Genomic DNA, 72,089 nt, shown 5'->3' with positions numbered 1-72,089 from the left:
ACTCAATTGTGCCTTATACGTTTCCGTTGAGTCAGATCCCAATCTTTTGTATGTGATTCTGTCCCCCAAAAGTTCCATGAGCTGGTTGTGATAGAAAACCTTATTCATCAGGACCACCACCCCCCCCCCCCCCCCCTTATCCGCTGGGCGGATAATGATGTTTTTCTTATCCTCCAGTGATTTCAGTCCATCTCTAATGTATCCTGGGTTCACCCTCTTTTTAGTAGGGAGTTCCTCAATGCCTTTCAACACCAAATGTTTAAACACCTCAATGAAGTGGTTGTTTGATAGTTGAGGATTGAAGATCGATTTGTTCCTCAATCCACCATCAATCCTATTCACTACTCTATTAGCTCTGATCCCTGATTCCACTGGGTGGCTTAGGAAATACTTCTTCATGTTTAATGTTCTGATGAATTTATGTGTGTCTATATATATCTCAAATTTGTTCATCATTTTTCTTGGTGCACATTTAAGGCCAGACTGTAATATGTTTAGTTCTTTCTCATTTAATTCAACATCACTAAGGTTGTATATACCTGTATCTACGTGTCCCTTGGTCTTTTTCTTGGGTTGTCTGTGTTTGCCTGCCCGACAGCCCCTTCTTCTCTTTGGAAGGGTATAATGTCTCTGCTTGGGTACTGTGGTGGTCCATTTTTGTCTCCTCCCCTGCGATCCCCTGGGTGCATACTCCTCCTCGGTGTTCCTCCACCTCTCCCCCTCCTCCCACGCTGTCCTAAAAAAGGTTCATGTTGATAATTTGCCCTGTATTCTTCTTCCACTAATGGTTGGTATCTATTGTACAGTGGTACACGATTATTGGGTTCAGGGGGAGGGTAATGTTGCCATTGTTGATGTTCCCGTTGGGGGTAATCATCTGATCTCCCACCCCCCCTCCTTTGTTGATATGGGCGGGGTGATTGGTAATTGTAGAATTGTGGGTGCCCCCCATTCATTGGTCTAGATGGACCTGGTGACTGATATTGTTCATCATAATAATTTTCCCTGTTTCCTGGGGTATTAACATTGCGATTATAATTAGGGCCTGTTAGTGCACCTCTATTATTTGTACCCTTATTTATCACATCTTTATTTTGGTTCGGGTGTGAAGTGGTCCTAGTGGTTACTCCTTCCTTATTTGCACCACTGGCCTCAGTGCTCTCAGCATTCAGGCTTTGCCATGCATAAACTTTACTAGTTTTAAAGTCGTTGGAATCTCTATTATATTTTTTAACTTTTTTCTTTTGAGTTTCTCGATCTATTTTTTCTAGTTTCTTTTTCATATTAGCATTAAATTCCTTCATCTGACTGGATTCTTTAATCGGTTCTAACTTACTTTGTAGAGTAGTGATTTTTTCTTTAAGTTTACTAAGTTTAATCTGTTTTCTCTTTAAAACAAGGGTCTGTAGTTCCCTCCCTACTTTTTTAAAAAATTCGAACCATTCATCCATGTAAACCTGTTCATTGAGCCCATCCTGGGGGGATACTTCCCACCTCAGGCTACGAAAAATGAGATTCTCTCTCAGCTAATGTTCGAATGTAAAAACATCCCACCATGTCTTAATCTATTTCTCCAACAGATTGTCCAAAGTTTTTAAAATTCCTGTGTAGTCTTCCTCACAGTCAGTCATTTCTTGACTCATGGAGAAGACACACTTAGGATTCATTTGTCTGTTAGATAAAAAGTTCATGGCATCCATGGCAGCAAGTGGTTAAAAAAATGAAATGTAAACAACGGTACTCAAAAAAATTTTTTTTGCACGCCCTCCTTGAGTTCCTACCACTGCGCTCAAGAGAAGTGTATATCTCACCACTGTGTGTAGAACAATAAAAAATGTGAAGTATGTGAAAATCCGTGAGACTTCCAAAGCTGCCACTTTAAATGTAAAAAATTAAGTGACCTCTATTAATTTGCAAAGAACAGAAAATGAATATAAGCGGCGCTAATATCAGTGATATGACATGAACCAGTGACCAAGTGTGTGACCAGTGCACTGTAGTGATATTCAGAAAAAAATTGTATATATCACAAAAAAAGCAATCAATAGTACATCATATGTAACACCCATAGATCAAACAAAGAATAAATAGTGGAATCCATCCATAGGAAAAATGAATCCATAGAAATGTCCATAAAGAAAACACCGTGAATGATGTGCAGATTTCTTAAATGTTCATCAAATCAAACGTGCCAGTGATTCCTCTCCCTTCGGATTCAACACTCACCGGATGAATATGCCTCACACTCTCGTGTTTTGGCAAATGAGCATGGTAAACCATATAATCAGGTTTAGGTGAAATATTCTGACTAAATGGATAAATCGGATGCAGTCTAGTGAATGTTCAGTTTTAGATAGAAGGAATTTAGTAGTTTTATGAGTATTTTTATGTGTATTTCTATAGAATATTAAATTGCATGTGAGAAACATGCTTTTTGTTATTATTTTTTATTATTTATTATATATTAAATTTATGAGCTATTTTAATTGATTGAATGCCTTCCGATATACTTCACTGACATTAAGATATGGCGATATTAATGAAACATTTGAAAATGCTGTTTAGATGTAAGTGCCTCCTGGGTGATGTGATCGTCCCAGTGCGGGATGTATTGTGGCCGTGGGGACACCTGGTGAAGCGGAAGTGCTATGTAACCTTTAACCGGGTTAGATGTGAAGGGTATAAGAGTAGGAGGTGCCGGAGGCACATGCGCAGGAGCTCGCAAGATGGCCACTGCCTTCTAGAGCTCCGCTCCACCACAGCCCGCTGATAGCCGCCGGAGCCCGCAGAACAAGCCCGTGAGACAGCCACCGGGTGGATCGGGTGGGGGAGACGCTGGGGAGTCACTAAATGTCCACTTCTCAAGTCAGGAGGAACCTGAGCGACCGGATGGCGGCGGCGGCCGCTCCCCTCAGCTATGCTAAGATGGCGGCGCGCGGCCTACACAGCACGGAGGATCCTGAGGTTTCCATTGCGGACCAGGACTCACAACCGCCACAATCTCCAGGTACCTCATCTCCCCCCGGGAATGGGCTGCTTCTCCTGCCTCAACAGAGTCCCTATTGCACAGAATGAATGACGGCCTCCCCCCCACACCCATGCTTGATCCACACACAGGCATGCTTCTGTCAGTGAGTGAGGAAATGGCTGCCATCCCCTCTCCAAATGATTTCCCCTCCATGATGACAGCTTTCTCTCTGCTGCTTTCTAAAAGCTTAGCAGCAAACGCAGCCCAAATTACTTCTTCCATCCATGCTGACCTGCAGCAAATAGGTCTGAGAATGGACAATATAGAAAGGAAAGCAGATCAGTCAGTGGCGGGGATTAACCAGAACTCAGCCAGAATTCAGGATGTTCAGGACCAGCTAGAAGCGGCGTATGCAAAGATCGATGACCTTGAGAACAGGTCCAGGCGTTATAACTTTAGACTCAGGGGGCTCCCTGAGTCTGAAAAAGATGTGCATGCTGCTGTAAAATCCCTGATTAAGGCTCTCATTCCAGGCATACCTGAACATTGTTTGGAATTGGATAGGGCACACAGAGCCCTACAACCCCCCCGCTCAGACGGTCTCCCTCGAGATATCATCGTGAAACCACACTTTTTCTCGGTGAAGGAGGAGGTCATGAAGAAGTCCAGGCTTTCAGAAAATCTAATGCTAATGGGACACAAAATACAGGTGTTTGCTGATTTATCACCATACACAGTACAGAAGAGATGTGCACTTAAACTGCTCCTGCAGATCCTTACGGAAAAAGAAATCACATATAGGTGGTCCTTCCCGCTCCGTTTGAACTTTTCCTACAGAAATAAGAACTACGCATTCTCATCATTTGCAGAAGGGGAGCGCTTGTTTTTGCACCTGGGCCTAATTGTGCAGGAACCCCCTAGCACCAAGTCAACCAAGGGATCATCATCGTCCTCCAAAAGACCCCCACCAGCGAGTCCGCTGCAACCCACCTAGCTCAAATCAAGCCACAAACGATCCAAAGAAAATGCTACGAATTGACTGTCCGGCTATGATCAGGATTTTTGTCACTACCTGGAGACTTGCTGTTTTTCCCCCCAGTCCGGACACAGATCTCTTTTAGGCCTTCCAAGTATCCCCATCACTAAATGGTTTACTGGGTGCCTTTATCCCTATCAACTATGTTTGGGAGGGGGATTCGGTCCACGTTTGTAATGGACGGGAAGTCACCTACACCCGATGGTGTCGGACTCAGACGTGGGGAAGGGAAGGGGGTAGTACTCCCCTACATTCTCCTTTACTTTTTCTTTATTTTTGTTCATCTAGTATATACATATGAGTCATTTTCCTTCTCGCCTAGACCCTTTAGGGTAGGACACGAAGTCTCATGCTGTTTGGGCCTCTTGAACAGGTTATGGGAGTTCTAGGTTGTTATGTTTATATCTCCCTTTTTTAATATCCTTGTATTTTCAGTATTTTTGTGGTTACTGGCTGCCTTTTCGCACGGTTGGCGATGGGATCATCGCGGGCGGTGTGAAGGGTGAGTTCCTTGGGATACAGTCTCCATTTACTAACCATTCGGAGCACAGGCTCTACGCCAGTTTGACACCTAATGGCTTTCCTGGGTTCCCAGTCTCATTGACTGGGGAACGGGGCGCCAAAAGGGCAAGGTTTTTCACATACAGTGATCCACTAGATTCTTAGTAATAATTCCTTTTTGGTTGGCTCGTTCAGGGCATTACTCAGCATAGGCCTCAGATTGGCCTTTAGTTACATTTTTTCCTTTTTTTTAGGCGTCGGGGCTGTGGTGGACCCAGCACGCCTCCAGTGGAATCCAGGTAAACAGCAGGTGCATTTGGTTTCCTTTACCAGATCCCCTAGCTGGGGCATCTGGTCCTCTTAAGGTTAGGGAGTTGAGGTGACAAGCTCACTTCAACTCAAGGGTGAGAAGGGGGGCGAGGACCCCTCGGCTCACGGTTCTCAGGGATTTTATTGGTTTGTAATGCATATACTTCAGACTAATGGTATGTTTTTGCCACCCTCCCTCTCTTCTTTCCTTCCTTTCCCCTCTACTTTCCTCCTTGCTCATCTGAGCACATCAAGGTTCCGGGCAGGTTCGTGTCCTCCCACAGCAGGTTCGCATTATTTGGCCCAAGGATTCGTCGGGCTGCTTGTTTGGATACCTACGCTCAAAAGGGGTAAGCCTGAGTTTTTTTACATAGACGCACCTCCTCTGGTTCATGGCTGACACTCCCGTTTCTACACCCTCACTTAACATAATTTCTCACAATATGCAGGGCCTGAATTCCCCCATAAAACGTAGGAAATTATTCCAACTATATCACTCCATGCATGCGGATGTCCTACTCATCCAAGAGACCCATTTTCCTTCTACATATAAGCCTTCCTTTCTCCACCAATGCTTCCCACAATTTTTCTTAGCTTCAGGAGATAATAAAACCAAAGGAGTAGCTCTCTGCTTTGCCAAACACATCAATATTTCACAATCAGAGATAATAATTGACCCTCAAGGCCGGTATATTCTGGTGTCTGGCCATATTGACGGGGATCTATACTCTTTTGTCTCCTACTACTCTCCTAATAGGGGACAAAAAACCTTTTTTGAATCACTTTTACATAAACGTAAACCCCATCTGCGAGGCACGATCATTGTGGGAGGAGACTCCAACACGGCATTTGACTTCTCCATTGATAAGTCTTCTGGGGATAAGCAGAAATCTAGACGCCCCCCCCTCCAGACAGAGCGTCAAAATTACGCGGTTGCTTCATGAGGTGGGTATGATTGATATCTGGAGAGAGACTAACCCACGTACGAAAGATTACACCCACTTTTCGGCACCACATAATTCCTATGCCAGGATAGACCACATTTTCACATGCTCAGCAACAATCCCATTGGTCAGAAGATCTAGGATAGTAGATACTTCCTTATCCGACCATTCGATGGTGACACTCATCCTAAAGAGGTCTGGGGGCGCAGGGAGCTCACCTCGCTGGCGTCTACAGGAATCCCTACTGAGTGACCCGGTTCAATGTTCCTTAGTTGAAGAAGCCATTAATGAATATTTTCAAATTAATGCGACCGGTGAGGTTTCCCCGGTAACGGTCTGGGCGGCCCACAAGTCAGTAATTAGAGGGAAACTGATACAAATGTCATCCAAACTTAAAGCAGAGCACAGAGTAGACACACTCAGACTAACTGAGGATTTTCATAAAGCTACGAAGGCACACAAGCAGAACCCCTCGCCTAAATCCTTAGAAAATCTGGAGAAAGCCAGAGCCCTCCTAAACCTACAACTGACTACAGCAGCTGAAAAACACCTTAGATGGTCGGGGGCTAAGCTTTATTCCCAAAAGGACAAAATAGGATCTAAACTGGCAGTCAAACTAAGCCCCAAACCCCGCTCTTTGGCATTCCCGAAAATTAGGCTACCCACAGGCGACTTGACCCAAAATCCCGAAAAGATTATGGCAGCTTTCCATAAATTCTATTCAGATCTTTACAATCCGAAAGTCTCCCCCCCCCAAAGTTCGCAGAGTTCGTTCCTGGACTCCCTTACACTACCTACTCTGTCACCGGAACACAGGGACCTCCTCGAGGATCCCTTCTCAATCCAGGAAGTCCTGGACACCATTAAAACATTAAAGGTGGGCTCCTCACCAGGCCCTGATGGTTTTTCAAATGGTTACTATAAGAAATTTGGCACTTGTCTAGCCCCTTATCTGACGAAACTCTTCAATACACTTCGGGAGGGTTCACATCTCGATACTGACCTCAACTCAGCATATATTTCAGTTATACCAAAACAGGGCAAAGACTCCAGTGAGGTGAGCAACTATCGACCCATCTCGCTGATAAATAATGACATCAAAATTATGACTAAGATACTGGCAAATAGAATAGGGAGCTTCATCCCATCATATATAAATGGGGACCAGGTGGGATTTATTCCTGGGAGACAGGGCCCGGACCAAATCCGCCGTTCCATAGATATGATTTCACTCCTACTGTCGCAGTGGGATGGGGGATCCCCGCAGAAAGGCTTTCTCCTCTCGATTGATTTAAACAAAGCTTTTGACTCAGTGGACTGGGCTTACCAGTCTGGTATCCTACGGAGATGGGGTTTTGGTAATCATTTTTTGAACTTAATCAATTCACTTTATTCTAAACCCTCTGCTCAAGTGCGACTGATGGGCAGATACTCATCATCTCTCAAGATCAGTAGGGGTACCAGGCAGGGATGCCCTCTCTCGCCCCTGCTTTTCGCTATGCCCATCGAAACGCTGGCCATAGCGATCAGATCGAATCCTAACATTAAGGGGGTGATGTGTGGGGGCCAGGAACACAAGTGTGCGCTCTATACTGATGACCTCCTACTTTATATTACTTCCCCTTTAATCTCTACGCCTATGATTTATAAGACGCTGAAGGAGTTCACGGCGATTTCCGGTTTAGAAGTAAATCTGTCTAAATCCATTGCTTTAAATATAACAGTACCTAGCAACTCTCTCGCTCTTCTTTCAAACAACTTTGACTTTTCATGGGCACCAGCCGCACTCCCTTACCTAGGGATTAAACTGACTTCGGACATAAATAATCTTTTTAATGCTAATTACCCACCGATGATTAATAAATGCAGAGCAGACCTGACTAAGTGGTCTAGAAGTGGTCTATCCTGGCTAGGTAGGGTGCATGCAGTCAAGATGACGCTCCTCCCACGCCTTTTATATCTTTTCCGTTCGCTCCCGATTCCCATAAGGAAACGCTTCCTCAGTAACTTCCAGTCTGACATAACCCGCTTTGTTTGGGGTAACAAGGGTTACAGATGCCCGTCCAGCATTTTAGTATGCCTAAAATCATAGGGGGGTCTGGGTCTGCCAGATTTGTGGGGTTACTATCAGGCAGCTCAATTAGCACAATTATCAATAATTTACTCCAGGAACTGCAAACCGGATTGGGTCTCAATGGAAAGGAAAGCGATCCCTCTTAACACTATCGATTATCTTTTATGGTCAGACACCAGAAGTAGGCCAGCTATTATGGCCCCCACCCTATCTCACTCGATAGCTCTATGCACCAAACTCTACATGAATCACTCCTTGATCTCTCAACTGAAACCACTGGCTCACCTTTTCCATAACCCGAAGTTCCCTCCGGGACTTAACATTCAGGCATTCCGCTGGTGGACAGACAAGAGCCTCTACCATATAGGGCACTTCCTGTCCTCCAAGGGCCCTCTTACTGTGGCCCAATGTAAGAAAAATCTAGGTATGCCGGATTCGGAAAGGTTCAGATATACACAAATTTCCCACTTTTTACACACTATCTGGTCCTCCAGGAAGGATCCTCCCTATATAACACCTTATGAGCAATGGTGCACTGACTCCATGGACCAGAGGGGGGTATCTCCCTGATTTATGCAGCACTTCAATCGCACTCGGATAAACCGTCCTACACTCGGGCCTGGGAGGAGGACACGGGCTGCGTCTGGAATGCCTCTGATTGGTTCCGGGCCGGGTTTCGTTGCGCTCATCGAAAGGTATGTGCAACGTTTCCTTAATAGAAGCTAGCTTAAAAGTTATGAATAGGTGGTATTATGTCCCTTCTAGATTGGCATTAATATACCCAGGAACTTCCCCGCTTTGCTTTAGAGGATGCGAGCTAGAGGGCTCAATGTTTCATGTATGGTGGACTTGCCCTCGCATCAGATCCTTTTGGAAGAATATTTTTCGCACAATTAGTTCCCTAACAGGAGAAACGATCGCCCCTAATCCTATGATAGCTCTACTAAATCAATACATACCTAATCTGACTAAACGGTTACAAGTACTTTCTTTCTTCATTCTGGTGGAAGCTAAAATTACCTTGGCAAAAGCTTGGAAGAAGCCCTCGGTCACCTTTCAGGCTTGCAAACGAAAAATCTCGTGGATTATGGCACAAGAGCTTATAGTGGCGAAGCTGACTGATAAAATTGAAAGATTTAATACTACTTGGGAACCATGGGCCACGCTCTGCGATATTCCAATCCTACCTGGTATGGGAAAGATGTCTCGGAACCTTTCCCCTCCCCACTGACCTCTCCTTCTCTAACTGCACCCTCCTTTTCACATGTTTTCTCTCCTCTTTTTCTGGGCATTCTGCCCGTACCCCGATTGACAAATAGTCACTTCTGAAAAAACATTACTGAAGTATTTTTTGTTTGTTCTCTTTATTTATGTGGAGGGTGGACGGTTGGGAAGGTGATCTCCCCTTCAGGGACAACCAACTCCTTCAGTTGAGGGTGTCAGTGCCTAGGTTTAGAGCCCCTGGGAACCCCCCAGACGTCTGGGCACCTAGGGGGGATAGAGAGGTTATAACACCGGATAGTAACAATTTTGCTCTCTCTGTGATTGCTCTCCGGGAGTGGCACCTCCCGACTGTCCCGACTCTCTACTTGATTGTTATTGCTGGATGACTTAACTTTCATTGTGCAAAGTGTCATTTGGCAATACTTGCTTAACTACAATTTATAGGTTCTCTGCTATCTCCTTGGATATGGCGATAGCTGTGACAGGATACAATCTCTGTTAGTCTCCTGTATGTTATGGAATCTTTCTCTTAAATTGTATGTTACCAATCTTCAATAAACTTTTTCTTAAAAGGAAAAAAAAAAAAGAGAGTAGGAGGTGCCGTACCGTACAGCCAATCCCATGAATAAGTCAGGTATGACGAAACATGTCGGGGCGTGGCTGTTCGGCATCCATCATTAGCATCTAATCTGAGTGTGTGAGCGGAGGATCCTGGTTCAATCAGACGAGGTTCAGTGAGTGGGGGTGAGAGCCTTTTTCCGCTTTTTCCGCTTATCTCGGGTCCGCCATGACCATCATTACATCTGGTGTTGGGCGTTTACATAGGAGGACTGGGAACTCATATTGCTGTGTTGTTTTGGCTTGACTTAAAGAGTTTTTATGTGAGTGCAATGTTTGAAGTTTACACAGTTTATTAAATTTTGTGTTTTAACAAACGAAAGCGGGCAAGAGCCCAGGCCCTGATGGCTTACCTCTCATATACTACAAAACTTTCTTAGAGGCACTAGCACCCAAAATGTTGTCGGCCTTCAATTTTCTTTCAAACCCACTCGCTACATCCGGACACATGTTAGAAGCCCAGATAGCAGTGATACCCAAAACAGATAAAGACCCAATGCTAGTTTCCAATTATAGACCCATATCGCTGCTCAATGTAGACATTAAATTATATGCCGAAATCATTGCAAATAGATTATTACCCCTGATCCCCGACCTAGTCTTTCCTGACCAAGTAGGTTTTATTCCGGGTAGAGAGGCAAGAGACAATACCACCCGAACCCTGAACCTTCACCACTGGCTCAATACATCTAATACTAAGGGATTTCTACTATCCCTGGATGCTGAGAAGGCGTTCGACAGGGTGGCCTGGGATTACATGCAAGAGGTACTCAAAGGGATTGGCCTTCTACCACGCATGTTTGCACACATTAATGCTCTATACACCAATCCAAAAGCAAGAGTTAAAGCAAATGGCCTCCTGTCGAACGCCTTCCACATCAGCAACGGTACCCGTCAGGGATGCCCCCTGTCTCCCCTAATTTTTGTCCTGTCTCTTGAACCCCTTCTCAACAGAATAAGGGCCAACCCCGATATTCAAGGTATCTCTATCAACTGCAGGGAATTTAAGGTAGCTGCTTTTGCGGATGACATTTTACTATCACTACAAACACCCCGCACATCTCTTCCTAATCTTTTGAAAGATATTAAACACTTTGGAATATTGTCCAACTTCAAAATTAACTATTCTAAATCCCAGGCCCTTAATGTCTCTCTCCCACCATCAGAAGTTACCCACTGCCAAGCCTCGTTCCCATTTCAGTGGAAAAACGACTACATCACCTACCTAGGCATAAGAATCCCCCGGCATCTAACAGAGCTCTATGACCACAACTTTCTCAACGCCTTGTCGAAAATCCAAACAGACCTTCAAAACTGGGGTGCCCTGAATGTCTCCTGGTTTGGTCGCTCGGCATTGATAAAGATAATAATTCTACCCCGACTTCTGTATCTCATGCAAACGATCCCGATCCACTTGCCCCCATCTTTCTTTATGGCCTATAAAAAAGCCTGTTCAAAATTTATCTGGAAAAATAGTCCCCCACGCATCAAATATACGAAGCTGACATGCACCAAAACGAAAGGAGGGATTGCTTTGCCAGACCTACATAAGTACTATTTAGCATGCCACCTCACTAGAGTGGTAAACTGGAAAACTCATAAATTAAGTAAGTTATGGACCATTTTGGAAAATGCCTTTAGTAATATACCCTTGCACACCCTGACCTGGGTTCCAGTGAAACACTACCCCCAAGACATTAAAACACACCCGCTCATATACCCATCATTGCGAGCTTTCTTTACAGCTAGGAACTTATATCAAATATCCTCAACACCAGGACCGTTGACCCTTCTTAGAGCCAACCCAGAGTTTCCTCCTGGAGAATCGAATACTTTCCTAATACAAGAGTGGCCACACGATGATATTTATACTCGTCATTTTTTTGTCGATGGGAGGATACGTACATATAACGAATTAAAAGCCATCTCCCGCACGAAAGACTTCCCCTTCTGGTCCTACAGACAGCTAAGACACTTTTTCACATCGACCAACGCAAATGACATTTGGACAAGACCACTTACCCCATTCGAAACTATGTACTCCCAGTCCATTCCACAAGGTCATTTAATTCCATGATTTACTCCTTCCTCCAGGACGATTCGCTTCGCCCACAGACGGAAACCTCAAGACTATCTTGGGGAAAGACCTACAAATCAATTTCTCTGATGATGACTGGGAATCTATCCTTACATATGCCCATAAGGGGTCATTGAATGTAGCAATTCAAGAGAATGGGTACAAAATAGCCACTAAATGGTATAGAACTCCTGCTCGATTACACCAATTTTCGCCCTCCATCCCCAACATTTGCTGGAGATGTAATAAGGCAATAGGAAACATATTACACATTTGGTGGGAATGCCCATTACTTCAACCATTTTGGAAAGATGTACACTCCATTATTACACATGTAACAACCTACTCCCTAAACTTTAACCCGGCCCAATATCTCCTCCATCATTCAACCTTGTCCAAAAAAGTTTACCACAAATCATTAGCAATGCATATGGTGAACGCCGCCAGAGTGTGTATTCCCGCACACTGGCGCTCAATTACTCCCCCGACCATTACAGAATGGCTAACCAGGATTGCAAAGATCGAGGAGATGGAAGAACTGATTTATATATCCCAAGATCGCATCCAGAAATTTACTGCCATATGGGCTTGCTGGACCCATTTTAAAACCACTGATTACTATAGATCCTTCTTTCCGTTCTAAACTGCCTCCCTTTTCTAGCCTAATATCCATGATCGCCATGTCCAGTGGGTGCGCCCGTGGGGCCCGGGTCGAGGAGCGGTCCCTCCTCTCTCTCTCTTTATCTGCCTTTTTCTCTCTATCTGTCACCTTTCCTTTTCCCTCCCCCTTCTCCTATACTTCCCCCCCAACTCCTAACCTTTTTCTTTAACAACCCCCACCACCCATCCCCTTATATTTTCTGAATTTGGGGTCATACTCCACGTATGACCGTCCTAACGTGCTTGAATCCCCCACCACAGACACTCGAACTTGTCTCCTTACATACAATCAACCCAAGGAACAGGACGGGTATTGGACCTTTTTGTACCAGAGGTACTGAAGTATCTTCACTACAGTATTAGCACCAATGGTGCATTTCCTGTTACCAAGGTTGCCCCCTCTTGTGTATATACTTTAATCATTACATATGCACTATGTAAATTCAAAAGTGTTACAACAATAATCTTTCTGATGTACCAACGTCTAATGAGTGTACTGTTTGATTCTTTATGATACCCTTTCAATGTATTGTACCTGCTACCTTATTCTTTTTTCAATAAAATCTTTTTTGTGGAAAAAAAAAAATTTGTGTTTTACGGTACTACACTATTTGCGCATTTTTTATTTGCATATGGAATGAAATGACACTTGGACGGATGGAATTTGGATCTTTCACCTAAACTTGATTATATGGTTTACCATGCTCATTTGCCAAAACATGAGAGTGTGAGGCATATTCATCCGGTGAGTGTTGAATCCGAAGGGAGAGGAATCACTGGCACGTTTGATTTGGTGAACATTTAAGAAACCTGCACATCATTCACGGTGTTTTCTTTATGGACATTTCTATGGATTAATTTTTCCTATGGATGGATTCCACTATTTATTCTTTGTTTGATCTATGGGTGTTACATATGATGTACTATTGATTGCTTTTTTTGTGATATATACAATTTTTTTCTGAATATCACTACAATGCACTGGTCACACACTTGGTCACTGGTTCATGTCATGTCACTGATATTAGCGCCGCTTATATTAATTTTCTGTTCTTTGCAAATTAATGGAGGTCACTTAATTTTTTTCATTTAACCACTTCAGCCCCGGAAGGATTTACCCCCTTCCTGACCAGAGCACTTTTTACAATTTGGCACTGCGTCGCTTTAACTGCTAATTGCGCAGTCATGCAATGCTGTACCCAAACTAAATTTGCGTCCTTTTCTTCCCACAAATAGAGCTTTCTTTTGATGGTATTTGATCACCTCTGCTGTTTTAATTTTTTGCGCTATAAACGGAAAAAGACCGAAATTTTGAAAAAAAATGATATTTTCTGCTTTTTGTTATAAAAAAAATCCAATAAACTCAATTTTAGTCATACATTTAGGCCAAAATGTATTTGGCCACATGTCTTTGGTAAAAAAATGTCAATAAGCGTATATTTATTGGTTTGCGCAAAAGTTATAGCGTCTACAAACTAGGGTACATTTTCTGGAATTTACACAGCTTTTAGTTTATGACTGCCTATGTCATTTCTTGAGGTGCTAAAATGGCAGGGTAGTACAAAACCCCCCAAAATGACCCCATTTTGGAAAGTAGACACCCCAAGGAAATTGCTGAGAGGCATGTTGAGCCCATTGAATATTTATTTTTTTTGTCCCAAGTGATTGAATAATGACAAAAAAAAAAAATTACAAAAAGTTGTCACTAAATGATATATTGCTCACACAGACCATGGGCATATGTGGAATTGCACCCCAAAATACATTCAGCTGCTTCTCCTGAGTACGGGGATACCACATGTGTGGGACTTTTTGGGAGTCTAGCCGCGTACGGGGCCCCAAAAACCAAGCACCGCCTTCAGGATTTCTAAGGGCATAAATTTTTGATTTCACTCCTCACTACCTATCACAGTTTTTAAGGCTATAGAAAGCCAAGATGGCACAAACCCCCCCAAATGACCCCATTTTGGAAAGTAGACACCCCAAACTATTTGCTGAGAGGTATGTTGAGTCCATGGAATATTTTATTTTTTGACACAAGTTGCGGGAATGTGACAAATTTTTTTTTTTTTGCACAAAGTTGTCACTAAATGATATATTGCTCACACAGGCCATGGGCATATGTGGAATTGCACCCCAAAATACATTTAGCTGCTTCTCCTGAGTATGGGGATACCACATGTGTGGGACTTTTTGGGAGCCTAGCCGCGTACGGGGCCCCGAAAACCAAGCATCGCCTTCAGGATTTCTAAGGGCATAAATTTTTGATTTCACTCCTTACTACCTATCACAGTTTTGAAGGCCATAAAATGCCAAGATGGCACAAAACCCCCCAAATGACCCCATTTTGTAAAGTAGTCACCCCAAGCTATTTGCTGAGAGGCATGCTGAGTCCATGGAATATTTTATATTTTGACACAAGTTGCAGGAAAGTGACAATTTTTTTTTTTTTTTTTTTTGCACAAAGTTGTCACTAAATGATATATTGCTCACACAGGCCATGGGCATATGTGGAATTGCACCCCAAAATACATTCTGCTGATTCTCCTGAGTACGGAGATACCACATGTGTGGGACTTTTTGGGAGCCTAGCCGCGTACGGGGCCCCGAAAACCAAGCGCCGCCTTCAGGATTTCTAAGGGCATAAAGTTGTGATTTCACTCCTCACTACCTATCACATTTTTGAAGGCCATAAAATGCCCAGATGGCACAAAACCCCCCCAAATTACCCCATTTTGGAAAGTAGACACCCCAAGCTATTTGCTGAGAGGCATGTTGAGTCCATGGAATATTTTATATTTTTACACAAGTTGCGGGAAAGTGACAAAAAAAAATTACAAAAAGTTGTCACTAAATGATATATTGCTCAAACATGCCATGGGCATATGTGGAATTACACCCCAAAATACATTCTGCTGCTTCTCCTGAGTACGAGGATACCACATGAATGGCACTTTTTGGGAGCCTCAGCATTCAGACTTTATAAAGAATGCAATAAGAAATGTAAGGGTGCAATTAGGACGGCTAAGATAGAACATGAAAGACACATAGCGGAGGAGAGCAAAAAAAATCCCAAGAAATTCTTTAAGTATGTAAACAGTAAAAAAGGGAGGACAGACCATATTGGCCCCATAAAGAATAAGGAAGGACATCTGGTTACAAAGGATGGGGAGATAGCAAAGGTATTGAATTTATTCTTTTCCTCAGTCTTCACGAGTGAATCGGGGGGCTTCAGTAACCAAAACTACAGTGTTTATCCTCATGACACAACACAGGAAGCACCTCCATGGTTAACAGAGGACGGAATTAAAATTAGACTTGAGAAACTTAACATTAATAAATCACCGGGACCAGATGGCTTGCATCCGAGGGTACTTAGTGAACTCAGTCAGGTGATTGCCAGACCGTTGTTCCTAATTTTTACAGACAGTCTATTGACTGGAATGGTACCAGCTGATTGGAGAAAAGCCAATGTAGCACCAATATTTAAAAAGGGCCCAAAAAACATCCCTGGGAATTACAGACCAGTTAGCCTAACATCAATAGTATGTAAACTCTTGGAGGGGATGATAAGGGACTATATACAAGATTTTAGTAATAAGAACAATATCATTAGCAGTAATCAGCATGGATTCATGAAGAATCGTTCTTGCCAAACCAATCTATTAACCTTCTATGAGGAGGTGAGTTGCCATCTAGATAAAGGAAGGCCCGTAGACGTGGTGTATCTGGATTTTGCAAAAGCATTTGACACAGTTCCCCATAAACGTTTATTGTACAAAATAAGGTCCGTTGGCATGGACCATAGGGTGAGTACATGGATTGAAAACTGGCTACAAGGGCGTGTTCAGAGGGTGGTGATAAATGGGGAGTACTCAGAATGGTCAGGGATGGGTAGTGGGGTTCCCCAGGGTTCTGTGCTGGGACCAATCCTATTTAATTTGTTTATAAATGACCTGGAGGATGGGATAAACAGTTCAATCTCTGTATTTGCAGACAATACTAAGCTAAGCAGGGCAATAACTTCTCCGCAGGATGTGGAAACCTTGCAAAAAGACCTGAACAAATTAATGGGGTGGGCGACTACATGGCAAATGAGGTTCAATGTAGAAAAATGTAAAATAATGCATTTGGGTGGCAAAAATATGAATGCAATCTATACACGGGGGGGAGAACCTCTGGGGGATTCTAGGATGGAAAAGGACCTGGGGGTCCTAGTAGATGATAGGCTCAGCAATGGCATGCAATGCCAAGCTGCTGCTAATAAAGCAAACAGAATATTGGCATGCATTAAAAGGGGGATCAACTCCAGAGATAAAACGATAATTCTCCCGCTCTACAAGACTCTGGTCCGGCCGCACCTGGAGTATGCTGTCCAGTTCTGGGCACCAGTCCTCAGGAGGGATGTACTGGAAATGGAGCGAGTACAAAGAAGGGAAACAAAGCTAATAAAGGGTCCGGAGGATCTTAGTTATGAGGAAAGGTTGCAAGCACTGAACTTATTCTCTCTGGAGAAGAGACGCTTGAGAGGGGATATGATTTCAATTTACAAATACTGTACTGGTGACCCCACAATAGGGATAAAACTTTTTCGCAGAAGAGAGTTTAATAAGACTCGTGGCCACTCATTACAATTAGAAGAAAAGAGGTTTAACCTTAAACTACTTAGAGGGTTCTTTACTGTAAGAGTGGCAATGATGTTGAATTCCCTTCCACAGGCGGTGGTCTCAGCGGGGAGTATTGATAGCTTCAAGAAACTATTAGATAATCACCTGAATGACCCCAACATACAGGGATATGTAATGTAATACTGACACATAATCACACACATAGGTTGGACTTGATGGACTTGTGTCTTTTTTCAACCTCACCTACTATGTAACTATGTAACTATATATATATGGGGCCCCGAAATCCAATCACCGCCTTCAGGATTTCTAAGGGCGTAAATTATTGATTTCACTCCTCACTACTTATCACAGTTTCGAAGGCCATAAAATGCCAAGATAGCACAAAACCCCCCAAAATGACCCCGTTTTGGAAAGTAGACACCCCAAGATATTTGCTGAGAGGCATGGTGAGTATTTTGCAGCTCTCATTTGTTTTTGAAAATGAAGAAAGAAAAGAAAAACATATTTTTTTTTTCTTTTTTCAATTTTCAAAAGTTTGTGACAAAAAGTGAGGTCTGCAAAATACTCACTATACCTCTCAGCAAATAGCTTTGGGTGTCTATTTTCAAAAATGGGGTCATTTGGGGGGGGGGGTTGTGCCATCTGGGCATTCCATGGCCTCCGAAACTGTGATAGGCAGTGAAGAGTGAAATCAAAAATTTACGCCATTAGAAAGCCTGAAGGTGGTGCTTGGTTTTCGGGGTCCCGTACGCTGCTAGGCTCCCAAAAAGTCTCACACATGTGGTATCCCTGTACTCAGGAGAAGCAACAGAATGTATTTTGGGGTGTAATTTCACATATTCCCATGGCATGTTTAAGCAATATATCATTTAGTGACAACTTTGTGCAAAAAAAAAAAAAAAAATTAGTCTCTTTCCCACAACTTGTGTCACAATATAAAATATTCCATGGACTTGACATGCCTCTCAGCAAATAGCTTAGGGTGTCTACTTTCCAAAATGGGGTCATTTGGGGGGGGGTTGAACTGTCCTGGCATTTTATGCACAACACAGTATTTGCGCAGCGATTTTTCAAACGCATTTTTGGGGGAAAAAACACACTTTTTAAAATTTTAATGCACTAAAACACACTATATTGCCCAAATGTTTGATGAAATAAAAAAGATGATCTTAGGCCGAGTACATGGATACCAAACATGACATGCTTTAAAATTGCGCACAAACGTGCAGTGGTGACAAACTAAATACATTTTTAAAAGCCTTTAAAAGCCTTTACAGGTTACCACTTTAGATTTACAGAGGAGGTCTACTGCTAAAATTACTGCCCTCGATCTGACCTTCGCGGTGATACCTCACATGCATGGTGCAATTGCTGTTTACATTTGACGCCAGACCGACGCTTGCGTTCGCCTTTGTGCGAGAGCAGGGGGGGGACAGGGGTGCTTTTTTTTTTTCTTTTTTTTTTTTTGCTTTTTTATCTTATTTTTAAACTGTTCCTTTTATTTTTATTTTTTTTTTATCGTTTTTATTGATATCTTAGGGAATGTAAATATCCCCTATGATAGCAATAGGTAGTGACAGGTACTCTTTTTTGAAAAAAATTGGGGTCTATTAGACCCTAGATCTCTCCTCTGCCCTTAAAGCATCTGACCGCACCAAGATCGGTGTGATAAAATGCTTTCCCAATTTCCCAATGGCGCTGTTTACATCCGGCGAAATCTAAGCCATGAAATGCTCGTAGTTTCCGGTTTCTTAGGCCATAGAGATGTTTGGAGCCATTCTGGTCTCTGATCAGCTCTATGGTCAGCTGGCTGAATCAACGGCTGCATTCTCAGGTTCCCTGTTGGGACAGGAGAGCCAGAGAAAAACATGGAAGATGGTGGGGGGGCATTCCCTCCCACTGCTTGTAAAAGCAGTCTAGAGGCTAATTAGCCGCTAGGATTGCTTTTACATGAAAGCCGACCGCTGGCTGAAAAGAATGATACCAAGATGATAGCTAAACCTGCAGGCATCATTCTGGTATAACCACTCAAAGTCCAGCAACATACCAGTACGTTGCTGGTCCTTGTTGGGCATATATTGTAAACTTTTTTTTCATGCAGCCTGTGGGCTGAACAAAAAAAGATATTGATTGGTGGGTATGCCCACCATTAGAATACCTCCCATCATCCACCCACTTCTAATGATGGGCATACATGCACCGTATATATATGCCGAAGCATAGGGGCATCCTCCCGCAAAAGGCAGGAGAAAATCGCTCCTCCACCCACTGCTGCCCCCACGCTTCGGCATATATGCTGAAGTATGTAGCTGTGGTGGTGAAATCACCTCTGACAGTGCTGGAGTCACGGCTTTATATATCGTGGAAGCAAACGCTGTTGCTGTCAAGATAAATAAATCCACGCTGCAACTGAATGGCGTACCTGCTAAGCAAATGATGGTTAACAAAAAAACAAAGTAACATTACAGTATAACATTAATACTTACCATACCTGCAAAGCAAATACAAAAAAAACATAGTAAAAAATAAAACATTTAACGCAACCTGTGCCTACCTAAAATATATATATGCCGAAGCATGGGGGCATCCTCCCGCAAAAGGCAGGAGCAAATCGCTCCTCCACCCACTGCTGCCCCCACGCTTCGGCATATATGCTGAAGTATGTAACTGTGGTGGTGAAATCACCACCACAGTGCTGGAGTCACGGCTTTATGTATCGTGGGAGCAAACGCTGTTGCTGTCAAGATAAATAAATCCGCGCTGCAACTGAATGGCGTACCTGCTAAGCAAATGATGGTTAACAATAAAAAAAACAAAGTATAAAAAAATTGCATACCTATAAAGCAAACATGATAAAAACATAACAATAAAACATCGCAGTATAGAATACAATAAAAAAGAACAGAACAATAGAGAGAGAATAGAGAGAGAACAATAAAACAACAACTATTTTTGTTTTTTTTATTTTATATTTTTTTTGTGTTTTTTTCTTTTTTTACTTTTTTTTTTTTAACACTTTTTTTGTAACTTTAACTTTTTTAACTGGTACCAGGTTTGGGTCTCTCAAAATGCGACAGCATCTTGGGAGACCCTGTGAAAGTGTGTCCTAGTCTGTGCAGTGCTATACCCTACGCTAATACTCCACTAGTGTATGGTAGCGTTCAAAACATTCACCAATGCAAAGACCAGGATTGCCAGGACAGGAGGGACAATAATACCGGGTGTCACGCCTAAATCCACGCTTGCTGCAGACACGACATCTTTTTTGGGGGGCTCGTTGGGTAGGGGTACTCGGGAGGACATAAATAAAATGCCTCTCATGCAGCCGGCTTACTGCATTTGGTTGGGGATGGTGAGATGGAGCACCGTCTGGATACAGAAGGGCTCTGACGAGCTCTTCCTGGAATTTAAGGAAGGATCCAGTCTGTCCTAAAGCTCTGTATAGCACATGAGCATTCAGCAAAGCCAATTGAAATAAATAAACAGACACTTTTTTGTACCAGCGTGTGGCCTTACGGGCAATTAGGTACGACGACAACAACTGGTCGTTGAGGTCCACCCCTCCCATATTTTGGTTATATTCGTGGACACAGAGGGGTTTCTCCACAACACCAGTCGCCGTAGTAATTTGGACCGTCGTGTCTGCATGAAGGGAGGTAAGAACGAAAACATTCTTATTGTCCCTCCACTTCATAGCGAGCAAGTTATTACACTGCAAGCAGGCTCTCTCCCCCAGCCTAAGACGGGAATCTACAAGCCGCTGGGGAAAGCCCCGGCGATTAGGTCGCACGGTGCCACATGCTCCAATCTGATGATCAAAAAGGTGGCTAAAAAGTGGCATGCTCGTGTAATAATTGTCCACGTACAAGTGGTACCCCTTTCCGAATAAGGGTGACACCAAGTCCCACACTATCTTGCCAGCGCTTCCTATGTAGTCAGGGCAGTTTGTCGGCTCTACGTGACTATCTTTACCCTCGTAAACCATAAAACTACATGTATAGCCTGTGGCCCTGTCACAGAGCTTATACATCTTGACCCCGTATCTGGCACGCTTGCTGGGAAGGTACTGTTTGAATGACAAGCAGCCAGAAAATTTAATCAGGGACTCATCAACGCAGACAACTTGATGGGGAGTAAACAAGTCTGCAAAACGTTGGTTGAAGTGGTTTACGAGGGGCCGAATTTTGTAGAGCCGATCGTATCCAGGGTCTCCACGAGGATGACAGAGTTCATTGTCGTTGAAGTGCATGAACCGCAAAATCTGCTCGTATCGTGCCCTGGCCATGGAAGCAGAGAACAAGGGCGAATGGTAAATTGGGTCAGTGGACCAATATGACCACAACTCACTCTTTTTATTCAAGCCCATGAGGAGGGAAAGGCCCAGAAAGATCTTTAATTCGGAAACCGTAATTGGTTTCCAATCTCTGGCAAGGGAGGACTGGGGAATAGTGGCGATGTGTTGACCAGCGTACAAATTGCTTTGGTCCACAATAGATCTATAGAGATCTTCGGTGAAAAACAGCGAATAAAAATCCAGTGGCGTAAAGTCAACTGTTTCCACCTGAATTCCGGGTTGGCCAGTGAATGGGGGCAGTACGGGTGCTGCAGAAGTTGTGGGTACCCAATTTGGATTGGCAAATGCAGCAGGAAGGGCACTATGGGCACGACGGCCCTGTGTTCGTCTTCTTGGTGGCAGCGGGACACTACTAGTGCTTGCCACCTCACCAGCTTGAACTGCACTTATGGGACTCGCCACGTCACCACGTGATACTGCAGTGCTGGATGTACGACCAGGGTGTACTAGGCCGCTGGTGCTTGCCAGTTCACCAGAAGGAATAGTGGCGCTAGTACTTCTCTGCTCCATACGAGGGACCTGCGGTTCTTGCACTTCAAGGACAGAAGAACATTGGGGTCTGGTACACCTGACCTTAGCAGGGACCACAACTCGTCGTCAGAGCTATCTGTCATGGAGCCGCAGTCCTCTACAGGATCGTATTCTGAGCCTGAATCTGACAGATGAGTGACTTCCTCTTCACTATCTGTCATGCTCAGAAACCTGTAGGCCTCTTCACTAGTGTACCTTCGATTTGCCATTTTGGGCTCTAAATTTAGGGGTACACTAGTGAGACTCACAGGCAAAAAAGCTCCTGACTGTCAGTGACTGTATCAAAACGCTACCAAAAAACTGTTAGCGATCGCAGGGATCAGGCCTGACTCTGCGAACGCTGCAGTTATGTGTGCTTAGTGTTTAGTAAGTGTCAGTGATCGATCGATACTGCACTTGGGTGGGCTGGGCTGGTCTGGGCCGAGGGGCAAAACGCAGGTGCTAGCAGCTATCTGGGCTGATCCCGCTAACACTGCGTTTATGGGAACCCTAAACTGCTGGGGAGTATAGATCTGATCGGATCAGATATCGATCCGTTCAGATACTATAGCACTAAGGGAGGTGTATGCTGCGTGCGTGGGTGTTAGCGGTACTGGCGCTAACCTGACGCTGCCTGGGGCGACGCAGACCTTATCTGATCCTAAAAACATAACTTATATCACCACCGGGCAATTAGGGTGTTAAAATTTATAAGGTAATAAACGGCGGGTGCCCTAAAACTATAATAAATTATAATAAACAAACCAACTAACCAGCGTCACCCGTAACACTTATACGTGATCGCTGGTAAAAGGGTTAACTAGGGGGCAATCAGGGGGTTAAAACCTTTAGTAGGTAGTATATGGGGGTCCCTGTCACTATAAAACACTGACAGCGAACCTATATACTTACCTCTCTAACTAGCGTCACCTGTGTCACTAATACAGCGATCAGAAAAACGATCGCTTAGTGACACTGGTGACGGGGGGTGATCAAGGGGTTAACCTTTATTAGGGGGGGTTAGGGGGGTACCCTGGACCTAAAGGGGGGTACCCTAGACCTAAAGGGGGCTAACCTAACTGCCCTAACACTTATAACTGTCACAAACTGACACCAATGCAAAAAAAAAAACTGCTATTGGTGTCAGTGTGACAGGGGGTACAGGGGGGTGATCGGGGGGTGACAAGTGTGTCTGGAGTGTTCTACTGACCGTGTAGTGTTTGGTGCAACTTACTTGATGTCTTCTCTCCTCTGCGCCGGATCGAAAAGACCGGCTCGAGGAGGGATGACATCACTTCCTCTCCCTCTGTTTACATTACAGAGGGAGAGGAAGTATTTCATTCGCTGGGAGCGATCGGGAGGGGGTGGCCATCAATGGATGGCCTCCCCCTCACCTCTCATCGCCCGCAAACAAGAGCTGACCGCCTATGGCACCGGGGGGGGTCCGATCGGACCCCCCGCCCGCGGGAAGGCAATCACGTACCAGGTATGTGATTTTGCCTGCCCGTGCCATTCTGCCGCAGTATATCTGCGTTAGGCGGTCGGCAAGTGGTTAAAGTGGCAACTTTGGAAGTGTCACGGATTTTCACATACATTTTTTATTGTTCTACACACAGTGGTGAGATATACACTTCTCTTGAGCGCAGTGGTAGGAACTCAAGGAGGGCGTGCAAAAAATTTTTTTTTTGAGTACCGTTGTTTACATAGTATTCAAAACAACCAAACTTGGCATTTTGAATGCTTTTAAGTGCAAGGAAGGGATGTGGGGTCTTGTAGACTCCAGATCCTCCCATAAAGAGTACATGTTTACATTCCTTCTGACAGCAATGAAAGTGATCAGAATTTTTTTTTCAAAGGGACAGTGTAAAAAAAAAAAAAAAAAAGCAGGGTTGAATGAGGGAAGTAATAATTGTACCTGTGGACATGGGGTGTTGAATGGGGGAGGTTTCTGTGCATTGGAGATCTCCTCACAAATTGTAGCAATCTTATGTTTGAAGTGATTGGCGATCTCCTGGGCAGTGGGTGAGTTAGCGGGTGGAGGCAGTGGAGGACAAAGTAGAGGGCTGAAGGTAGAGAAGACTTTATGGGGACTGGATGATAATGTGTTAATGAGTGTGCTAAAATAGGTCTGTTTGGCAGTGTGGAGGCAGGTATAGTATTTTAGGAGGGCAGCTTGATATTGGTTGAAGTCTTCCTGGGACATAGTCTTACGCTACAGACGCTCAAGAGCATGGCTACATTTTCAGTGTTGTCTCTTTGCCAGGGTTGTAGCGGTTGGGGCCTGATTCTGTGTGTAGGGCGGGGAGTGAGCTTATCTAGGCAGGGTGATAGTGAGCTGTTGTAGATAGAAGTGGCTAGGTTGGGGCAGGACAGGGGTGAGATTTTGTCACAGGGGTATTCAGTAGCAGAGAAGAGAAGGGTTGAAGTGGTGAAGGTTTCTGCGGATATCTGTTGGAGGGAGATGCCTCTTGCAGGTCCTTTAGCGTAAGTTGGGGTAAGTCCTCACCCATCAACTGGGACACATTGCATTAATACTGAGGAATATTAGTGGCACAAGCTCCCACGACTTCAGCGTAGGCCATTCCCTTAGCAACATATTCAGCTCCCTAACTCAGTACTTGGACCCCCTCTGGGGATACTTATGTCTATTCTGATTCGGCAGCTCCTGTTCCATAAGGTCATGGGGGCAGGGCATCAGCGTCTCGGTTTCCTACTTCAGGGTGGTATTTAAGGCTGAAATGAAACCTTGAGAGTGTGACCGACCACCGATGTCCTGTGGCATCCAGCTTAGCTGTGGTCAGTAAATAATTCATGGGGTTGTTGTCTGTCTTTGCCAGAAACTCTGCACCATCCAAATAGTCCTTCAGCTTGTCTACAACTGCCAACTTCAATGCAAGGAATTACAGCTTGTGTGTGGGGTAATTCTTCTCAGTAAGTGATAGACTTCTGCTCACGAAAGCCACCGGTCAAAATTGTCCATTATGCGCTCCTGATATAATAAGCCTCCAAGACCCTCTCGACTAGCATCCATTCACTATTCTTCAGTAGTTCAGTTAAAGGGACAGCTGTTTTTGCGAACCCTTCAACGAACCTGCGATAATATGAACAGAATCCCAGAAATGATCTCAGTTGTTATTGGGCCTAGGCCATGTGATTACCACTTCAATCTTGCTGGGGTCTGTAGCCACTCCTTCTGCTGAGACAATATGTTCCAGGTAGATGACAGAGGTCCAATAAGACTGGCATTTCTCTAAAGACAGTTTTAGTTTTTTGTTTAAGGCTTTGTGTACACGGGACATTTTAAAACCTCTCCTTAATGATGGAACTTGACAGCTAGTAACCGGCGGTTACCTACAAGACCCTCTCGACTAGCATCCATTCACTATTCTTCAGTGGTACAGTTAAAGGGACAGCTGTTTTTGCGAACCCTTTAACGAACCTGCGATAATATGAACAGAATCCCAGAAATGATCTCAGTTGTTATTGGGCCTAGGCCATGTGATTACCACTTCAATCTTGCTGGGGTCTGTAGCCACTCCTTCTGCTGAGACAATATGTTCCAGGTAGATGACAGAGATCCAATAAAACTGGCATTTCTCTAAAGACAGTTTTAGTTCTTTGTTTAAGGCTTTGTGTACACAGGACGTTTTAATACCTCTTCTGAATGATGGAACTTGACAGCTAGTAACCGGCGGTTAAAACCATCCATTGTGTTGCATTTACATGCCACGTTTAACTGCGTTTAGAAGCATTTTTTGCATTGTAAATGGTCAGAAATGTATCTCCATTAAAAACGCCTGTAAATAAAACGCATTTAAATGCGAGTTACCGCGTTTAAATGCATTTGCATGCTGTTACCAGTATTTGGTGTTTTAAATGCCAATAAACTTCCCTCCTGAATGCGTTTTTTTTGCTTTAAAAAAATGCCACTAAACTCAACAGCCTCTAAACGACTATAAACTACTCAGTGTACATGGACAGATAAGATAACATAAAAGAGGGTTCAGAGGCTGCTAAAAAAAAGCCCAACTGCCCCTAAACGTCCATTTATTAGAAGCAGTGTACATGAGTTCTTAACCACTTCAGCCCCGGAAGGATTTACCCCCTTCCTGACCAGAGCACTTTTTACAATTTGGCACTGCGTCGCTTTAACTGCTAATTGCGCGGTCATGCAATGTTGTACCCAAACGGAATTTGTGTCCTTTTCTTCCCACAAACAGAGCTTTCTTTTGATGTTATTTGATCACCTCTGCGGTTTTTATTTTTTGTGCTATAAACGAAAAAAGACCGAAAATCTTGAAAAAAAATGACATTTTCTACTTTTTGTTATAAAAAAAATCCAATAAACTCAATTTTAGTCATATATTTAGGCCAAAATGTATTCGGCCACATGTCTTTGGTAAAAAAAAAATGTCAATAAGCATATATTTATTGGTTTGCGCAAAAGTTATAGCATCTACAAACTAGGGTACATTTTCTGAAATTTACACAGCTTTTAGTTTATGACTGCCTATGTCATTTCTTGAGGTGCTAAAGTGGCAGGGCAGTACAACCCCCCCCCCCAAATGACCCCATTTTGGAAAGTAGATACCCCAAGGAAATTGCTGAGAGGCATGTTGAGCCCATTGAATATTAATTTTTTTCGTCTCAAGTGATTGAATAATGACAAAAAAAAAATTAGAAAAAGTTGTCACTAAATGATATATTGCTCACACAGGCCATGGGCATATGTGGAATTGCACCCCAAAATACATTCAGCTGCTTCTCTTGAGTACAGGGATACCACATGTGTGGGACTTTTTGGGAGCCTAGCCATGTACGGGGCCCCGAAAACCAATAACCGCCTTCAGGATTTCTAAGGGCGTAAATTTTTTATTTCACTCCTCACTACCTATCACAGTTTTGAAAGCCATAAAATGCCCAGATGGCACAAAACCCCCCCAAATGACCCCATTTTGGAAAGTAGACACCCCAAGCTTTTTGCTGAGAGGCATGTTGAGTCCATGGAATATTTTATATTTTGACACAAGTTGCGGGAAAGTGACACTTTTTTTTTTTTTTGCACAAAGTTGTCACTAAATGATATATTGCTCACACAGGCCATGGGCATATGTGGAATTGCACCCCAAAATACATTTAGCTGCTTCTCCTGAGTATGGGGATTTCACATGTGTGGGACTTTTTGGGAGCCTAACTGGGTATGGGGCCCCGAAAACCAATCACCGCCTTCAGGATTTCTAAGGGCGTAAAATTTTGATTTAACTTTTCTTTTTTAACTACCTATCACAGTTTCGAGGGCATGGAATGCCCAGGTGGCACAACCCCCCCCCAAATTACCCTATTTTGGAAAGTAGACACCCCAAGCTATTTGCTGAGAGGCATGGTGAGTATTTTGCAGCTCTCATTTGTTTTTGAAAATGAAGAAAGACAAGAAAAAAAATTTTTTTTTCTTTTTTCAATTTTCAAAACTTTGTGACAAAAAGTGAGGTCTGCAAAATACTCACTATACCTCTCAGCAAATAGCTTGGGGTGTCTACTTTCCAAAATAGGGTCATTTGGGGGGGTTTTGTGCCACCTGGGCATTCCATGGCCTCCGAAACTGTGATAGGCAGTGAAGAGTGAAATCAAAAATTTACACCCTTAGAAAGCCTGAAGGCGGTGCTTGGTTTTCGGGGTCCCGTGCGCGGCTAGGCTCCCAAAAATTCTCACACATGTGGTATCCCTGTACTCAGGAGAAGCAACAGAATGTATTTTGGGGTGTAATTTCACATATTCCCATGGCATGTGTGAGCAATATATCATTAAGTGACAACTTTGTGCAAAAAAAAAAATTTGTCTTTTTCCCGCAACTTTATCACAATATAAAATATTCCATGGACTCGACATGCCTCTCAGCAAATAGCTTGGGGTGTCTAATGGGGTCATTTGGAGGGGGTTTGAACTGTCCTGGCATTTTATGCACAACATTTAGAAGCTTATGTCACACATTACCCACTCTTCTAACCACTTGAAGACAAAGCCCTTTCTGACACTTTTTGTTTACATGAAAAAATTATTTTTTTTTTGCAAGAAAATTACTTTGAACCCCCAAACATTATATATTTTTTTAAAGTAAATGCCCTACAGATTAAAATGGTGGGTGTTTCATTTTTTTTTTTTCACACAGTATTTGCGCAGCAAATTTTCAAACGCATTTTTTGGGGGAAAAAACACACTTTTTAAAATTTTAATGCACTAAAACACACTATATTGCCCAAATGTTTGATGAAATAAAAAAGATGATCTTAGGCCGAGTACATGGATACCAAACATGACATACTTTAAAATTGCGCACAAACGTGCAGTGGCAACAAAATAAATACATTTTTAAAAGCCTTTAAAAGCCTTTACAGGTTACCACTTTAGATTTACAGAGGAGGTCTACTGCTAAAATTACTACCCTCGATCTGACCTTCGCGGTGATACCTCCCATAAATGGTGCAATTGCTGTTTACATTTGACGCCAGACCGACGCTTGCGTTCACCTTAGCGCGAGAGGAGGGGGAGACAGGGGTGCTTTTTTTTTTTTTTCCTTTATTATTTTTTTGCTTTTTATCTTATTTTTAAACTGTTCCTTTCATTTTATTTATTTTTTAATCATTTTTATTGTTATCCCAGGGAATGTAAATATCCCCTATGATAGCAATAGGTAGTGACAGGTACTCTTTTTTGAAAAAACTGGGGTCTATTAGACCCTAGATCTCTCCTCTGCCCTCAAAGCATCTGACCACACCAAGATCAAATGCTTTCCCAATTTCCCAATGGCGCTGTTTACATCCGGCGAAATCTAAGTCATGAAATGCTCGTAGCTTCCGGTTTCTTAGGCCATAGAGATGTTTGGAGCCACTCTGGTCTCTGATCAGCTCTATGGTCAGCTGGCTGAATCACCGGATGCATTCTCAGGTTCTCTGTTGAGACAAGAGAGCCAGAGAAAAACACGGAAGACGGTGGGGGGGCATTCCCTCCCACTGCTTGTAAAAGCAGTCTAGAGGCTAATTCGCCTCTAGGATTGCTTTTACATGAAAGCCGACCGCTGGCTGAAAAGAATGATACCAAGATGATACCTAAACTTGCAGGCATCATTCTGGTATAACCACTCAAAGTCGTGAATTGCGTACCTGAAGACAAAAGAATAAAACATAATAACAATAAAACATTGCAGAATAGAATACAGTAAAAAAGAGCAGAACAATAGCGAGAGAATAGAGAGAGAGAACAATAAAACGACAACTATTTTTTTTTATTTTATATTTTTTTTGTGTTTTTTTTTTTTTACACTTTTATTTGTAACTGTAACTTTTATAACTGTAACCGGTTCCAGGTTCGGGTCCCTCAAAATGCAATGGCATCTTGGGAGACCCTGTGAAAGTGTGCCTAGTCTGTGCAATGCTGTACCCTACGCTAATACTCAACTAGTGTATGGTAGCGTTCAAAACATTCACCAATGCAAAGACCAGGATTGTCAGGACAGGAGGGACAATAATAGCGGGTGTCACACCTATATCCGCGCTTGCTGTAGACATGACATCTTTTTTGGGGGGGGGTTCGTTGGGTAGGGGTACTCGGGAGGACATAAAGAAAATTCCTCTCATGCAGCCGACTGCATTTGGTTGGGGATGTGAATGGGGGAAGCACGGGTGCTGCAGAAGTGGTGGGTTCCCAATTAGGATTGTCAAATGCAGCAGGAAGGGCATTAGGGGCAAGACGGGCCTGTGTTTGTCTTCTTCTTGGTGGCAGCGGGACACTACTTGTGCTTGCCACCTCACCAGCTTGAACTGCACTTATGGAACTCGCCATGTCACCAAGTGTTACTGCAGTGCTGGTTTGACTACGACCGGGGTGTACTGGGCTGCTGGCGCTTGCCAGTTCACCAAAACGCTACCAAAAAAAACTGTTAGCGATCGCAGGGATCAGGCCTGACTCTGCAAACGCTGCAGTTATGCGTTTAGTGTTTCTTAAGTGACAGTGATCAATCGATACTGCACTTGGGTGGGCTGGGCCGGGCGGAGGGGCAAAACGCAGGTGCTAGCAGGTATCTGGGCTGATCCCACTAACACTGCGTTTTTGGGAACCCTAAACTGCTGGGGACGCTAGTATAGATCTGATCGGATCAGATATTGATCCGTTCAGATACTATACCACTAAGGGAGGTGTATGCTGCGTGTGTGGGTGTTAGCGGTACTGGCGCTAATCTGACGCTGCCTGGGGCGACGCATATCACCGCCGGGCGATCAAGGGGGCTAAACCTTTATTCGGTAATAAACGGCGGGTGCCCTGACACTATAAAAAATAAACAAACTAACCAGCGTCACCCGTAACAGTTATACGGTGATCAGTGGTGAAAGGGTTAACTAGGGGGCAATCAAGGGGTTAAAACATTTATTAGATAGTATATGGGGGTCCCTGACGCTATAAAAAAGCTGACGGCGAACCTATATATTTACCTCCCTAACTAGCGTCACCAGTGACACTAATACAGCGATCAGAAAAATGATCGCTTAGCGACACTGGCGATGGGGGGTGATAAAGGGGTTAAAACTTTATTAGGGGGGGTTAGGGGGGTATCCTAGACCTAAAGGGGGCTAACACTAACTGCCCTATCACACTAACTGTCACAAACTGACACCATGCAGTAATCAGAAAAAAAAAAAACTGCTTGGTGTCAGTGTGACGGGGGAGGGGTGATTGGGGTTGATCGGGGGGTGATGGGGGGTGTATTGTGTGCCTGGCATGTTCTACTGTGATGTATTGTGTTTGTGCACTCACATTCCAGTCTTCTCTCCTCGGCGCTGGAACGGAAAATACAGAGCCGAGGAAAGATGACATCATTTCCTTTGCTGCTGTTTAGCATACAGCAGCAGAGGAGGGATCTGATTGGCTGGGAGCGATCGCGAGGGGGGGCCACGAATGGATGGTCTCCCCCTCACGTCTGATTGCTCCCAGACACTAGCCGACCGCCTCGGGCACTGGGGGGGTTCTGATCGGACCCCCACCTGCGGGAGGCAGATCATGTACAGGTACGTGATTCTGCCTGCCCGTGCCATTCTGCCAATGTACATCGGTGTGAAGCGGTCGGCAAGTGGTTAAAGTGTCAATATTCTGAAGAAAGTACAGTTTGGTACCTTTGCTATCAAGTTTCTTCAGTGACCAAGTTCTGGGCATCCCATAGCTTCCCATTTCCATCACCATTCAAGTTATAACTCTAATTAAAAAAAAAACAAGCTCAAGGACTGGTTCATTGCTTCAATGCGTGTTGCCTGGCTATGCAGGTGATGGGGGACCCAAAATCCAGCATCCTTTAAGAGGGCAGCAATGTAGGGCTCTGGAAGGAATCACCTCTGGTACTGTATCCATCCCATTCTCACCCTCAAGAGGATTGGATTCAATAACAACAAAAGGGCCAGGCTCATCCCACACCAGTCTAACTCTTGCTCTCATGCAGACAACTTTGCCTGGCAGGAGTACCTTCTCTTTAAACCCTCTCTTCCACAATCTCCCTACTCCCCCTTCAGGGCCCCTTTGTTCTCTGAAAACTCGCTGGTAAAATTGATGTGATTGAGGGTGGATGCTTTAAGGAATTTTTGTATCAACACAGAGTGGTACTGTGGATACATATAAAGTACTATGTGCCACGTCCCAGGATTAAATGCTGAGAAAAAGAAATTGTGGGCTTGGACTTTATAGGCAAGGTAACAAGTAATATAGAGTTAAAAACTAAAATTTATTAAACATGAAACATATTATTTTAAAAAGAACAGATACAATATCTGTAAAGAATCAGTCCATAAAAACACAGTTACAGTAATATAATCCATACATAGCTCAATAAAGTAACATAAACAATTCGAGGATAGGATACCAATCATTCCATCATAGGGCTAATTTTACTCCAGGAGAGAGCTATGTAGTCGATATATAAAGATGGTGTTGATGTCAAGGGCTCAATATGTTACGCGCATAGTGCTTCTTCAGGAGCGTGGAACAGATTTACTAGATAAAATACAAAACATCGAATAAGCATGACAAATACAGTATACATCTGGAAAATGAAAAATAATAATAATGTGCAGACATAAACATTGCGAATTGGAGATGCTGAGATGAAGACCCAAAAATGGGCCAGTCCTAATCAGGCAGGACCTAGACAGTATTCGCCAACTATGGGGACGTGTGCAACTAGATAGAATACATTTCCTATATAAGACTATAGTCCTAACAAGGGTAAATAAAATAATTCACTCAAAAAATAATAATATTAATATGTACTCACATGTGGCAGACTTTAGACAAGGAGAAATTAGTTAATGAAAAAAAATGTGATTTAGTTGTTTTAACTAAGAGGCTGGATAGTTATGTCAGTCCTAATGGTCAATGTTGAGTGATGGATAATAAATCTAATAGATGATAAATAGATATAATCAATAATTAAAATAATATCGAACCATGAATGTTATAATTTAGTGATGTCATAGGGATAGTGACACTTACCATATTAGTAATGATATGATGGTACGAAGAGAGGGGAATAAAGATGCCCCTCCAGAAGAAATAATTGAAAGCATACACTGTGGTAAATAGTACTAGAAAAAACTAGCAACATATATTGCCAAAAGGATAGGTGGACAAAAAGAAGCTATATAGGTACCAATATAAAGCCAGTTTATGTGTGGGGGAAGCAGCGGTCACAATAGCTCATATGTGGTCAAAGAATTAAGCATCCCAGGTTGTAAGTATGGGGCCTGGTAGGGTGCAAACAGACAAAAAGAAAGAATTATAAAAAAGTTGATGGATACCAGTTGGTAACAATTAAAATAGACTTGAATGAAATATAAGAAAGGAGGGACTTAGCAAGGGGGAGGATGAGAAGTAGGGGAATGGGGGGAGGGAAGGGAGGGGAAAGAAATTAGTGAGCCAGTAACAGAAACTCTATTCCAAGAACATACCTGCTGCTGGTAATTGTTAAAGATAGATAAATGTGGAGATCAGCCGCTCGGGTAAGGAGCAACTGCAGCAAAGGACTGGGTAGAGAGACGCTAAGCAGCGTGCCTTTGTACACATGCCCCGCTTGTAGTCAGCCAACCATCTCCCGCCGATGTGACGTCATCCAAGCTGCGCATGCTCCTGGTCTCAGCGTCAGCATAACAAAACAGCCTGGCACGTGAGACAGGGCTCACAGCTGCCACCATAGGTACAACAGGGGAGTTCCCCCTGGTGGTACCAGAGTGCACCACTAACCCTAGGGAAAAGGAATGTGGCGTTGGGCGGCCGCATAGTGGCAAAATTGAGCATAAGTCCAAAAATCGCAATGTGACCCATTAGATATACATTGTAAAGAACATGTACAAACAAAATTATATATGTAATCATACAAAAATTACGGCTATTTCATCCCAATATCGAGAATTGACACAGATGGTGTCAAATAACAATACATTTAAATCCAAAGTGGAAAAATAACATTTTAATTCAACATAGACAATTTTATGGGGGGGGAAGGACGGGACAATGATCGACTGGGGAGGACAGGGCATGAATCAAAGAGCAGCTAGGAAGGAAGCTCATTGGAAGGATTTATAAGTATGTGCTTCACTGATCCCGGGGGCATGAATAGCACCAAGACGTTCTATCCAAGTAGTTTCTTTTTGGAGAATGTATTTGTCCCACTCCCCACCTCTAGGATCTTTGGGAACAACGGCCAGCACAATGAATGATATCAAGGATACATTGAATTTGTGGTACAAATCTAAGTGTCTGCTAACTGCAATGACCATCTTGCCCTCTGCTGAGTAATATACATGATCCTTGATTCTGGATTGCAGATGTCTGGCCGTTTTGCCTACATAAAAGACTCCGCACTGGCACAATATAAGGTATACTACCCCTCGGGTGTCACAATTAGCATTAAATTTAGGGACAAAGATTTCCCCAATGGGGAGTAAAAACTCTGTGCCCACTTTGATCCGTGGGCAAAATGTACATTTCCCACATCGTGATACACCATATTTGAGTTGTTTTAGCTTGGGATTCATTGAATAGTGGCTGGATGTCAATTTATCGCGTAGGGACCTAGCCCATCTGAAAGTGATTTCTGGAAAAGTGTGAAAAAAGAAAACTAAAGCGCTGATGTGGATTCTCTATAAAATAATAAAACACCAAAAAGAAATGTGTAAGCTGCAACCAACCAATTAGTGCTGTGACACCTGTTGCTATAAGCCAATATAAAATACGTTGGTGCCCAGTCTTGTAGCATTTAAAAACACTGCGCAATGATGGTCTTTCTTTTATCTTTATGTGAATCATCACATTGCAAATGTAATTCATCATGCAACTGTGATCTGTGAGAATTAAAATACAAGCAAGTTCATCAAAGGCAATTGATTGGACATTTAGACCTCAGCTGGATTAACACAAACAGACAATATTTATTGCTTTTTTTTCACCTACATATATCTAGGGATGTGTGTTCCCTTATATATTTTTTTTTTTTTGATACATCTGTTTGCATGTATTCACTTTATTGATTGATATATTTATTTGCACCTATTCATTTTACTGATTGTGATATCAGGGTATATGTTTTTTGATACATTTTTTTGCATTTATTCACTTTATTGATTGATTATTTATTTGCACTTATTCACTTTACTGATTATGATATCAGGGTATTTTTATGGTTTAGGATTTTATACATAAGCACAACTCCAACAGATGGGGATAGTTTGATAAGCGTACCAACATACTTTATGTTGATTTCTGGAAAAGGGCCAATATATTTCTTGAGGATAGGATCCTCTTGAAGAATCGGCCAGTGATTGGTTAAGATATCTCGCAATTGTTGGTGTTGTTGTGAAAATCTAGTGATAAATCTAATAGAATAGTTGGTAGTAGCTGGTTTAGTTTTGTAAAGTAGAGAGCTACGTGATTGACGTAGGGCTTTATTGTAAGCACTACGAAGCAAGGTCTTGGTGTATCCTCTAGCCTGTAATCTTTTTTTCATTAATTAATTTCTCCTTGTCTAAAGCCTGCCACATGTGAGTACATATTAATATTAATATTTTTTGAGTCAATTATTTTATTTACCCTTGATAGGTCTATAATCTTATATAGGAAATGTATTTTATCTAGTGACCTCTGGGGCACCCCCCTCTTTCCTCTCCCCCCCCTTTTCCTTTCCCCCCCTCCCCCCCTTTTCTATTACTACCAATCGATACCCCAGGAATATCCCCTTGGCATCTATCTTGACACGTATATATGATTAACAACAATGTGAGCTTATACAAAATACTCTTTTGTTATTCTGTTGCATACGTCCCTATAGTTGGCAAATACTGTCTAGGTCCTGCCTGATTAGGACTGGCCCGTTTTTGGGTTTTCGTCTTAGCATCTCCAATTCGCAATGTTTATGTCTGCACATTATTATTATTTTTCATTATCCAGATGTATACTGTATTTGTCATGCTTATTCAATGTTTTGTATTTTATCTAGTAAATCCGGCCGGCTCTAATGTTTTATTGTTATCCTTTTACATGTAAGTGCATCTCTTTTTGATTTTATTAAAAGTGGAAGCAGGATTACGCTATGTTGCTTTCCTTTTTTTTTTTTCTGGTATACCTCCTTGGAGGTTTATCCCTAGCCTGGGGTCACATCTCCATTTAGAGTGGTAACTGGAAGAACAGTGTGCCTAATTCAAACCAAGTGGTGTGTCTCTCCTTGATGGTTCCACCTTGAAAGGCCCCGACCGGGTTAAGGTCGCAAGCTCATCTAAGCTTGCCATTTGGTAAGCGCACAATTTTATTATCACAGTGGTGTGGTGAAGGACTCATTGATTCCCATATTCACGTCCCGTATTTACCATCAAGATTGGTTCTCAATAGGACAGTCCAGTTGTTTATATAACCTATGAACTTGGAGTTTATCCTAATAATTTTTTGGTTTTTTACCTATGTAATAGTTCATCACATGGAATATTTCTCACAGCGCTGCTCTTCTTTTATCTAAACAATAATTATACACACATACATATACTTAATAATATGGTAATGTATCCATATATAAATATCACATCTGATGTGAGCAAATTGTAAAAAAAGTAATAACACCAAAATAGATAAACAATGATTAATGCAATAAACGATTGAAAATATGTGAAAGTGAGTCCAAAACATATATTGACTATATCACCCGTGAAATAAAATAATTATTAAACGAAGTCCATCCAAAATTGTGGGATCCTTGATAATGTAGGGAAAAATAGTGCTCGATCCACCACCAAAGAGTGTAGGTTTGCCGCTTACCAGAGATCCATGATCCCCCACTACAGAGGATCAGGGAAAGCCTGAATTGGAAGCTATCCTCCGGACCATATCAGATACAGCCAAAACCTGAATTCATTAATGATGTGGTGTAATGTCCAAAACACAGCCAACAGAACACAAGTACTTCAGCTTTCAACGTGACATACCCAGCTTGCAAATGGATAAATGCACCATGAAAGATATAAAAAGCTCCAATAGTGTAAAACCTTTAAGACTTTATTAAATATTAAAAACGCAAAGTTCCACTCACATAGTTCTAGTAGGAAAAGCGCCTGTACGTCTGGAACGCCGGCCGGTAAGCTCACAGACTAGTCCGCCCTACTGGTAACAACAATAGCGATGAGAGGTGACACAAGCGCGTCACTCCTCCCTACATGTTTCATAATAGGGTTACGTCGTCCAGGGGCATGGGCGGCAAGCTGCGTCACCTCCCTTTATACCAGTGGTTCTCAACTCCAGTCCTCAGGACCCACCAACAGGCCAGGTTTGCAAGATAGCTGAAATATATCACAGGTGATATCACTTGCTGCTCAGTGATTGCAGTATTCTAGTCTGCAGCTCCCCAAGGTAATACTTAAATTCTGGCCTGTTGGTGGGTCCCGAGGACTGGAGTTGAGAACCACTGCTTTATACCATGACAACCTGACCAAGCCTCATTCTGAGCCTCATTCTGTCGACGGACATGCGCATTAGTGCCTAAACCACCTAGACCGTCCATATGCTGTTTAACAGCGGGTACAGATCGGGACCCATGTCAAATATCAATCGCCATATTATTGTCAATGAAAATAAAACAAACAACACCTAGGTGACCAATAAATACCGAACTGTAGAGGCCAGAACAAAAAATAGATTAAAAACAAAATGTAAATGAATATTCAAATTGCATATCGTCGCCCAACCTGGGCAAAAGTGAAATGAATGTACATACCCGTGTCACTTGTGGCCGCCAACTCGAGCGACACCCAATGGCCAAATTAGGAATAGAAATAAGAGATAAATACAATAAAAAACTACAAGTCTAGAATCCATACAAGGATTTAAAAATATGGGCAAGGATTCATAAGCCACTAACTCTTGACGGGTGTATAAACGTGAGCATATAACGGCGGCACCAAAGAACCTAAAATTGCTCACGGCTGCCAGAGTATATGTTAAAAGCCAAAAACACCGCCAAAGAATGCATAGGGGACATAATGATGAAATATAGGAGACCCCCAGTGGATAGAATATGAATTACAAACATCCATTTAAGAAAACATAAATTCGTAAGCCACTAGCTCTTGGAGGACGTCTGAACATGGATATACATTAGCAATAGTAAAAGCCTAAGATTGCTCATGGCTATAAGGGTATAAGTTAAAAACCGGAAATGCCACCAAAAATTGTGGGGGACACTTTGATAAAATATGGGAGGCCCCCAGTGGATATGTTGTGAATTGTTGTGAATTGCAATTTGGCAATCATCTGTTTAAAATAAATAGAATTAAAATTAAAAACTATATATTGTCAAAAAAATATCAACATAAGGAGCATGTATATAAATGCAAATGCAAAAACATCCAGACAGATAAAGGCTCAGAATTGGCTGAGGCTGAGTTTGTAATTCAGAATAATATCTAAAACCATGTTAATCTATTTAAAAAATACATGTAAAGATAAATCTGCGTGTAATTGCACAATCTTGTAGTAAAACCCATCACAACAATGAATAAACATAGTATCTGAAAAAGCCAAAAAATAGTCAAACATAATACAATGTGGATCCCTCATCAAGAATTGTTGATGAAGGCATTCACATCTGTATCAATGTTCAGGCCAAAGGGTACATAAGTTTTGAGTCTATGGATCCAAGACATTTCTTGTTTCGAAATTTCTCTGACTAATAGGCTGCCTCACCAGTGGGGTTTATATTTGTCAATCCCTATAAATAATGTATTAGATGGGTCCCTCTTGTGTACCTGGTCATAGTGTCATGATACTGGATGTTTATCATAGCCTTTCTCTTTATATTACCAATGTGTTTGTTCAATCGAACAAACAGCGCCCTTTTGGTCCTCCCAACATATTGTAGCCCGCAAGGGCACTGTATGAGGTAGACCACACCTTCAGATGTACACGTAATAAAGGGTTCAACCTCATAGGATCGTGAGGTGCTGGTAGACGCAAAAGTACGAGTCCTTCTCTCTTTGCATATATTAAGAAAGCAAACCAGGCACTTCCCACATCTGTAATAACCTGTGAGGTTCTGAAGAAAACATTTATTTTCTTTCAGAGGGACCTGAACAGGAGGAGCAATCCTACTTCCCAAAGACAATGTCCCCTTGAAAACAAGTCTGGACCTGACGGGTAAAATAGTGCTAAGCACTTGGTCACTGGTTAGAACATGCCAGTGCTTCTGGATCAATTTCTTAATGGTCTGATGTTGCACCAAAAAGGATGTGATAAATGGTGTAATAGTGGAATGATCTTCCCTTTTTGGAGACACATCTACCAGGAGTGAAGATCTATCCCTATCGCGTGCTGTTTTGACCACCTGGGACAGGAAACCTTGGTCATAGCCCTTCTCAATAAACCTGCTGGAGAGAATAGCAGTCTGTTCTTCAAAAGTATTGATCTCCATACAGTTACGCCTAAGGCCCTGAGGAACTGCTTTCAACCATGGCTCATAATCACAGCTATCTAACGAAATGTATGAATTCCTGTCGGTTGCTTTAAAAAAAGTAGATGTCACAAATCTGTCCTCGACAATCTGAATCTTTAAATCAAGGAAATTAATTTTGTTAAGGCTGGCTTCAAAATGTATTTTGATGCCTCTGTTATTGTTATTGAGGGTTGCCATGAAACTTCACAAGTCAGACTCACAACCATCCCATAGAAGGAGGACATCGTCAATGTATCTAGCCTACAGGACCACTTCTGGTCTCCTGGGGCCGTCAACGATGTCCTCCTCCCACTTGGCCATAAATAAATTGGCCAAGCTGGGGGCATATTTAGCCCCCATAGCAACTCCCCTGTCCTGACGATAAAATTGATGCTCAAACCAGAAATAATTATGACTGGCAGCATATTGTAATAATTCCATGATGAAATTTATCTGGGAAAGGGCTAGACCAGAATCTCTGACCAAAAATAACTTAACTGCCTCAAGGCCCAAATGATGGGGGATGATGGTGTAGAGTGAAGCTACATCCACAGTAACCATCCAAAGTCCTCTTTTAGGAGTGATATTAAAAAGTAAGTTGATCACCTGTTTAGTATCCTTAATATATGATGGAATGTTTCGAACCAAAGGTTGCAGATAATGGTCAATATACTTGCTCAACCGGAACGTAACTGAATCTATTCCACTCACTATGGGATGTCAAAAGGGGGAAAGTCTAATCCTTATGGATTTTGGGAAGGTAATAAATAACCCGTGTGTGAGGAGCACTAGAAACCAGAAATAATCTCTCTTTATCATTTAAAATACCTTTCCGAAAAACTGTATCAACAATAACTTCAAGTTCTTTTTTATATTTATGTACGTCCATGTATGTTTGAAATTTGCTTAGGCCTCTGGGCGGAACAAACTTCAAACCTTTATCCATTAGCCTTTTCTCAGAGTCAGTTAAAGATTGTTTACTTAAATTGAAAATGCCAGTTCCTATGTCCTTTTTCTTTTTGAGTGATTGGACCCGCCTCCCCCCTCTGATTCCTCTCTTAGTTCTACGGGCCGCTTGATACCTTGTGAATCCCTGGGAAAACCCCAATTTTGATTGTTTCTGTTACCAGGGGGGCCAAAGTGTTGATCTTGGGTGGTTGTGTCCTTGTTGGAAGTTGCCTGAGTAGTGCGCACCCGGACTTCTCTCGGGACCACTATACCCATACCCTCCAATACCCGATCTATGGCGACCCGGGGTCTCTAAATCAGACAAAGGAAAAAAGCGGTTATGAAGTGGAATCTGGTTCCTAGTGTCTCCATTATAGTAACCCAAATTGGTTTGATCAAACCCTGGGTTGTAATTGGGGGGACCAGATTTACTTGATGAGTTGTTCCATGACCGTGGTAAAGTCTCCCATGACTGTGGGTATGGGTCACATTGTTGATAATTGTGACTATCTTGCCTAAAATTTCTCTTAGGTCTTCCCAGGGGAGCCCCTCTAGGAATATGGCCCCTCTCCCGCCACCGATAAAAGTGATCTCGCGGCGAATCCGCCGCAGGGACCACTTTTATCTGAAAGCCGGCCGCCGCACGAAAACGGGGATACCGGGGTTATGGCAGCTAGCTGCTGCCATAACAACGATATCCCCGTTCAAACTTAGGACGTACATAGTCGTGCGGCGGTCGGGAAGTGGTTAATAATATGGTAATGCGTCCGTATATAAATATAACATCTGATGTGAGCAAAATGTGAAAAATGTCATAACACCAAAATAGATAAACAATGATTAATGCAATAAACGATTGAAAATATGTGAAAGTGAGTCCAAAACATATATTGACTATATCACCCGTGAAATAAAATAAATTATTAAACGAAGTCCATCCAAAATTGTGGGATCCTTGATAATGTAGGGAAAAATAGTGCTCGATCCACCACCAAAGAGTGTAGGTTTGCTGCTAGGGATGAGCTTCGAGTTCGAGTCGAACTCATGTTCGACTCGAACATCGGCTGTTCGCCAGTGCAGCGAACATTTTGGGGTGTATGCGGCAAATTAGGAAGCCGCAGAACACCCTTTAAAAGTCTATGGGAGAAATCAAAAGTGCTAATTTTAAAGGCTTATATGCATGGTATTGTCATAAAAAGTGTTTGGGGACCTGGGTCCTGCCCCAGGGGACATGGATCAATGCAAAAAAAAGTTTTAAAAACGTCATTTTTTTCAGGAAGCAGTAATTTTAATAATGCTTCAAGTGAAACAATAAAAGTGTAATACTCCTTTAAATTTCGTACCTGGGGGGTGTCTATAGTATGCCTGTAAAGGGGCGCATGTTTCCCTTGTTTAGAACAGTCTGACAGCAAAATGACATTTCAAAGGAAAAGAGTAATTTAAAACTACTCACGGCTATTAATGAATTGTCAGTCCTACAATACACATAAAAGTTCATTGATAAAAACAGCATGGGATTTCCCCACAGGGGAACCCTGCACCAAAAAAAAAAAAATGGCGTGGGGTCCCCCCAAAAATCCATACCAGACCCTTATCCGAGCACGCAAGCTGGCAGGCTGCAGGAAAAGAGGGGGGATGAGAGAGCTACCCCCCTTCTGAACCGTACCAGGCCACATGCCCTCAACATTGGGAGGGTGCTTTGGGGTCTCCCCCAAAGCACCTTGTCCCCATGTTGATGGGGACAAGGGCCTCATCCCCACAACCCTTGCCTGGTGGTTGTGGGGGTCTGTGGGCAGGGGGACTTATCGGAATCTGGAAGCCCCCTTTAACAAGAGGACCCCCAGATCCCGCCCCCCCTGTGTGAAATGGTAAGGGGGTACAAAAGTACCCCTACCATTTTACAAAAAAGTGTCAAAAATGTTAAAAATGACAAGAGACAGTTTTTGACAATTCCTTTATTTAAAGTCTTCTTCTTTCCATCTTCTTTCTTCTACCTTCTTTCTTCTATCTTCCTTCAGTGTCTTCCTCCATCTTCTTCTTCCTCTGGTTCTTCCTCCGATCCTCACCTTCTTTCTACGGTGTTCTCGTCCGGCATCTTCCTCTGCGGCATTTTCTTCCCTTCTTCATTCTCGGGCCGCTCCGCATCCATGATGGGAGGCTCCTGCTGTGTTAGGTTTCTCGTTTTCTGACACTTCTTAACCACTTCAGCCCCGGAAGGATTTACCCCCTTAATGACCAGAGCACTTTTTACAATTTGGCACTGTGTCGATTTAACTGCTAATTGCGTGGTCATGCAATGCTGTACCCAAAACAAAATTTGCGTCCTTTTCTTCCCACAAATAGAGCTTTCTTTTGATGGTATTTGATCACCTCTGCCGTTTTTATTTTTTGCACTATAAACGGAAAAAGACCGAAAATTTTGAAAAAAAATGATATTTTCTACTTTTTGTTATAAAAAAAATCAAATAAACTCAATTTTAGTCATACATTTAGGCCAATATGTATTCAGCCACATGTCTTTGGTAAAAAAAATGTCAATAAGTGTATATTTATTGGTTTGCGCAAAAGTTATAGCGCCTACAAACTAGGGTACATTTTCTGGAATTTACACAGCCTTTAATTTATGACTGCCTATGTCATTTCCTGAGGTGCTAAAATGGCAGGGCAGTACAAAACCCCCACAAATGACCCCATTTTGGAAAGTAGACACCGAAAGGAAATTGCTGAGAGGCATTTTGAGCCCATTGAATATTAATTTTTTTGTCCCAAGTGATTGAATAATGACAAAAAAAAAAATTACAACAAGTTGTCACTAAATGATATATTGCTCACACATGCCATGGGCATATGTGGAATTGCACCCCAAAATATATTCAGCTGCTTCTCCTCAGTACGGGGATACCACATGTGTGGGACTTTTTGGGAGCCTAGCCGCGTACAGGGCCCCGAAAACCAATCACTGCCTTCAGGATTTCTAAGGGCGTAAATTTTTGATTTTACTCCTGACTACCTATCACAGTTTTGAAGGCCATAAAATGCCCAGATGGCATAAACCCCCCCAAATGACCCCATTTTGGAAAGTAGACACCCCAAGCTATTTGCTTTGAGGCATGTTGAGTCCATGGAATATTTTATATTTTGACACAAAATGCGGGAAAGTGACAATTTTTTTTTTTTTTGCACAAAGTTGTCACTAAATGATATATTGCTCACACAGGCCATGGGCATATGTGGAATTGCACCCCAAAATATATTCAGCTGCTTCTCCTGAGTACGGGGATACCACATGTGTGGGACTTTTTAGGAGCCTAGCCGCGTGCGGGGCCCGGAAAACCAATCACCGCCTTCAGGATTTCTAAGGGTGTAAATTTTTGATTTCACTCTTCACTGCCTATCACAGTTTCGGAGGCCATGGAATGCCCAGGTGGCACAAACCCCCCTCAAATGACCCCATTTTGGAAAGTAGACACCCCAAGCTATTTGCTGAGAGGCATGGTGAGTATTTTGCAGCTCTCATTTGTTTTTGAAAATGAAGAACAAGAAAAAAAATTTTTTTTTCTTTTTTCAATTTTCAAAACTTTGTGACAAAAAGTGAGGTCTGCAAAATACTCACTATACCTCTCAGCAAATAGCTTGGAGTGTCTACTTTCCAAAATGAGGTAATTTGGGGGGGTTTTGTGCCACCTGGGCATTCCGTGGCCTCCGAAACTGTGATAGGCAGTGAAGAGTGAAATCAAAAATTTACGCCCTTAGAAAGCCTGAAGGTGGTGCTTGGTTTTCAGGGTCCCGTACAAGGCTAGGCTCCAAAAAAGTCTCACACATGAGGTATCCCCATACTCAGGAGAAGCAACAAAATGTATTTTGGGGTGTAATTTCACATATTCCCATGGCATGTTTGAGCAATATATCATTTAGCGACAACTTTGTGCAAAAAAAAAAAAATTTGTCTCTTTCCCGCAGCTTGTGTCACAATATAAAATATTCCATGGACTCGACATGCCTCTCAGCAAATAGCTTGGGGTGTCTACTTTCCAAAATGGGGTCATTTGGGGGGGGTTTGAACTGTCCTGGCATTTTATGCACAACATTTAGAAGCTTATGTCACACATCACCCACTCTTCTAACAACTTAAAGACAAAGCCCTTTCTGACACTTTTTGTTTACATGAAAAAATTATTTTTTTTTGCAAGAAAATTACTTTGAACCCCCAAACATTGTATATTTTTTAAAGCAAATGCCCTACAGATTAAAATGGTGGGTGTTTCATTTTTTTTTCACACAGTATTTGCGTAGCGATTTTTCAAACGCATTTTTGGGGAAAAAACACACTTTTTTAAATTTTAATGCACTAAAACACACTATATTGCCCAAATGTTTGATGAAATAAAAAAGATAATCTTAGGCCGAGTACATGGATACCAAACATGACATGCTTTAAAATTGCGCACAAACGTGCAGTGGCAACAAAATAAATACATTTTTAAAAGCCTTTAAAAGCCTTTACAGGTCTACTGCTAAAATTACTGCCCTCGATCTGACCTTCGCGGTGATACCTCACATGCATGGTGCAATTGCTGTTTACATTTGACGCCAGACCGATGCTTGTGCTCGCCTTAGTGCGAGAGCAGGGGGGGACAGGGGTGCTTTTTTTTATTTCTTCTTTATTATTTTTTTGCTTTTTTATCTTATTTTTAAACTGTTCCTTTCATTTTTTTTTAAATCATTTTTATTGTTATCTCAGGGAATGTAAATATCTCCTATGATAGCAATAGGTAGTGACAGGTACTCTTTTTTGAAAAAATTGGGGTCTATTAGACCTTAGATTTCTCCTCTGCCCTCAAAGCATCTGACCACACCAAGATCGGTGTGATAAAATGCTTCCCCAATTTCCCAATGGTGCTGTTTACATTCGGCAAAATCTAAGTCATAAAATGCTCGTAGCTTCCGGTTTCTTAGGCCATAGAGATGTTTGGAGCCACTCTGGTCTCTGATCAGCTCTATGGTCAGCTGGCTGAATCACCGGCTGCATTCTCAGGTTCCCTGTTGAGACATGGGAGGGCCAGAGAAAAACACGGAAGACGGTGGGGGGGGGGGAATTCCCTCCCACTGCTTGTAAAAGCAGTCTAGAGGCTAATTAGCCGCTAGGATTGCTTTTACATGAAAGCCGACCGCTGGCTGAAAAGAATGATACCAAGATGATACCTAAATCAGCAGGCATCATTCTGGTATAACCACTCAAAGTCGTGAATGGCGTACCTGAAGACAAAAGATTGATTAACAATAAAACACAGTAAACGGTAAAGTATAAAAAATTGCATACCTGAAAAGCAAACATGATAAAACATAATAACAATAAAACATTGCAGAATAGAATACAGTAAAAAAGAGCAGGACAAAAGAGAGAGAATAGAGAGAGAGAACAATAAAACGACAACTATTTTTTTTTATTTTATATTTTTGTTTGTGTTTTTTTTTTTTTTTTTACACTTTTTTTGTAACTAACTTTTATAACTGTAACCGGTTCCAGGTTCGGGTCTCTCAAAATGCGATGGCATCTTGGGAGACCCTGTGAAAGTGTGCCTAGTCTGTGCAATGCTGTACCCTACGCTAATACTCAACTAGTGTATGGTAGCATTCAAAACATTCACCAATACAAAGACCAGGATTGTCAGGACAGGAGGGACAATAATAGTGGGTGTCACGCCTATATCCGCGCTTGCTGCAGACACGACATCTTTTTTTGGGGGGTTCGTTGGGTAGGGGTACTCGGGAGGACATAAAGAAAATGCCTCTCATGCAGCCGACTGCATTTGGTTGGGGATGTGAATGGGGGAAGTACGGGCGCTGCAGAAGTGTGGGGTTCCCAATTAGGATTGGCGAATGCAGCAGGAAGGGCATTATGGGCATGACGGGCCTGTGTTTGTCTTCTTCTTGGTGGCAGCGGGACACTACTTGTGCTTGCCACCTCACCAGCTTGAACTGCACTTATGGGACTCGCCACGTCACCAAGTGTTACTGCAGTGCTGGTTTGACTACGACCGGGGTGTACTAGACCGCTGGTGCTTGCCAGTTCACCAAAACGCTACCAAAAAAACTGTTAGCGATCGCAGGGATCAGGCCTGACTCTATGAACACTGCAGTTATGTGTTTAGTGTTTTGTAAGTGACAGTGATTGATCGATACTGCACTTGGGTGGGCTGGGCTGGGCTGAGGGGCAAAACGCAGGTGCTAGCAGGTATCTGGGCTGATCCCGCTAACACTGTGTTTTTGGGAACCCTAAACTGCTGGGGATGCTAGTATAGATCTGATCGGATCAGATATTGATCACTCGTGGCCCCCAACTCGGGCGACACCCAATGGCCAAATTAGGAATAGAAATAACAGATAAATAAAATTAAAAAACTACAAGGCGAGAATCCATACCAGGATTTAAAAATATGGGCAAGGATTCATAAGCCACAAACTCTTGACAGTGTATAAACGTGAGCATATAACGGCGGCACCAAAGAACCTAGAATTGCTCATGGCCGCCAGAGTATATGTTAAAAGCCGAAAACACTGCCAAAGAATGCATAGGGGACATACTGATGAAATATATCCACCCCCAGTGGATAGAATATGAATTACAAATATCCATTTAAGAAAACATAAATTTGTAAGCCACTAGCTCTTGGCGGACGTCTGAACATGGATATACATTAGCAATAGTAAAAGCCTAAGATTGCTCACGGCTATCAGGGCATAAGTTAAAAAACGGAAATGTCACCAAAAATTGTGGGGGACACGTTGAAAAAATATGGGAGGCCCCCAGTGGATGTGTTGTGAATTGCAATTTGGCAATCATCCGTTTAAAATAAATAAAATAAAAATTAAAGACTATATATTGTCAAAAAATATCAACATACGGAGCACGTATATAAATGCAAATGCAAAAACATCCAGACGAATAAAGGCTCAGAACGTTAGAAACTGAGTATGTAATTCAGAATAATATCTAAAACCATGTTAATCTATTTCAAAAATACATGTAAAGATAAATCTGCATGTAATTGCACAATCTTGTAGGAAAACCCATCACAACAATGAATAAACATAATATCTGAAAAAACCAAAAAATAGTCAAACATAAGTTATACATAGTTAATACATAGTTATACATAGTTAAACATAATACAATGTGGATCCCTCATCAAGAATTGTTGATGAAGGCATTCACATCTGTATCAACGTTCAGGCTTAAAGGTTTTACACTATTGGAGCCTTTTATATCTTTCATGGTGCATTTATTCATTTGCGAGCTGGGAATGTCACGTTGAAATCTGAAGTACTTATGTTCCGTTGGCTGTGTTTTGGACATTACGCCACACCATTAACAAATTCAGGTTTTGGCTGTATCTGATATGGTCCGGAGGATAGCTTCCAATTCAGGCTTTCCCTGATCCTCTGTAGTGGGGGATCATGGATTTCTGGTAAGCGACAAACCTACACTATTTGGTGGTGGATCGAGCACTATTTTTCCCTACATTATCAAGGATCCCACAATTTTGGATGGACTTCGTTTAATAATTTATTTTATTTCACGGGTGATATAGTCAATATACAGTGGGGACGGAAAGTATTCAGACCCCCTTAAATTTTTCACTCTTTGTTATATTTGTCATGGTTATGCAATAGCGTTTTCTCTGTCAGCTTATCTGTCTCCATGTGTTCATCTCTAAAGACCAGCTGCCTCTCACCTGACTGGTTTTATAACCTCTCCTCTAAGCATGGCCCCACCCCAGGCCCTATCAGGGAACCCTATATTAACCTGTGCACTGCAAGCCAGCAGTGCTGATCAACCATTGTGTGTTAGCCTCCATGTGTACTTGCTGTGTTTCCTACGTCTGATTCCTGTTACCGACTTTGGCCTGTTCTCGACTCTCCCTGTCTGCTTGTTACCCTGACCTTTGGCGTGTTATGTTTATCCTTGTCTGCTAGTCGCCCTGACCTTTAGCTTACCCCTTACTTCCCTGTCGTTCCAGCCTGCTGCCTTCTTCCTCTTCTCCTGTAGTCTACGGAGAGCGTGAGCTGTGAGACCCTGGGGGCCGCGACCTGGAGACAGACTGCAGCGTAGTCCATCCTCACCACTAGAGGCTCTGGTGAACACCCGCTGGCTCTTAGACTCCTCCCCCTGGGGAATCTATGCTCTAGCTCCCACTGGGATCCGTGTTAGTTATCCTGTAGACCTGCTTCCTGAACCTTCCAGGGTTCAATCCGCAGCAGTCAGTCCTAGGGTCCACTACCTTAGCGGTGCACTTCTGACTCCCACAGAGTGCATCTGTCACCTGGTCCCAGGTGACCTGACAATATTGCATCCATTTGCTAAAATCATTTAAGTTCATTTTTTTCCTCATTATTGTACACACAGCACCCCATATTGACAGAAAAAACACAGAATTGTTGACATTTTTGTAGATTTATTAAAAAGAAAAACTGAAATATCACATGGTCCTAAGTATTCAGACCCTTTGCTCAGTGTTTAGTAGAAGCACCCTTTTGATCTAATACAGCCATGAGTCTTTTTGGGAAAGATGCAACAAGTTTTTCCACACCTGGATTTGGGGATCCTCTGCCATTCCTCCTTGCAGATCCTCTCCAGTTCTGTCAGGTTGGATGGTAAACGTTGGTGGACAGCCATTTTTAGGTCTCTCCAGAGATGCTTAATTGGGTTTAAGTCAGGGCTCTGGCTGGGCCATTCAAGAACAGTCACGGTGTTGTGAAGCCACTCCTTTGTTATTTTAGCTGTGTGCTTAGGGTCATTGTCTTGTTGGAAGGTAAAGCCCAGTCTGAGGTCCTGAGCACTCTGGAGAAGGTTTTTGTCCAGGATATCCCTGTACTTGGCTGCATTCATCTTTCCCTCAATTGCAACCAGTCGTCCTGTCCCTGCAGCTGAAAAACACCCCCACAGCATGATGCTGCCACCACCATGCTTCACTGTTGGGACTGTAATGGACAGGTGATGAGCAGTGCCTGGTTTTCTCCACACATACCGCTTAGAATTAAGGCCAAAAAGTTCTATCTTGGTCTCATCAGACCAGAGAATATTATTTCTCACCATCTTGGAGTCCTTCAGGTGTTTTTTAGCAAACTCCATGCAGGCTTTCATGTGTCTTGCACTGAGGAGAGGCTTCCATCGGGCCACTCTGCCATAAAGCCCCTACTGGTGGAGGGCTGCAGTGATGGTAGACTTTCTACAACTTTCTCCCATCTCCCGACTGCATCTCTGGAGCTCAGCCACAGTGATCTTTGGGTTCTTCTTTACCTCTCTCACCAAGGCTCTTCTTCCCCGATAGCTCAGTTTGGCTGGACGGCCAGCTCTAGGAAGGGTTCTGGTCATCCCAAACGTCTTCCATTTAAGGATTATGGAGGCCACTGTGCTCTTAGGAACCTTAAGTGCAGCAGAATTTTTTGCAGCCTTGGCCAGCTCTGTGCCTTGCCACAATTCTGTCTCTGAGCTCTTCAGGCAGTTCCTTTGACCTCATGATTCTCATTTGCTCTGACATGCACTGTGAGCTGTAAGGTTTTATATAGACAGGTGTGTGGCTTTCCTAATCAAGTCCAATCAGTATAATCAAACACAGCTGGATTCAAATTAAGATGTAGAACCATCTCAAGGATGATCAGAAGAAATGGTCAGCACCTGAGTTAAATATATGAGTGTCACAGCAAAGGGTCTGAATACATAGGACAATGTGATATTTCAGTTTTTCTTTTTTAATAAATCTGCAAAAATGTCAACAATTCTGTGTTTTTCTGTCAATATGGGGTGCTGTGTGTACATTGATGAGGAAAAAAATGAACTTAAATGATTTTAGCAAATGGCTGCAATATAACAAAGAGTGAAAAATTTAAGGGGTTCTGAATACTTTCCGTCCCCCACTGTATGTTTTGGACTCGCTTTCACATATTTTCAATTGTTTATTGCATTAATCATTGTTTATCTATTTTGGTGTTATGACATTTTTCACAATTTTCTCACATCAAATGTGATATTTATATATTGCCAGGTTGGTGGCCTGCAGTCCTTCAGAGGCAGCAGTAGGTTTTATTTTCTCTTCCTGTGGCTCACAAGCTTATTGAACAGAGGCATCCCGGACAAGCCCCCACATGTAACGCTAATCCTGCAGGAGCTGCTGAAAGATTTGAGTCCTCTATTCATCACTGAGCCATGGGCAGAGCACCACCCCTGCTGACACCATTGCAGTACCTTGACCGGGTAGTCTCCTTGCTGTTACACAAAGAAAAATATGCACACACTTGTAAAATAGATAAGTATGTTGTATTAAGATCAAAGAATAGAACGTCATGCAAAGAAAACAGTCAACTGAAACTATTAATAAACAAGGTAAAACAGCAAAGGAATGATGCAACACAATACAGTACCCCTTTAAGACATGCCCACCCATCCTGCAGGACTTAAGATGTAAACAATAGCTCTGGTACTAAGAAGTTTTCCCTAAGTGAGCAAAAAGGAGTAACAAAAACACAAGCCTAAATCACTTGTAGACCCTCAATTGGAAAAGACTAAGTTAAGGCTTCAGGAAGGTTGTCAAAACCCACAACTAAACCATAAGTATATGTTGGATTCATCTGCTGGCTAGTTGGGGCCCATAGGTTGGTGCACAATGAGGGGTGCAGACTCTTCAAAAAGTAAACTGAATAATCTCTAAAGATGGCAGAGTAGTCAGCAAAGTTCCCCTGTAATAGATTAGGAATATTGAATGGTAGGAAAAAGATCATTTAGTAGGTTAGGTTGTCAGATGTATTTCCCATTAAATGGAGATGTTGAACTTGAGCAACGAATTACTTCCTTGGATGGCTTGAACTTGATTTAGGATAGGTCCAGCGATGAACTTCCTGCTGGGGCGGCCCTCTTTGTTCTTTGCAGATGTGACTGGGATGATGATGACCACCCAATCCGATCACATACCAATCTTCGCCATTCTGCCTCCTTAGGATACTCGGCTTTCCAACGACATTTGTGGTTTTCTGGCTCAACCCGGTTCAAGCCCATGTGACACCACACAGCTCTCCTACACATGTCCCTCCAGCAGCCAAGTCTCTCTCCCCTTTCCTGTTCCCAGGCTTTTTCTTTTTATCTGCTCTCGCCCCCCTGGCAATTGCATCCTGGGCTGTGTAGTTTGCTCTTCGCTAAACTGTAGGGAAAAGTTATGCTTCCAGTATATCCAGTCCCAGTGATCTTGCACTCTCGTATGGAAACCTATGATGAACAGAGTTGCTGAACACTGTCATTGTGTGGTAAAAAAAAAAAAGGATCGGCATTTTAGCAACAATGCACAGTGTTGCAAATGGTTTAATTTTCCTTTTATGAAATGAGAGCCATACAGTATTTTTTGATTATGTAAGTACCTATTTATGTTTTTATGATTAGGATAATATTAACCGCTTAAGGGCCGCCCCCGCGTACATATACTGCGGCAGGATGGGGTTTAAGCGCAAAATCACGTACCTGTACTTGATTCCTCCTTCCTGGTCTGGGGTGCATGCGTATGGCACCGGAGACCCACTCCCACTGTGATTGGACACAGCAAGAGCCAATCAGGGAACCTGGTGATCGTTCAGAGAGAGGAAGAATGGCAGTCTTCCTATATAAACAAGGCAGACCACCGTTCTGCCAGAGGGGAAAATGGAGATCTTGTACTTCTGCTAAGCAGAAACACTGATCTCTGTTTTCATTTATGCCCCGTACACACGGTCAGATTTTCCAACGGAAAATGTGTTATAGGACCTTGTTGTCGGAAATTCCGACCATGTGTAGGCTCCATCACACATTTTCCATCGGATTTTCCGACACACAAAGTTTGAGAGCAGGCTATAAAATTTTCCGACAACAAAATCCGTTGTCGGAATTTCCTATCGCGTGTACACAAATCTGACGCACAAAGTGCCACGCATGCTCAGAATAAATAAAGAGATGAAAGCTATTCCCGACGTACGTGTTTTACATCACTGCATTCAGAATGATGGGATTTTCCGACAACTTTGTGTGACCGTGTGTATGCAAGACAAGTTTGAGCCAACATCCATCGGAAAAAATCCTAGGATTTTGTTGTCGGAATGTCCGATCAATGTCCGACCGTGTGTACAGGGCATTAGTCAATGCACATCTCAAACAGTTATAAAGCACCCCCTAGGGACACATTTAACCCTTTGATTCCCCATGATGTTAACCCCTTCCCTGCCTGTGTCATTAGTATAGTGATAGTGCATATTTTTTAGCACTGATCACTCTATTGGTGTCACTGGTCCCCAAAAAGTGTCACTCATTGTCAGATTTGTCTACTGCAATGTCGCAGTCCCGCTAAAAATCACTTATCACTGCCATTACTAGTAAAAAATGTAAAAATAAATAAAAGTCCCTAAATCTATTCCATAGTTTGTAGACATTAAAACTTTTGTGCAAACCAATCAGCATATGCTTATTGGGATTTTTTTTGCAAAATACATATTGGCCTAAATTGATGAAGAAATTTGATTTTTTACATTTTTTATTGGCTATGTTTTATAGCAGAAAGTAAAAAATAATGTTTTTCAAAATTGTTGGTCTTATTTTGTTTAAAAAATAAAAACCGAAGTGATCAAATACCACCAAATGAAAGATCTATTTGAGGGAAAAAAAGGACATTAATTTTATTTGGGTACAGTGTTGCATGACTGGACAATTGTCAGTTAAATATATTCCAACTGATGGTCCACAAGTACAACCCGCCCACAATTGTAATCCCACCACTGTGCTCCTGGATAAATGCAATGTAATACCCAAAGCTGCCACTTGGATTTATGCAAATGTGTGAACAGTATTTAATCCTCTATTCAAGCGAAACCCAAAAATAGTGAAATAAATAGTGGCGCTGAAACTAAATAACATAAAATAAAATTAAGAAATTACACGATTTTTCTCAATAAAGAGAAACAGTGAATGAAATGATAACAATAGTGTTAAAAATATTCATATCACCTTGCGACAAGTGAAAAAAACATATTAGTAACAACCTTAATAATTTTTAAACAATTTTTAACCACTTAAGGACTAGCCTCGTTTTGAGATTTTGGTGTTTACAAGTTTGAAACAGTTTTTTTTGCTAGAAAATTACTTAGAACCCCCAAACATTATTATTGTTTTTTTCTAACACCCTATAAAATAAAATGGCGGTCATTGCAATACTTTTTTTCACACTGTATTTGCGCAGTGGTCTTACAAGCGCACTTTTTTTGGAAAAAATTTACTTTTTTGAATAAAAAAATAAGACAACAGTAAAGTTAGCCCAATTTCTTTTTATATTGTGAAAGATAATGTTATGCCAAGTAAATTGATACCCAACATGTCAAGCTCCAAAATTGCGCCCACTCGTGGAATGGCGTCAAACTTTTACCCATAAAAATCTCCATAGGCGACGTTTAAAAAATTCTACAGGTTGCATTTTTTGAGATACAGAGGAGGTCAATGGCTAGAATTATTGCGCTCACTCTAACGATCATGCAAATACCTCACATGTGTGGTTTGACCACCGTTTTCATATGCGGGCACTACTCACATATGCGTTCGCTTCTGTGTACGAGCTCATTGGGACAGGGCGCTTTAAAAAAATTTTTTTTTTTTGCTTATTTATTTTACTTGATTTGATTTATTTTTTCACTGTTTTTTTTTTTTTTTTTTTTTAAATTGGGTCACTTTTATTCCTATTACAAGGAATGTAAACATCCCTTGTAATAGAAAAAAAGCATGACAGGCCCTCTTAAATATGAGATCTAGGGTCAAAAAGACCTCAGATCTCATATTTGGACTTAAATGCAATAAAAAAAAAATTGTCATTTGAAAAAATGACAACAGAAAAATGTGCCTTTAAGACGTATGGGAGGAAGTCACGTTTTGACGTCGCTTCCGCCCTGCTATAGTATGGAGATGGGTGGCCATCTTCCCCTCACTTGTCTCCATACACAGCCATGGACAGGTCCCGATTGCCTCCGCTGCTTCCGACGGCTCAGGTAAGTGGCGGGAGAATGGCGGGAGGTGGGGGCACCGCCGATAACGGTGATCTTGCGGCGAATCCACCGCAGAGACCACCATTATCGTAAACAGGACCGCTGGCTCTAAAGATGGTTACCTCGGTTGTGGCAGCAGCTGTTGCCGTTACCGAGATATCCATCTTCAAACTGCCAACGTATACGTACATGAGCCGGTCGGTAAGTACAATCACGATTTATATTACTAAACTGCTATCACCCTGTCACAAGTGAAATAAAAAGAATTAACCAAAAATGTATTTTTGGTGAGTATATAATGTGTATTAAAAAATCCATAAACAATGGAAAGCAAAAAACAATCCAATATATTGATGTGGTTTCAGTGTGCTGTTCTTCTATTCATGTCCCATACCTCTATGCCAGTGATTCCACTACCCTCAAGACATGCACTCACCAGCTAAATTTGCCTCACACTCTCGTGTTTGGCTGAAATCGCCTCAACCCACAAAAACAGGGGTTAAAAATACCCTCCGAACTCCAGCCTTGTAAATCAGGAATTTCTCCACATAAAATGATCTCTCCACATGTAAATGATAAAAAAGTGCTTCAATAGTGTGATAACATAAAACCAATTTGATAAAATGTTTAGTAATCTTCCACCATTGCACTCACACGAATCAAATTCACAGCAAGCAAAACACTGTGACAGCAAAGAATTCCATGCAATTATTGAGCGATAATTTGCAGCGATAAAACTTGTGATAAAACATGTCCGGTCGTGGCTCTATGGCAATCATCAACGTGAGACGCTGTGACGTGATACGCTGCACCATGAAGTGGAAGCTCGGGTCTGAGGAGTGGGTGAGAGTGTCATCAGCTACCACACACCTTGGGTCCGCTAATATATCACTCAATAATTGCATGGAATTTTTTGCTGTGACAGTGTTTTGCTTGCTGTGAATTTGATTCATGTGAGTGCAATGGTGGAAGATTACCAAACATTTTATTAAATTGGTTTTACGTTATCACACTATTGGAGCACTTTTTTTATCATTTACATGTGGAGAGATCATTTTATGTGGAGATGTTAGGGAAATAATTCACCGTCTCAGACCGTCCTCGGGCATCAAGGTAATATTTATTGCATATGCAAGAGAAATGAATTGCATTACATGTTCATGCTGTCATCGTCATTTCTGAAGAGAATAATGTGGTACATGTCTTTTTTATAAGCCCTGGACACCCCCCTTTCCTGTCTTAAAACATGCCCAGTCTCATGTATTTTCAACTTTATTCTGGACGCAACAGGAAAGGTGGAAGTGTCTGTTACAGACTTTATCTTCATCTAACAATGGTTACAGGATACTGACTTGAAAACTCCCCAAGTCAACACAAAAATACAGGATATATGCAAAACTGCAGATCTAAGCATTTTATATTACTGAGTCTATATATTGCTGACTCCATATTATCTATAGTTTATTTCTAGGCCATGATAAACAAAATGGCATCTTTCATAACTGACATTTAAGGTATAATTTCTCTAACATCTCCCCCCTTTTATACTCATAATGTCAATACTTCAAATATCCAGGTTATTTTATTTTACCAGGTATTATCATTTAGACAGATGAGTCCTTAGCGAGAGTTGTAAATTCATCATCAGTTTCCGAATATAGTTCCATGTCGCACTGGAGGAGCATAGTTTTTGTTAAAGATGTGTCAATCAGTCTTTGAAGAATTCCCCTAATACAGGGAATGCAGCAACATCCACACAATGTAAGAACTGCGGCTGCCATGACAATAGAGATAAGCAAACTTTTTGCAAGATCACCCCATTTACCAAACAATTTTTCGAAAAGTCTCATCAGGGGGTTCTCTACACCAGAGTTCTCAGCTAATTCTTCAGATAGCATTTGTAGGCCTTATAAGGCCTTGGTGATACTTCCATCAGGTGCCGTATTGTTTGGAAAAAAAGTGCAGCAGAAGGTGCCGAACATTTTGCATACCCCGCCCCTTTCTGCCAGCAACATATCCAACGCTATACGGTTCTGCCACGCTGTCAAAGAGGTGGCGTCCAATTGTGCTGCTGTGCCTTTGATAGCATCTCTGGTGTAATTCACAAACCTCTGCTGGTTGTAGTAGATGTAGTTTATCCAGTCGATGTTCTTGTTGGGCTGGACTCATATGAAGAGTGAGGTGAGTCCTGCTGTTATTTGATTCTGCGCTTTAATTTCATCTGGAACTCCTCGTGGAACACCTATTTCGTCTATATACACTCGGTTGTCAAATGATCCTTGTGGTGTTTCTCGCTTAATTCCTTTAAAAAGTATTTACCTGGTAGTTTCATTGATTTATCACTCATAGGAACTATATAAAAGGGAAGCAGCAATCGGGTAAGGGCACAACTACCCTCCCATCTAGGTGGTAGTCTGGGCCTTAGTCTCTTATCTCCACACAGCCACCAAACATCAGCCAATTGCTGTTTTTGTTCCTGAAACCATTTTAGTTCATTCTTAATGTCTGTAGTAAGGGTTGTAGTTGCACAGTATTCAGGGGATAGGGTGCCAACATTTGTACCATTACTGTCATTGTTAGAGAAACAAGTAAAATTTCCTGGTAATGCTTGTACTGATGGGGGTATACTTTGCATTTTAGTCTTTGGGTAGCTCTTTTTCTCATTTACACATTCTGACCCAGTTATATTTTATGAAAACATTCTTATTATACAAGTCAAGTCTATTTCCTCTTTAGGGAGAGGAACGGTGGCTAGTTGTGTAATATAATAAGGTTTACCATACAGCAGTTCATATGGTGTTAGTCCTTTAGCAGTAGGGGTAATTCTTATACTCAACAATGCCATTGGCAAACACTAAACCCATTTATTTTTCCCTGTTTCCTCCAACAATTTTCTTAGTTTACTCTTTAAGGTACCATTGTGTCTCTCCACTGTGCCAACAGATTGTGGGTAGTAGACACAGTGTTTTTTTTTTTTTAGGTCAATATTGTACCATTTACCAATTTGTTGTATTGTTCGGTTTACAAAATGGGAGCCATTGTCACTGTAAATCACCGAGGGGATCCCATGAAGTGGAATCACCTCTTTAATAAGTATTTTGGCTACTGACTGCCCATTTGGGTGTGTCATAGGAAAAGCTTCCGCCCGCTTTATAAACAACAATAATCATAAAATCCATGCATATCGTGTGAAAGGGATAAGAGGGTTGTGGGAAATGACCTCTTAAGGGTCTTAGGGCACCTTGAGCATGGTATCTGGTACAAAGCGGACATGTGAGGCAAAAATTTCTAGAGTCGTTCGTAAACCCATATGTTGTGAACACCTTGTTGATCACCTGCACCATCACTCCTTTTGAGATATGGGCTTGCCCATGGCTCAATAACACAGCATATCTAAACAGTGATGTAGTTAAGATGGGTTTACCTTCTGTACTTGTGTATATACCATTGACCAGTGTTGCCCCTTTAGATAACCACTTTTGTTTTTCCCCTGCCGGTGATGTTTTCTGCATTTCTGATAACCATGTTTTATCAATAGCTTTCCGTACCTCACCATTTTCTTGGGGACCTGTATAGTATATGTGTGTTTTTTTGCGGTCCTGTAGCAGCTTCCCTTGCGGTCTTTGTCTGTTAGTGCATTTCCTAGAGTAATTGGACCTGTTCCCTTTCTGTGTGCTGTACATTTACAAATAGCCACTTGTGTTGGTTTCTGTACATTTTCTAGAAGGGCAAGGATAAGATCTCTATGTGAGATTGGTTTACCTGTGGACGTAATCATACCCCTATTTTTCCATTGATGGGCAAATATGTGTATAGTAGAAAAAGCGTATTGGTTGTCTGTATAAATATTTATTTTCTTCCCTTCCCCTAGACTACAGGCCCTGGATAGGGCAATAATTTCAGCTTGTTGTGTAGAGTAGGAACTGGAAAGGGGTCTGGCTTCAATGACCTGGTCATGTGTTACTATAGCGTATGCCGTTTGATGTACCCCTTTATCGTCCTTTTTACAAGACCCATCAACACAAAAGGTAATGTCAGCATCTAGAAAGGGAACATCCGTGAGATCCTTCCTTACAATCTACAGTCTGATAAAAGGTTTTACTGTAATTAGGAAGGCTAAGCATAACCCACAATGAGGTGCTTTACCTTCGTAAATGCATCCTCTGCTTGCACATTCCACTGAATGGAATCTTTTGCAGCCATTAGTGAACCATAGATGAGATCAGAAAGAGGCTCCACCTCCGTAGCATAATTTGCTATCCATGCTCTAAAGACATTTGCCATGCCAAGAAATTACATCATTTATTTTTTGGTATGTGATTTGGGGACTTGAAGGATGGCCTCTTTTCGGATCTCATGCAAAAGTCTACCTTCTTGAGATAAAATGTAACCCAGGTATTTCACCTTTTCTTTCCACAGTTGTAATTTGTCTTTGCTGACCTTTTGACCTTGGTCTGCGAGGAAATGCATCAGAACCATGGTAATTTTACATACATTACTACCAGAATGTCATCCACATACAAGAGAATTTAACTCACACTGGGAGGTACAAACTGAGACAAATTATTGGACATTCTTTGTGAGAAGGTAGTTGGACTTTCACAATATCCCTGGGATAACCTAGTGTATGTGTACCTCTTTTTTTTTTCCGTGTACATAAATGCAACCCAGAACTGACTGTCTTTGTGTAAGGGAATGGAAAAGAAGGATTACTGTTGTTGATAACATAAAATACCTTGTTCTCTGGGTAGAGCTCGTTCAGGAGGACATGCATGTCTGGGACCACCGGGGCCCTCGGTAATACGGCCCTATTGACTGCCTGTAAATCCTGCACGAGTCTCCACCCATCTTTCTCTCCCTTATGCCTCCTAGACCTCTGAATCCCTCTGGATTTTAGTTTCTCATCTGTCAGTTGGACCCAGTTCGTGATAAATTCTCCTAGCTCATGCCATGATACCTTGGGATTCTGGGTGACCGAAACACAAGGACAGTATCCTGCCTGTATATTTGCAGAATAGGCTGTGGTAGGAGACAAGTAGCCACGCTATTTCCTTCCTTATCACAGTACAGACATTTTAAGAGAACTTCAGTGTTAGTGAGACTCATTAACTATTTCTCATAGGACTTATCAGGCCCAGAGATCTTTCTGTAGTACATGGTGCAATAGAGGTTTGTCTGGACCTTATACCTTTTCCTCACAGACTCTTTGTCAATTATTTCTGCCAGGGTTTTGGGTATATTTAATCCCTCAGTTTGCAAATTCCAGGCTGTACCAGTATCAGGGCTCATTATCCATGGCTGTGATTTGTTTTTCACACAGCCGATGGGCTCTGAGACCTCCCTCCACTGGTACGACAGAAATATCAAGAGCGTGCAACATGTCTCTACCCAACAAATTAACAGGACATTTAGTCAAAATGACAATTTTACACTGATCCTTTTTACCTGTCTGTGGATCTTCCACAGTAAGGCCTTCAGACATGACCTCCTGGTGCATCAACCCATTTTCCAGATTTTACATATACTACACCTTTTTCTTTACCTTTTTCATATCCAGCGGGTGTATTAGGGTCCTACAAGCCCCAGTATCACAAAGAAATGTTAGCCATCTACCCTTCACAACCAAGATTATTTCTGACTTGACTTTAGCATGCAAACAAGTTTCAACAGTGCATACATCCAAAATTTCAGATTTTTTCTCATCATTTTCTTCTGTATCTCTCTCTCTGCAGACATACCAACATCTTCTAGTCATGCTTCTTCCTCTCTGTTTGACCTACATTCTTTTACCAAATGACCTCTTTTACCTCACAGGAAACACTCCCCTCTCTTTTTTTTTTTTTTTTCATAGTCCTGAATGCGGGGCCTTGTTCAGGTGTTTCCCATCCTTCTGTTCTCCTTCTCAATGACATAAACATCATTACCTTCACCTACATAAACACTTTCCCTTTCTTTACTCTCTTTTTTGATTGGAAGTGCCGCTCAGCATGCCTCGCATACTCAATCAGCTCCTGAAGTCTGCAGATCCTATGGTTGATCATGTGTTTGGTAACAAACTTGATATAGGGGCAAACAGCCCCTTCAAGATTGCATCCTTTAGCTGTTGCTCATATGGGCTATTGTTTACTTGATTTACTGGGACTTCTATTCCTGAGTGATTATTAAATATCTCCCTCATCCTAACAATGAAATTGTCCACTGTTTCCTCTTCTCCCTGCACACACTGATTTATAATGGACCAGTCGGCTCGACATATCCATCTATTCTCTATCTTTGTAATAAGAGCATTTCTCCTGTTTTCAAGTGCTGCATCATCATGAGGCAACACAACTCCCTGATTGTTTAATCCACTCCAATCTCCCACTACATGATGCCAGTAGGGACCCAGGATCTGTCTGATGACCTACTCATCCCAATAAGATGATAGTTAGCAATCATTCCCATGATACCATCCCTGATTTGAGCTATGTTGACCTTGGGATGTGGTACCCCTTCAGTAGTTTTTTTTTAACATCCTCAGGGGTCCAGGGGCGATATACCATCATAGTGTTGGGGACTACTATACCTCCTACATTTTGTCCTGCCCTAGGTTTGGGAACTTCAATTAGTGGAAACTCTTCCTCTCCACATTCTGTTTGTTCCCCTGCTGAGGGGGATATCAATTGGTTCACCAGGTCCCCGAAAAAGTTTGTAACAGTTGCTGTAAAGGGGGTCCCTTGTGGACTCCTCTGGACAGCAAGAGTCATCTTGAGAGGGGGTTTAGCTGCAGCCATAGGAGAATCGGTTGCATCTGCGGGTGACCCAGGTGACCACGGGGGAACAACAAACAGTGGAGAGTCAGGTTGCATTTGGTTTGTTACGTTTTGTTCAGTCAATACTTGCTGAACTAAACTTCAGAGGACGGTCATATTATTGTCCTCCTCTTTGTTCAAAAACATAGTCTTTTTATGGTTTTCTGAATTTAACCTATGGTTAGCCTCCTCAAGCCATTTCTTTGCCTGGGGAAGGCCTAATTTCTTCTGTTTTCTTATTTTCATGCCGGCATAATTTTTAAGCTTTCTACACAGTATTACACAATAATCCTTATTTAAAAACGCATCAAAATCATACTTTGTTTTCCACATTTTAAGAAGTGTCACATTCTCTATGTCTAGACTACACATATACTTAACATCTTCATTCATACTAACAGATTTTCCATGGATCATACCTACTTTGTTTATCGTGCACATGGAGCTCTTTTTTTTGTTAATGTCTTCTCACAATGACACAACACACGCACACAGTATCTTATCACTTGCAATCACTCACAGACTTTCTAGTTGTGATATATCACTTCTAGATTACTGATCTTGTGTATTGCTAAAACACTGGTGTCTTAGAGAATTACAGAATTACGAGGAGACTGAGTTCTTCTGACTGTTCTTTCATCGTTACTTCACTAACTTGTAGAGAGCATTTACAGTATTATGAGGAGACTGAATTCTCCCGACTGTTCTTTCGTCCTATCAAAACATTTAATATTTCAGTCATTGATCCAAGGGTATTTATGTGCCTGCTCAGGATTAATACAACATATGAGGCTGGCATGAACACTGCGGTCCACCAAATGTCCTCTGTTTGTTACCTGGAAATCTATCAGGCCACACCCTTGTATCAACGGGGGGTTCTTTATCTGGAAGTATTTTTGATCCAAGGGTATTTATATGCCTGGAAAGCTATCAGGCCACACCCTTGTATCAACGGGGGTTCTTTATCTGGAAGTATTTTTGATCCAAGGGTATTTATATGCCTAGAAATCTATCAGGCTACACCCTTGTATCAACAGGGGGTTCTTTAGGTTTTGATCTAGGAGTATTTATGTGTCCCCAAGGGATTTTCTGCAGTTTACAAGGCTGTCTGGATCTAAGATCCAATCGACAAATTTCCTTTATCTGCACCCGGATATTAGTATGGGACCATACCCCTATATCAAATGACAATTAACCAGAAGAAACAAACAAGAACACACAAGAGAGAACACCCGCAGTGCTCAACTGCCGCCAGGTCGCACTGAGCGCGTCTTCCCAAAACGCGGGCTAGTCACTAGGTCTGCCCATCCAGGATGGCCACAGACGGATCTATACGGGGAATACGTGACCACTTATTTCCCCTCAACAAGAGTAAAGCAGATAGGGCAGAAACAGATAAACATTCGATCAATCTCTATATTGTATGTATATATTCAAATCCCTTATTCATCAAATTCCTAATCAAGTCTAACACAAAAGGTTAATAATAAAATAAAAATAAAAATCTTACCTTGTCCAGAGAGCGGTCTCTTGTGCTGATCCGGTAAGTCGCTGCCCGGGAGGCACTAGTTCAGCGGACCGGCCTCTTTTTAACGTCTAATTTAAGACGGAGGACTTACAGTTTTGCCGTACGGTCATCGGTCCCTGAGTTGGCCAGTGCGTCTCGGGGGAAATCGGACTTCCGGCTTGAAGGACCAAATTGTTAGGGAAATAATTCACCGTCTCAGACCGTCCTCGGGCATCAAGGTAATATTTATTGCATATGCAAGAGAAATGAATTGCATTACATGTTCATGCTGTCATCGTCATTTCTGAAGAGAATACTGTGGTACATGTCTTTTTTATAAGCCCTGGACACCCCCCTTTCCTGTCTTAAAACATGCCCAGTCTCATGTATTTTCAACTTTATTCTGGATGCAACAGGAAAGGTGGAAGTGTCTGTTACAGACTTTATCTTCATCTAACAATGGTTACAGGATACTGACTTGAAAACTCCCCAAGTCAACACAAAATTACAGGATATATGCAAAACTGCAGATCTAAGCATTTTATATTACTGAGTCTATATATTGCTGACTCCATATTATCTATAGTTTATTTCTAGGCCATGATAAACAAAATGGCGTCTTTCATAACTGACATTTAAAGTATAATTTATTTAACAGGAGAGATTCCTGATTTACACAGCTGGAGTTCGGAGCCTATTTTTAACCCTTGTTTGTATGGGTTGAGGCGATTTAAGTCAAACGCAATAGTGTGAGGCAAATTTAGCTGGTGAGTGCATGTCTTGAGGGGAGTGGAATCACTGGCACAGAGGTATGTTGGATGAATAGAAGAACAGCACACTGGAACCACATCACTATATTGGATTGTTTTTTGGTTTCCATTGTTTATGGACTTTTTAATACACATTATATACTCACTAAAAATAAATTTTTGGTTAATTCTTTTTATTTCACTTGTCACAGGGTGATAGCAGTTTAGTAATATAAACCGAGATTGTTTAAAAATTATTAAGGTTGTTACTAGTATGTTTTTTCACTTGTCACAGGATGAATATTATGAATATTTTTAACACTATTGTTATTTTTGTTTAATATATTTTTATTAGCGAACAAAATCCACAATACAGATAAATGAAAACAATACAGTAAGTAGGTCTCATGTCATTCTATCCATCAGTGGTCTGTATGATATAAACAAATACCTTAGTATATATCAATACCAGTCATTCTGTAACTTCTAGACATAACCCAGAATCACAGAGTTCCAACATTTAGTCATAAACTGTAACTCAAGAAGAACACATCAAGAGTAGGTTATCACATGTATATTCAGTGCAACCCTTACTAACACAAATATTTACAGAGAGTAGAGTGAGACCAATGAAGTAAGGAAGTTAGAAAAAGAAAGGACGAGAGAGGAAATGGAATAAGAGAGGGTTGGGTGAAAAAAGGGGGAGGGGGAGTTGTCTGCCTCAGTCGGATTCCCTTATATAACAAATAGTATACCATATATTACTTTGGTTAAGACATGATTTCTGCATAGGCGGTTGTATATTTAAAAGCAAACCAGCAGGACCATATCTATTTAGACAAATCTGCTTTATCTCTTAGGGAAAACGTAAGATCCTCCATGTAATATATTTGATCAACCTCCATAAGCCATTGGCGTAGTGTGGGGATAGTGGACTGTTTCCAGTAACGTGGAATAAGGGCTTTAGCTGCATTGAGCAAATGCGGTGTTATGGACTTTTTATATGATCCTACTGGTTGGCTTGTACAGTGCAATAGAATAACTCATGGATCATTAGAAATCTCAGAACCCTGGATCTCTTTGATCCAATATAGAATAGTTAACCAGTAGGGACGGATGAGAGGGCAATACCACCAAATATGAGCATGGGTCGCTCGCTCCCCACAATCGCGCCAACAAAGTGGAGATGTTAATAGAAAAAACTTGTGGAGCACCGCTGGAGTGTAATGCCACCTTGTCAGCAATTATAATTGACTTCCGCTGTTTTGCAGGACAATGAGGACGCATGTGCCAAATAAAGGATCGTGGACCACTGGGTCTCCGAGAGATCTTTATGAAGGTCCTTTTCCCAGTTGCTGATGAAAGTAGGATGTCCTATAGTAGCAAGCATTTGTAGGGCATGGTAAAAATAGGAGAGAGGCTTTTCCACCGGTCGTTCTTCTCAGAAACGGATTCTATCAATGTCACATCTGAGATGGAGTGGATGGGTTTTGGTAAAGTATGAACAAAGGTTGATAACTGATGATAACGCCATTGATCCATGAGCAACGCTTTAGAAGTGGAAATGAGCGTCGAGAGAGGTACCACGCCAGATCCGGTTGTAACTTGGTGTAGCAGAGCCGTGGCTCCAAGATTCCATAGGTGAATCCTGGGATCTATGTTTCCGGGGGGGAAATATTTGTGTCCAGTAAGGGACATCAGGGGAGAGTTACATTTCCACTCATGTGATTTACATAATGAGTCCCATGTCATTAATGTGGAGCGTGTGAGCGGTGAGGTGGTTGTGGACAAAGACGTATATTTTTGGGGGATCCATATTTGTGAAAAGAGGTCTGTACCACAAAGATCTGTTTCTAAAGTTACCCAAAGTTTCGATTCTTTATGATACCTCCAGTCTGAGATTCTGTTCAAAACTACTGCAAAAAAATATGTTCTAAAATCAGGTAGGGCTAAACCTCCTTCTCTTTTAGACCTGGTCAGAAGGGTTCTAGCAAGTCTGGGTCATCTCCTATTCCAAATATACCTGTTGATCAGAGTTCTCAATAATGTAAAAAAGCCCACAGGGATTCTGTATGGGATCATCTGGAACAAAAACAGCAGCCTGGGCAATACATTCATTTTTACTATACTGATCTTTCCCAACCATGAGTGTGCGAGCTGAGACCATTTCTGCAGGTCTGACTTGATTTTGTTTAACAAGGGCATAAAATTGGCACGGAACAAAGAAGCGGGGTTAGGGGTGAGAAATATACCCAGATATTTCATGGTCCGGGCCCGCCAACTAAACGGGAAGGATTGTTTCAGTTGAGTTGTTAACGCTTTGGGAATCAATATATTTAAAATTTCCAATTTTGTCATATTAATTTTAAAATTAGAAATGGCACTAAACTCTGAAAATGCTGACATTAGATTAGGCAGAGAGATCAAGGGCTGTTGTATATAGAACAAAATATCATCTGCGTAAGCAGCATACTTATGCTCCGAATTCCCCACAACAATCCCATGTATGTTGGGGTTGTTTCGAACTGTAGACAAAAATGGTTCCAATGATAAGGCAAATAAAATGGGTGAGCGGGGGCAGCCCTGGTGGGTGCCATTATATAATGTAAAGGGGTAGCTTAAAGTGCCATTGATTATTAGTCGAGCAGTGGGGAATTTATATAGGGAGGATATTTGGGCTAATAAGGAGGGGCCGATGCCCAGGTGGGTCAAAGTAGCCATGAGATACCCCCAGTCCACCCTATCAAACGCTTTTTCCACATTGGTTGATAATAATAGGGTGAGCTGGGAAGATCCGCGCACATGAGCCACCAGAGACAGGGTACGCAACGAGTTATCCTGTGCCTCCCTGCCCGGAATAAATCCCGTCTGGTCTCTAGAGACCCATTGTGGTATCAGCGGGAGGAACCTATTAGCTATGGCCTTGGCGTATAACTTGGCATCTATATTCAATAAGGAGATGGGTCTATAGCTCCCACAGTTGCAGGGGTCCTTCCCAAGTTTAGGGATGACTGTAGGGTTTCTGGTCGGAAAGCCCCTTCTGCTGAAATCGCATTGGCATATCCGGTCAGCCTAGGAAGTAGGGTTTCAGCAAAAGTGCAGTAATATACTACCGTAAAGCCATCTGGGCCTGGAGCTTTACTGTTGGCCATGGCCTTCAATGCCACACGCAGTTCCGCAGTGGGGAACTCCCCTTCGAGGGCTGCTAAGGAGTCAGGGGGGAGTTTAGCAGGGAGGCTTGGGCCAAGTAGTCCTGAATAAGTTTAGTTCTAGTGGCCTGATCGGATTCATGTTGTTGAACATGATATAACTGCTGATAGAACGCTCTAAATTATTTGGCTATTGCAGGGGTGTCATGTATCAATGAATCGGTCGGGACTTAATTTTATCTATAAAAGTTGCAGAGTTTTTCTGTTGAAGTGAGCGAGCCAGGAGTCGACCTGGTCTATTGCCCCATTCATGCATACGTTGGCGGCTACAACCATTGCTTCTGCTCCAGACGAAAGAGGGCTCTCAATTCCTCTCTCCTCTGGGTCAGGGTGTGAAGAATTGTCTGAGAAAGACCAGCTTTGTGTTGTTGTTCAAGAGAGCTAATGTCATCGAGTAACTCAGTCTGCTTTTGCGTTCGTTCCCTCTTTTTCCGGGCACTTAGTGCTATAAGTTTCCCTCGAATAAAGGCCTTATGAGCCTCCCATAGAGTACCTGGAGTTACATCAGGATGTGTGTTTTCTTTAAAATAATGTTTCTGGTCCTCCTCAATCATTTTTCTGTCAATGTCATCTAATATCTAGTGATCATTAAGTTTCCAGTTTGTAGATTTTTGTGGTAAGTTGGGGATTTTAAGTTTAAGTGTAATAGGAGCATGGTCGGAAACAGTAGAAGTCTCAATGCCTGCGTCTGCGAGGAGGGGAAGGTGGTGGTGGTCTATAAAAAAGTAGTCAATTCTAGAATAGGTATGATGTAAATGGGAATAGTGGGTGTAGTCCCTCGTCCGTGGATGCACAATCCTCCACACATCCATTAATTGTGCTTCATGTAAGCGTCTGCGTATAGACGCCAGGTGTCTATGCGAGATACATGAACTACCCTGAGATGTATCTTGGAGAGGTTCCAGAGGACTGTTGAAGTCCCCAGCTAGGACTATGCAACCACGGCAAAGTCGCCCAGTTTTTTGAGTGTAGCCGCTATAAAGCTTGCCTGATCATGATTGGGGGCGTATATGGTCGCTAGAGTATACGGCATATTACCCAGGCTGCCTCTCAGGAACAGGAAACAGCCCAGAGGATCATCCATCATAGATTCTAACTTAAATGAGGTACCTTTATGGAATCCAATGGCCACCCCTTTCGCCTTGAACGTTAGACAGGCTATAATACCATGTAGGATATTGCTGGGAGGTGAGTTTCACAGAAGTAGTATGTGTGAGGTGGGTCTCTTGCAGAAAAACTATGTCTCCCCGCAGACGACTCAGCTCTCTGTACAAATTATGCCTCTTACCCGGAGCATGTAGACCCCGCACATTAAGCGATATTAGGTTCACCGTGGCCATTGGAATCGGATGGATAACTCAGAAGTATACATCTCCAAGGGAATCAGACCTGAGGCAAAACAATAGGGGAGGGAAGGAGGAGGAGGGGGTAGAAGAAGATAAGAGGAAGAAAGAACATGAACAGCATAGAAAAAAAAGAAGAATCAAATTAACTACATACAACAGCTTATTTGAGGACCGCCTGAGGGGGTGGTCAATATGTGCATGCAGAAGTCTGCAGTGCAGGTATGGAGTACTCATAGTCTCCCACATCCCCATGCCCCGTGCCCCGTTTAGGGCAGGGACGTGAGGGCACGAGGTCCCACGGCACCCCACAGCAGAGGGGCGTGAATAACCTAGCATCCGACAGCGGGCGCCTAAAACTGGCGTGAGTGCTGCCTCGGTGCCCCGGCGCCAACACCATATCAAATAGCATTGGTTGTTTTAAAAATAACATAATACCAAAATACAAACTTCAATGTATATTTGCAAGGCAATGCCATCTGCCATGTAGTAAGTACTAGTGCCGTCTCTGACCATCACAAAAAAGGGAAAAAAGAACGTATATAAAACTGAACAAAAGTATAGAAACTGAAAACATAGCCCAGTTGACAGACAGTATGCTTGCAAACAGAGAACAATACCGAAGGTCGTACTTAGACCGCATCACAGCTCAAACCTGAGGTTCACCCCACTTGGGGGGACACATGTGGGTTGGAAGAACCACGCTTACTGTGGCTCCGAGTTAGGTAAGGGGGGGATAGTATCCTGCCAACCAGGGAGCTCCGGTGGTATGATGTTAAGGTCCAAACAGAACTTCTCCAAATCTTCCAGGAAGCGTAGAATTGCCGTCTTCCCATCTCTGGTTGCAATAAGTGCTGCTGGGAAACTCCATCGGTAGTTTATAGAAGCCTCTCTTAGCTTTTTGGTCAGGGGTCGCAGGGCCCTACGACGCTCTAGAGTTTCCCTGGCTAAATCTGGGAAGAAGGAGAGAGTTGCAGCATCAAAGTCCAATGAGGATTTTTCTCTGGCTTTCCGTATGATGTGTTCTTTTTCTTCAAAGTAGTGGACCCTGCAGATAACATCTCTTGGGGTGTCCGAAGACAGATTGCGGGGACGCAAAGCCCTATGCACTCTGTCAATTTTCAAGGGATGGTCAGCAGCGTGGCCAAGCAAACCAATAAAAATACCTCGGATGGACAGGAGAAGGTCATCGTCTCCGGTCACTTCAGGCAGGCCTCTGATCCTTATATTGTTCCACCTGTTGCGGTTTTCCTGATCTTCAATTTTGTACAGGGCCTTCCTGTGTGCGATAGTAAGGCTGCCTGTGATGGATTGTAGGCCTCTAATGGCGGTTGCGTGATGGTCCAGGCGTTGCTCTGTTTCTTCAACATGCCCTAAGACCTGCGACAGATCCACCCTGACAGCAGAGAGCTCTTTCTTAATAGAGCGTTCCAGACTCAGGAACATGGATGCCAGCTCAGATTTAGTAGGAAGATCCCCCACCAATGCTGCTACTTCCGAGTGTCTGGACGCGCTGCCCTCTCCCTCTGAGCCGACTGAAGAGGTAGGAGAGCGTTGTCTGTGTTGAGGGGCGGGGCTTGTGTCGAGGCCCGTTCCACATGGCGAGCGGCCTAGGCCGTCTATATCTCGTAAGTCCTCGGATTCCGCGGCCAGGAATCTCTTTATGCAGCCCAATGTGGTGCCTCTCTTGGGCAGAGACTTACTTGTTCTCTTCTGCATGATAGATGGGGTGAGAGTGGCGGCGGGAAGCTTATAAAATCAGTGTAAGCTGGTGTCAGCGCCAGAGCCCCAGAGAGACACGTCCTCACTGCTGCATACCGAAACCACGCTCCTCATAACACTATTGTTATCATTTCATTCACTGTTTCTCTTTATTGAGAAAAATCATTTTATTTCTTATATGTTATTTAGTTTCAGCTCCACTATTTATTTCATTATTTTTCGGTTTCACTTGAATAGTGGATTAAATACTGTTCACACAATTGTCAGTTAAAGTAACGTAGCGCCATATTGCAAAAAAGGGCCTGGGATGGGGGTAAAACCTTCAGAAGCTGAAGTGGTTAAACAGGAAATAATTTTCTGATTAGTAATTGTAATACTTAAAGCTTGCTTTTGGAGCAATACATGTTTACACATGTTATATTTGTATTTATGGAGTAGCATGTAACATGCTCCAACAGCTGCATCAATAATTCACAGTGATCTGTGAATGAATCAACTACAAGTTCCGCCTTCCACCACAGAAGATGGCTTGTAGTTTTCAATGGACTGCAAGGGTGCTGATGAGTGTCCTTGTAGTCCATTGATACTTTCTCCAGTGTACTAACAGAAAACCTGTACAGAGGTATGGGCAGAAAGCTAGAGGACATGTCTGCAGGGGCCTGACATTGCACCTGCGATCCACTGATCACAGGTGCAATGCTTTAAAGGCACATGGGGAAAAAAAAATTTAAACGCACATTTTTATTTCTGCAAAATATGTGTATTTATTATTCTTTCCCTAAAGGTGAACTTCTCATTTAATACCTTTTTTTTTTATACTTAACTACTGAACATTCAAGGTCCACTTATAATGTCTGGGTTCCCTCTCTGTGAAAATCACCTGTTTAAATTGTACCTGTAAAGAAAAAAAAACTAGATTTTATATTTACGTTACTCCCATTTTTGCATGTGGTGCCTAGACAAAGATGACACCACACTCCTTCCAGAGATCCTTGTAAATACAATTCAGCCCAAATTTCTCATCAAGCCAAAATATCTCCAGTCAATTGCTCTTGCATCTTTCTGAAAGGATGATGTTGCCATGCACAGCAAAGACAAGAGTAAGGTAAGTATAAAATATAACTTTTTTCTTAACAGGTACATTTTACACATGCTTTTAGCATACAAATTTCACAGGGGGAGGGAACCCTGACATTATAAGCACACCTTGCATTATACTGCAAGGTACATTCTGTTTTAACCACTTCAGCCCCAGAAGATTTCCCCCCTTAATGACCAGGCCATTTTTTGCAATTCGTCACTGCGTCATTTTAACTGACAATTGCGCAGGCGTGCAACTTTCTACAAAAACATAATTGATGTCCTTTTTTCCCCACAAATAGAGTTTTCTTTTGGTGGTAATTGATCACCTCTGCGTTTTTTTTTTTTTTTTTTTGCGCTATAAACAAAAAAAGAGCGAAAATTAAAAAATATATATATATATTTTACTTTTTGCTATAATAAATATCCCCCAAAATTTTTTTGTGGGGAACAGATCGGACACTTTTGACACTTTTTTGGGACCATTGACATTTATACAGTGATCAGTGCGGTAAAAATGTACTGATTACTGTATAAATGACACTGGCAGGGAAGGGGTTAACACTAGGAAGCGATAAAGGGGTTAACTGTGTGTCCTAGGGAGTGATTCTAACTGTTGGGGGATGGGACTGCCTGGGTCAGGAGACCGATCGTTGTTCATATTTAGTATGAACAACAGATCAGTCTCCTCTCCCCTGATAGCAAGGAGATCTGTCTGTTTACATTGACAGATCTCCGTTCTGTCTCTGTGTGGAGCGATCGCGACCGCTGGGCATGTGCATCGGCTTCGGCTGTGCACCTTGGTCTTCCACATGCACCTCTGGTGGCGCTTGCACACCCCCTAGTGGTCTGAAAGCAAGCTGACGTATAGCTACAACGGCTCGCCCAGGGGAGCCGACCTGCCACAGTATAACTGAAAAGAATAGTTATACTGCGGCTGGTCGGGAAGTTGTTAAAGGAGCTCTTAGCAAGACACACCTTCATGGGAATTGTACATAGGCTCTCTCAGAGCAGCCTTTCATGCTAGTAAGCATGTGTGAGGATGTCACAATAGCTATCAGTGGAATAGCGTTTTTTTTGCATGACCTGCACAGAGACAGATATACCATTAATTAGAAATGCCCAGTACTAATGCAGTCTTAATATAAATTACCCCTCTGAGAGGCAATAAATAATGCCTAGATGTTAGTAGAATGCAGTAGGAAATTAGTACAACTCTGAAGCCTGTATTACTATTTTTTTTTTTTGGCATGAGGGACAAGAAGGGTGGAGGGTTTGGTGGACACCCTTTAAAACAATATGCAACTTTTGAAGGTTCTGCACTAATTAATACACAAATCATAAACAGATTATAGATGAGTGTAGATATAACAAAAAGGTATCATAGTTGTTGAGGTTTAAAGGTATCCTTATATATTGTCCCATGTTAAGGGCATTTTGTCTGGTATGGTTAAGGGGGGCTCTCACTAATCCCCCCCCTTTCTGACCTGCCAGGCTGCATGTCCAGATAAGGGTCTGGTATGGATTTTGGGGGGCTCCACAACATTTTTTTTTTATTTTGGTGTGGGGTTCCCCTTAAAATCCATACAGGACCTGAAGGGCCTGGTATGGACAGAGGGGGACCCACTTCTTTTTTTTTAACCGGCAATTTTTTTTAAAATTCAGCTGTCAGCAAGGAAACCCATTGACAACTGATGACTCATCGGTTGTTAAGGACACTGCGGTCGGCTTTCCAACCCCTCACCTTAACAACCAGCTTATACTACGCCCTGATTAGGCAAGGCTTTGCCCA

This window comes from Aquarana catesbeiana, linkage group LG05, assembly GCF_042186555.1.
Source record: "Aquarana catesbeiana isolate 2022-GZ linkage group LG05, ASM4218655v1, whole genome shotgun sequence".
NCBI classification, from domain to species: domain Eukaryota; kingdom Metazoa; phylum Chordata; class Amphibia; order Anura; family Ranidae; genus Aquarana; species Aquarana catesbeiana.
This window is presented reverse-complemented; position numbering follows the sequence as displayed.